This window comes from Eleutherodactylus coqui, chromosome 6 (genome assembly GCF_035609145.1).
Source record: "Eleutherodactylus coqui strain aEleCoq1 chromosome 6, aEleCoq1.hap1, whole genome shotgun sequence".
Taxonomy (NCBI): domain Eukaryota; kingdom Metazoa; phylum Chordata; class Amphibia; order Anura; family Eleutherodactylidae; genus Eleutherodactylus; species Eleutherodactylus coqui.
The window spans coordinates 60,372,815-60,444,903 of NC_089842.1; the positions used below are offsets into that span (position 1 = coordinate 60,372,815).

Genomic DNA, 72,089 nt, shown 5'->3' on the forward strand with positions numbered 1-72,089 from the left:
CCAATTGCTGGCAGTTGTAGCATTTAAATTACGCTTGACCTCTCCTCCTGCTAGGAGGATCGTCACATCTTGGGAATGACCCACAACACAATTGCACTGAAGAGGCTTCTTAATTGTGTCAGGCATTCATTTCAAGCAATCATTGTTGGTTACTTGCATCTAATGTTATGTGCAGTGCATTTAAATAACCTTATCGGCACATATTCAATATAAACTTCTTTAACACTGATCTTTGAGCTCTATTACATATTTCAAGTACTGCATGGAACCATGACTGAGAGGTGAAGCCGACACTGCCTCATCTAAGACATCCTGACTGTTCTTAGTTATATTTATGTCACTAAACAGATAACATCTGTTTACTTCAACTTCCTTATCCTTATCTGTCATACAATTTCTGAGACACTGTGATCCACTCACCAACTTCCTTTTGCAGTGTACTTATAAGACCTGTCAAGTATGCAATTGTGTTCTTACGGTTTTAGCATTATAATTCAATAGTGCTCACTCTTGGATCACTGACCTCTCTGTTGGGAATAAGCATCTCACAAGTATAAACACTCTACAGACAGGAACTTCTTTAAATCTGGAGCCTGCCAGTTTTATTCCCCATCACAGCAATCATTAAAGGGGTTGTCCCGCAAAAGCAAGTGCAGTTATGCACTTCTGTATGGCCATATTAATGCACTTTGTAATATACATCGTGCATTAAATATTGGCCATACATAAGTTATACACTTACCCCCTCCGGTGCTGGCGTCCTCATCTCCATGGCGATGACTAAACTTCTCCTCTGGTCGCCGCAACAGTCGCGCTTGCGCAGAGAAGAATCCTCTTCTGGAGGGTCCGGGCTCACGAGCTGCGTCCTGGCTCCTCCCCCTTCTCAGCGTCATCGCGTAGCTCCACCCCCATCACGTGGTTCCGATCAGCCAATGAGGTGGCTGTAATCGGCAGTGGAGCTCAGACTGGAGAAGAACATCCACGGTGCAGCATGGGAGAAGACGCGCAGTGCACCATGGGAGAAGACCAGCAGTGCACCTTGGGAAATGACGGCGGCCATCTTGGAAGAAGATTTTTATAACTTCATGAAACAGCTTCATGGTGAGTAGAAACGCTCTAAAAAACCGATTTACATGGGTAGTTTGTGATGCTTGCTTAACATGGGGGACTGGGGTGTGAAAAATTTTTCATCTTGGCCGTGGGACAACCCCTTTAAAGATGCATCAGCAAACTTGTACAGCACATAATGTCCAGGGTTCACAACCCACAGGGTCTTCGCCATGAACCCAACCAGTGGAGCGTCTATAGAGCGTCCTCCTCTATTAGACAGGTAATGGGCCCAAACTGGTCTGTGCCGGCTCCTCAGGCTCCCAGTCCTGATGGCTGCTAGTAGCCAGCTTTCTTCCCCCTGAGTGTGGCAGGAAATTATCTTTTTATCTAAGCTCCTGCCACATCCACACGTGTTGTCTCTCTCTGCAGGTAATGATTAAACAACAAGATCAAGTCCTACAAAAATTACAGAGCAATATTACAGACACACATTTATCAACATACATTTTTTGGGGGGATACAATCCATGCACTCCTCCCTCTGGAATACACCCTCTCTTTTAAAGATAAAGAATTAACCATTTCTAAGCAAGTGATAGAATTGTATAACAGATTTTATTATTTTATTTTTAATATCTACATGCTCTAACAATAATCTCACATCTTTCCAAGCAGGGTCTTCTATGCAAAGTGAATTTATGACCATATATCCAACCTCCACCTTCACTCTTGAACTTCCTCCGTTTCTTTACATAAAAACAACCAGTTTTGGGCATATCCACTTTTTTGAATATCCTCTAACATTTCTAGAGACCTCCCTTATTGAAGTAGTCTCCCATGACCTAGATAGCAGTCACTTATCTGTCCCGAGGACAGTTACTGTGAGACCTGTGACCTTCACTGTGGTCATATCTCTGTCCCCAGGACAGATATTGCCTCGATTCCCTATCCCAGATGGTTGTATCCTCAATTCACTTTCCCAGAATGACCTAACACACTAACAGAGACTTTCTGGATAAATCATTAACCTGTTATTCCAGAATTCTAGACTCCAGTTCAATAAAACAGGCAGTGGAATCCCGGATTCCGAGTAAATCATTCTGACAGTTGGGTAGCTTTTCCTCTGGTTTCTCACTGATTTAACATACAACCGCAAAACAAATCAAAATGAGGTTGAAACCAACACAATGTATATCTACCCAGCAAATTTTTGTCTCACACACTGTTGCATTCTTGAGTCTTCAGTTCACTTACAATAACCCCCATCCACACTCTAGTCATTCACTCTATTCCTTGGGCAAAATATATTCTATTTTTTCAGCAGAGTGCATACTATCTATGTCTAATGATATATTTTATATCACAATTTAATGCAACCGGCAGAGGTACAACATGTAAATAAGCACAAAAAGGTCTCTTTTTTTCCCATGTGTTCCCTTTCCCATCCCTACATTTATGATACCTAATTAAATCTGAGACACTGACACATTGTAGGGTTTATTTGTTTTTTTTTCTATGATACAGAACATTGCATTTTGTAAGTCTCCATCATTTTTAGTCTGGCCATACTTACAGTAATGTATGTAGATTTGCTTTTACATGAGTATACATTAAGACACAACAAAGACTATAAATAATAGAACAGTTTAAGGCAGTTTAAGAACAGCAAATCAAAAACTTATAAAAGTAGAAAAAGTGCTTTTAACATTATCTACCCATATGTACCTTTCTATTTCTTAGAGCTACAGATATGGGGCGTCTTTCTGGACTTCTTGTAAGCCATCCCATTGAAGCAACTGTCAAAGAACAATCCATAGCACTGATATGTACATGAAGTAGATATATAAAATGCTAGTATGTGCGTCCCTTTAAACTATTAAAGCAGTTGTTCAGGCAAACAATGGCACATGATAACCCATTTCAATAGACTGTTAAAGGGGTTATCCAGTAAAACAAAATTTTTGTAAAGTTACTCAGCCTACTGCATGAACATAAAATAAATCATCATGCAAATCTAACCGATCCCTACTGTTTCCATCCCAACACTGTCCGGTCTACTGCTGCTACATGATACGGCCGACAACCATGATCATACGTGTACAGCAGCTAATCACCCGCCAAAGTGAGTCCATATTGTCGGTGTTATCACTACAGCAGGAAATAGGGAGCAGCAGGAGATAGTGTAGAGGGAGATCGACTGAGGTGAATAGGAATTATATTATGGTTGTACAGCAGACTGAGCAGCTTTTCACTATAATAGTGTGGCTGCCTCAATTGAACTTGGCGATTATAAAAAAAAAATCTTGTTATTTGTATAGCGCCAACTTATTCCGCAGCACTTTCAGGTAATTTACTTACCACCACCCCCCACCAAGCTGGGTACTCATTTTACCAACCTCGGAAGGATGAGTCGACCTTGAGCCCGCTACCTGAACCATGCTAGGATTAAAGTTACAATTATGGCCGCCTGCAGACGAGCGGGTCGGATCCGGCGGCGAGAATTCTCACTGCGGGACCCGACCCGAGCGCCTGCAGGGATGAACGGGTACTCACCCGTGCCCGGCGGCCCCGGCTCTTTCATGTGCCGGCTGCCGGGCAGCCGGCGCTTGCGCAGACCGGAGCCGCGGGCTGCGTGAGTGACGTTTCTGTGCAAGGCTCTGCGAGCCCCGCACAAAAATAGGACATGCCGCGATTTGTTTGCCGCGCGAGATTTCGCGCGGCCAAACCGCGGCCGTCTGCATAGGATTGCGTTTGTTAACGCAATCCTATGCAGGCTTTGAGCGGCGGAAATCCCGCCGCGGGATTTCCGCTCGTCTGCAGGCGGCCTTAGTGATCATTGTGTGCCCTCTGCATGGCAGAGTGCTCGTGGTTTTGCAGTCTCTGATCAACTCTGGTAATGTTTCAACAGAAGGTTGTTTTTACTTTGACTGGGGCTTTTAGGGATGCACTGCATTGTAAAATTAATAAATACAAAGACTGATGTTCCCAGGAGCCTCTTTATGACCTTTTGAGAAACATATTATGTAAAAATATATATATTTACACGCACAAAAAAATTGCTAAAAAAAAACGCAAACCGCATCAGCTAGAAAATGAAAAAAATAGAATTTATATTACAGAAAAAAATGCATAAGTTAGTTTATTTGTGGCTTATTGGCCTTAATTAAATATCACATGTGTAAAACTAATAAAAAGTGAATGATCATTAAAGTCTACCTCCAACGATCCAGTTTAAAATGTCTAAGCATACGTAGCTCAATGTGAAAACTTTAGTTTAATCTAGAATTAAAACATTTTGTGTTCAATGCTACTGTATGTGTTGGGGCTCATTCACATGTCCGTATGAGTACAACACTGTGGGTCTCGCAGCGTTCTACTCATCATAGCCCCTATGATCTGCTGTAGGGCTGCGATTGGCACTGCACATGCCTGGGATCATGATGTCACGGACATGTGCAGCGTGGCTTTTTTTTTCAAATTTCACCCTTTGTGCAGAGCAGGGCCCGTATTAAACGCTGCCCTGTCGCAAGCATTGCGAAGGGGCAGCGTTTCAATATAGAGTCCTTCAAGGGCCCCATATAAAACGCAGAGAAATAGAGCATGCTGCGATTTATTTCTCCTGCGTTTTATACCGGTGTCCCCTCGCACTTCCTATGCAGGTGTGGATGGGCTGTGGGTCGGACGGCCTCCATTGACATCAATGGAGACTGTTCACGTGGAGTCCGCAGCAAAATAGTGCGTGCTGCGATTTTTCCTCCACTCACGGAATACGCAATTCATATCCGCGAGTGTGAGCAAAAAGCGAAATGACATGCATTTGAATGGCTGCGCTTTGCTGCAGATCGTCCATGCAGACGGCAATTGCAGATTCCGCAATTGGAATCTGGCCATGTGAGCTCGGCATTAAGGGACCAAATCTGATATGTCATGAGTAGAGATGAGCGAACGTGTCCGTTACGGACACATCCGCACCCGGACACCGGCTTTGGCGAACACTGCAGTGTTCGCGCGTAAGTGTCCGGGTGCCGCCGGGGGGCGGGGAGATGCGCGGCGGCGCGGGCGGCAGTAGCGGGGAACAGGGGGGAGCCCTCTCTCTCTCCCTCTCCCCCCCACTCCCCGCCGCACCCCCCCGCGCTGCCACGGCGGCCCCCGAACTTTTTCGCCCGAACACTGAAGTGTTCGCCAAGTTCGGTGTTCGGGCGAAAAAGGGGCGGGGCCGAACGTGTTCGCTCATCTCTAGTCATGAGACCTGAAAGATTTCTTGATGCCATGATCAAATCTTGTCATAAAATATATTTTCTAAGTGCTTTTTTTGCATGTGACTGGGTAACCCAGAGATTTGTGGCTACGGAAGTATTCTAGGGTCTCCTAAGTTTAGGTTTAGCTTTTAACTCTATGAATGTATGGTATTCAATACCTGAAAATCATTTTTGATTGCAGTCCTTGTGTAGTCCCAATGCAAGTAAATATATAGCAGATATATATTCAGCCTTTATACTATTATGGATAGGTCTGCCAATGCAGATACCAGTGATTTAATATATTGGAAAAATCTCAAATGGAAATGTAGTTTCCACATCACTTCCATTACTTGTATCAAACCTGATGGACACAAGTAGATCTTACAATATTGGACTGTAACTGTATGCTGTTGCAGAACGGTAAGGAATTTGGTATATGGAAGACAGCCTGGTGCCATTACTTTAGGTCCAACAATCAGTTCTACATTGCCAGGTCATTCCATTGTGATATCCGTCCTCTTAGTGATTCACTAGACACATTGCTTCTGTGTTAGGCTATTGCCAAGTTCCCCTCCATGTTCTTCTTCGGGATATTGACAGCTCCAGGAGTCTAAGTCTTCTTTAGGTTTCCTATTCAGGAGGGGTTGAGGTTGGGCTGGATCTACAAAAAATATTAAGATTTATTTCCAATTAATATTTTTACAAAATGTAAAAAAACGTTAAAATAAGAATATGATATATGGTTTTAGGGAAATGAAACTTTTGAAACTGATGGTTATTCCCTTAAAGGAACGCTTGAACGATTGTGGAGCACGTAAGATTATACAAACTATGATGTATGCAGCGCCAAAGGATTATATCACTGAAAGCAATCGCTGAGGCCTCTTTCACACGGGCAGCAGGAATATTGCCGCAAGAGAATCGCAGCGATATTGCATCTGCGTTCTTTGCAATATCGCTGGGTTTTCTCACTGCGATATTGTGATTTAGTGGTGCTCTTTTGATTGGATTTTCGGAAAGGGGGGGGGTTAAATATAAGCCCTACCCCCAAAATAAGCCCTGGCTGCCGGTAACAAAAACAATACATTACAATACATTACCCAACAGGCTCTGTCTGCTCTGCCGCACTCCTTGGCGGCTCTTGTCTGCGGTCTTTAGCCAGAGCTTCCTGGTCAGGGGGTTCAAAAATCCCGCCTCCAGGAAGCAATGACTGTGATTGGTTCATCGAGTGCTGGAGCCAGTGGTTCCTAGAGGCAGGATTTTTGAAGCCCCTGACCAGGAAGCACTGGCTGAAGACTAGAAACAAGTGCTGGACAACTGCAGAGAAGAAGTGTGGCGGAGCGGACAGCACCTGTTAAGGCCCATTTACACGAGCAAAGAATCGCTCAAAGATTGCTCAAACGACAGTTTGAGTGACAGCTTTGAGCAATCATTTTGCATAAAAATTAATTGGTATTTAAGTAGCTACTCAGCTACTTAAATGCCAATTATTTATGCAAATGAAGCCTTCGATGAGAGCAGCTAATAGCATGAGGCTATTATCTGCGCTCAGTTCCTTTGTTCTCCATGGGGGAAACCATGCTATCAGCACTCCCCTACTGATAAAAGTGATGGATGATTTTTAGATTGGACTGATTTTAACGATCAGCCAAAAAGCTGACGATGGGTGCACATTTACACGCACCAATTATCGCTAAAATAATCGCCGATTAGCGATTTTTCAGCGATAATCATCCAGTGTAAATGGGCCTTTACGTAATGTATTGTTTTGTTTTCTTTTTATTGCAGCTAGGGCTTATTTTTGGGACAAATAGTAAGACTTCCTTCTGTAAAAGTTGCTTAGCAAAGCATGAAAACCAAGTAAGGCTGTATTGGGAAACATGGACTGAAAACAGTGCAAATCGCATCTGTATAGAGCATGCTGTCATTTTTTCTTTTGCAATGTAGCAGCCTACAAAACATCGCTAATGTCAAGGAATCCATTGGAAAGAATGGGCTTCACATATACGGGATTTGTAGCACTGTCGCATCACAAGAAAATCAAGTGATTTTGTCGCCTGTTTGAAAGCGGCTTTAAGGTCATACATAATTAGGATCCAAGCTTTACTGACCCCATAGGCATTTTATATACTGCCATGAGGCCACTCTCTTTTCCCCTTCACAATGCTTTAAGGCTCAGTCACATGGGCGCCGATCCGCCTGTGTTTCTGGACGATAAAACGGCCGCACTGCAGGTGCGGATGAATCTCTGCACCGGCCGGAAAAAAAGAACATATGGCTGCCAATGGACACGGTCATGCGGAGATTCGTCCGCACGCGGTGTGGCCGTTGTATCGTCGAGAAACACAGGCGGATCGGCACCCGTGTGACTGAGCCCTTGAAGTAATAATACCTATGTAATATCTCATGCAATGCTGCATTCTACAAGTACGAAGGCTATTGGCACCATATTCAGACTGTATACAACATGGTCCTGTAATATGGCTGTGTGCATGAGGTTTAATATTAACTATGCATTCATTTACATGATTGTATTCTGCTTTATGGTGTCACTTATATTTATGATACAGACCTGCAAGTTTTATTACTTGTGTTTTTTTCATTTTCCATATGAGGAGGTGAACAGTGATCGTTATTAATACCACGATAAAAGCCGCTATAGCCAAATATAGTGCAGGAAGTGTAGACTTAAAGAAATTAGATACTGGGGGGAAATGAGAGAGAATGCATTAAGAGAGCTCAAAAAACATTATTGGGAAACTTAAATAATGTTAAAATACAGTACTTGTGTTAATATGTTATTGACCTGTCTTGTACAGCTGTCTTAAGAAAACTGTAGATTACCCCGTGTTGATTCCAGGTCTTAACATATAGAGATCTTTTTGTAAGCTTGTAAGGTCACAAGTATATAAAACTACAATGTTTTTAGCTACAGGATTTAAAGAAGTTGTCAGTTGAAGACACATTGTTTCTGAATTCTTAGTAAAACTTTTGTAGTTTTTGGTTTTTCTACTAAAAAGTTTTAGCTATGTGGAAGACCAAAGGTGCAGTAGATAAGAAGCATCTGAATTTCCTCTGTCTATGAAAACAGTTACACCCAGTGCGGCCAACAAACGTGAAATGGGACTTTCTTTTTTCTATACATCCTGTTGGTCATGTTATACTTTTTACCATTTCCCTGCAGTGCAATTGACACAAATTGCCTACAAGTGCAGATAATATACTTACCAATTGCTTCATTGATATCTGCTGTAGTCCTTCATTGTCCCACATGACTTGTGTAGTGACTAGCTGAATCCTACAACTTCTATTTTCTCTATTCATTCCTATGAGATTTGCAATGTGAATATCATAAGAATAAATAGACAAAGAGAAAGGTCATGCGGGACAGTGGCAGCCCTAAGTAGAGTGATGTCATCATTAATAAATTAATATCTGCCCCAATAGGCATATTGTGTCAATTGCATCATTGTGAAACGTAAAAACAAATTTTCTAGATTCACTTTTTAAAAGAATGTCATGCAATAACGAGCAATGGTGCCCCCGACTCCGGCCCTTGTAACCTACATGCTGGCATATGTTCAGTGTTATTATAGCATTGGATGCCGACATGAGTACTTCCCGGCTGGTGTTTGGGTAGATTGGTTGGCCTTGAGGTAGGTGTCCCAGCCAACCAATCAGCATTTGTCTGTACACATCTATTCCGACTCCTCCTCACAGAGAACACCAGTTATTTTTTACTTGCTTGATGATGTTTCTGGTCAAGTCTATGGCTCCTTTCCTGTTCCCGGTTTTAGATAAGTCTGTTTGGCTATATCTGGAGTATGTTTAACCCTTTCCAATCCAATTTGTATCCTGGTTTTCCTAGGGGGCTTATTCTTTTTCTGCTGTTATACGGCGCTATATGCTGGCTAAAGCCAGTACTGCATGAGGTGACACGTTGGATAGGCTCCGACAGTAGAGGGGATGGCAATATACAGTAAGAGAACTCTGACGGATGTCTTTCCAACATCGGAGCTGTACAGCCTTAAATCATAATGTCTTCAGACGTCAGACAGTGGTTTGGAACAGGTTAAATCTTCCCTTCTGACTTATTGCTATTTATGCATTAGGTGTTTATTTAGGTGCATTGCAAGTTTGTGCAACATCTTACTCTGCGTCTATTATTTTACATTTTTGCAACTATTATCCCTATTTCCAACCAGGGAGAGTCAGGGTTGCCCCAGGTTTGTTACACATGCATTGCAGAGCAGTTTCAATTCAGTGATCACAAATGACACATTTACCAGGACAAGCCATCAATGTAGAGTGAGAATGTTTTAATTCTCCACCACTCTGGTCCTTATTGTCTCTGATTGTTTCTGGGCAGTTTGTGAACACTGCGGGTAATCACTGGCCCCAGTACTGGTAATGCTGAGGCCAGTGATTAACCCCAATAATAAAGAGCTTAAATTGCACGTGATCAGATGCCTGGAAGCAAAGAAAGACTGGCAGGGACCACAGGGGCAAAGGACCTTAAAATGGTGAGCATAGGCTTGTAAATTATTTGAAGATAGGAAATATTGCCACATCCCCCAACCTGCTAAGGGGGAAAGGAACAAATACACATATTAATCTTATGGTAAAAAAATACATCCAAAGGCAAGGTACCATCATATTGTAAGGGTAATTGTGATTTATTGATTAGAAGTAGAGATGAGCGAGCGTACTCGGAAAAGCACTACTCGCTCGAGTAATTTGCTTTATCCGAGTATCGCTGTGCTCGTCCCTGAAGATTCGGGTGCCGCTGCGGCTGACAGGTGAGTCGCAGCGGGGAGCAGGGGAGAGCCGGCGGGAGAGAGGGAGAGAAAGATCTTACCTCCGTTCCTCCCCGCTCTGCCCTACAGCTCCCCGCTCCGTGCCGGCACCCGAATCTTCAGGGACGAGCACAGCGATACGCGGATAAAGCAAATTACTCGAGCGAGTAGTGCTTTTCCGAGTACGCTCGCTCATCTCTAATTAGAAGCAATTCATTTATTAAGTATGTCCAATTTTTAACTGATTTGGGGACTTACATAAGATAGCAATGCCCAGAATCAGGCCCTGAAGGTTTATAAACTTTGCTTGGCTGTTACCAGATAACCCAACCTCTGCACTCAAAATGTAGTTAGCTGGATCAAATAGTATGTCAACTTGGAACATTCAAAGTAAAAGTTCTACAATGTTTTTTCAATAGTGAGACAGTTGAGGACAACTCCAATGTATGTGGATTAGATCTGCATCAGTTGACTTCACATGTACAGTAAACAGGAAAATGAGAGGAAATCTGTTTTGCTTCTAATTACCGTGTACTTCCTGAGTTCCTAGAAAAATGCAAGGCACTTGATATCACTATACTGTGTTTCATATCTGTCTGGCTTGTCAGCATCATAGGTATCCTCTATTACATCATGCACCTCAGCAAAAAATAGATGTCCCCCATAGCCCTGTCATATAATGCATTTATAACATGTAAATGGATTATCTGGGCTTGAAAAATTCTTTCAATGCTGCCCAACCTGCTGTAAAAAGTTAGAGGAAGTCATACTCATCTCACTGAATTCCCCACCTCTCCTGCCCTTCTCGTTCCTATTCCTTTCCTGGTCTTCACTTCTCACTGCAGCGGGCCAGCGATGACATAACTGATATTGCAGACATGTGACTGCTGCGCTTACTGCCAGTTCATTTCGGTTAGTGGTCACATGTTCTTCTATCAGGATGTTGTCATTATACCTTGAAGTTCTATGGGAAATATGGCACCAGAGGAACGGAGCAGGGAGAGATTGGTTGAGATGAGTATACCTTCTTTTCTTCTTAGAATGCTGAGTGGCTTTAACAAAAGTTTTCGTTTTTGGCTAGTCCCCTTAAACACAATAATCTGTTAAGTATGGGACACCCCCACTGTACTTACAAGGTTTGTCATGTTACATATTAACATGCCTAATAATATGTGGATAAAAGTAAAGTTAGAGGTACCTGGTAACTACCTATCCACATATTCCTATGACAATAACCACTACCTGGGTTGTCCCACTACTAGCAGTTTTGCTGCAGGAATCAGACAGCACAGTGGCCCAGGTTGGTACTGTGAGCTGAGTCCATTCACTTCAATAGGACTCAGCAGTACCAATCCAGGCCACTGCGTAATGTACGGAGCTGTCTGCTTCCTGCAGCTAAACCACACAAAGTAGGACGGCCTCTTTAAAGGAGTTGTATAGGATTGCAAAAACATGGAAGCTTTCCTCTAAAAACAGTGCCATGCCTATCAACAGAATATGTGTGGTTTTGCAGTTTAGCCAAACTCGCTTCAATAGAGCGTAGTTGAAAAAACAGGCACAACCCATGGTGGTGTTTTTAGAAGAAAACAACCATGTTTTTCTAATCCTGTACAACTGTTTTAACCACCAGACATTTTTCTAGTTATCATTGTCTTGCTTCTGTGGGTGTTTGGGAAAGGTTTGCGGGAACTGGGTGGTGGAGAGTCCTATAGGTGGTGCAGGGCTGGAGGCCATTTGGCAGTTGCCCTTTTGCAAGCCATGAGATCCAGCAATGGCTTTTGTATGGTTGGTCTTGAATTGGTAAGAGCAGGGAAGTGGCACATCTTTATTAAATGTATCCACTTCCTAGGTTTCCTAACTTTGGAGCACTGTGGGGTCTACAGTAAAGTCCAACTATAATCTTCCAGTAAACAAATCTAAAGACACTTTGACATTTCTACCCAATGTTAGGTTTTAATGTTAGCACTGTAGACATTTCTCTCCAATGCCAATGCTAAAAGTAAGAACAGTCAGGCAGAGAATGCACATAGTTCTTGCCTCCAGTCCCAATCCATTCCTTCACCTAAAGTGGTATGGCAAAATAATGACTAATCAGTACTGCAACAATAGCAAACCAACAAGTCCAGTGTTTAATATTACATCTATACTTTATTGTCATTGTGTCATGTCCTTTATGTCTGTATAGAGATATGACTGGTAAACAATGTAGAGGCCATAAAGCTTGCCCAGGAGTTGTGCTCCGTTCAATCATCTGATCGTGGGGGCTCCAGGAGATGAACCCCACCAATTTCATATTGATGGTGTATCCAAAGGATAGGCTTTCCATATCCTGGACAAAATCCCCTGTGGCATCGTTTTTTATTTTTTTCCCTTTACTGTGATGTGATACGGTAGCCTTTATTGTGTCTATTATTCTTGTACTGCGATATGTTTGTTATTCTAGTACTGTGACATCACATAATGTATTATCCCTGTGTGGTGACGTGTGTGGTCATTATCACGGTTTTGTGACATCAGTGTGTGTTCTGTCACATCTCTTTGTGTATTACCCATGTACGTTGACATCACTTTGTTTATTGTCCCCCTCTTGTAGTATCACTTTGTACATGATTTCTGTACTATATTACAGACTGCTCTATCCTTCTGTCAAATCACTATCTGTATTATCCCAGTATGGTGACATCACTATGTTTATTAGCCCTGTGCTATGACATCACAGTGTGTATTATCCATGTGCATTAGGGATACCAAACAATCCAAGCTTTGTATGTCCCCAGTCTGCCATTTAAGGGCTCTTACCTGCTCACGATAGGTTTTGTAGTCTGTGATAGGTTTTCTAGTGATGCAAGAAATGATGAATTCAATGAATGGCTGAGCACTGTGACCAATCACAGACAGCACTCAGCTGTCATTCAAGGCCGGCTGAGCGCTGCCTCTGATTGGTCACAGTGCTCAGCCAATCAGAGGTAGCACCTTTTGGAGGCGGGGATTTTTCAATCCCTGGCCACCAGAAGACAGATGAAGACTGCAGGAGATTGAGAGAAGAGCTGGACTGCTCTTCTAGGTAAATTTTTTCTTTTTTACTTTTTTTACACCTAGGGATGATTTTTGGGATTGGGCTTATATTTCAAGCCACCCCCCACCCCCCTCCCATGAAAATCATCGCTGCAGGGGATGCCTTCATCCCATTGCTTTCAATGGGGCGGCAGCAGCGCCAGCCCCATTGAAAGCAATGAGATAGCATCACGGACCTTTGCCACAGCTGTGACAGCTGTGTCGGGAGCATGATGCACTCCCTATGTTTTCAATGGGGCCGACACTGCTGCTGCCGTCCCATTGAAAACAATGGGTGATAGCGCAGATTTTTCTTAGCGCTTCAAGCCTTGAATTAGGACATCGCAAATGAGAATGAAACCATTGAAAAATCATTGGTTTCATAATCATACGTTTTCACTTGCTAGAAAACCTATCACCAGTGGGTAAGAGCACTAAGATGGTTATGGTGGATAGAGGCCACATTACAAGTTTTGCTGTACGACCTAATGATTACTTGTTACATTCCCTGGGAAGGTTTGGGAAGGGTACCCTTCCCGACCTATGTCATAGGCTTCTCACCTAGCCAAGTCAGCAATCTACTGCACACTAATGAGAGGCAAAAACCCAAACTGGTTGCTGTTGTGCAAGATTTATTTTTTCCTTCTGGAGAAGACTCTGGTTTGGTCTTATATGCCCAGCCATTGCTACATGGCTTATTAAAAGGTCTGACATTGACTTGCAGGAATGCTGCCTTCTTCTATGTGGTGATGTATAGGAATTGTTTCACTTTCCCGTTTGCATAAATTCCCTTGGATAAAACTCAATAAATTCCAAGTTATACAGAATATTTTTCTATAGAACAATATGCACTATCACTCTCCACACAGGACACCACAATCCACACGACAGGTTTCATTTAACTTCTCTAATGCCTATTAGTGCCAATGGTTCTCTTCTTAGCCTGGGACAATATTGGTGGACACAATGTTACCATTAAAAAGGTCACCTTTTGGTAATTTTTGTCCTGCTTACCTATGGAAATATCTGTGGTGGTGACTTTACGTTTATCTTCCCGGGTTATAGGCACCGAAGAGTAAGTTCCAACCGTTGTAGGTTGCCTGGAAATTAAAAAAAAAACACAGACTTGCTTCATGTGCAAGAACTCTTTTCTTAAAAATACAGACATCTATTAAATAAGAAATGCAGATGCAACTGGTTGAACGTCCTGCTCACGGCTTTAGAGACAGAATAGTTCAGCATGCTATTACAATGTGGCCATAGTACTGCAAAAATTTTGTAAAAAGTTTAGACATATCCCATTCTGTTGGTTTTCTACGTCTTACTAAGCTACTGAATGAAAATCAATAGGAAGTAGGGGCAGAGAAAGGTGGTATGACTGCAGCAGAGGCGTAACTTGAAGTTCCTGGGCCCCAATGCAAAACTTGTAACCGGGACGCCCAACTATAATGCTTGATTCATGCTAGTAGGCTACCTGTATGGAAAAGAGAGACCTTAAGGGACCCCTAAGGCTCCTGGGCCCTGGTGCAACCGCATCCCCTATAGTTATGCCCCTGGACTGCAGGATCAGACTACATATACTTGCTTAATAGTTTTCAATCTTGCTACCTCTCCACTGTCTGTAGGTTAGCAAAAAATGTTTAACTTAACTGAACTTTTATTAACCCTTTCCAATCCACTGTCTGACGTCTGAAGACATTCTGATTGAAGGCTGTACAGCTCTGATGCCAAAAGACGTCCAGCAGGGTATTCTTACTGTAGATTAGTGGCCGCTCTGTTGTCAGGGCCCTCTCCAGCATGTCACATACCGCAGCACTGGCTCTAGCCAGCGGATGGCGCCATTGTATAATGGCAGAAAGAGAAAGCCCCCTAGAAAACCCTGAATCCAAAATTGGATTGCAAAGGGTTAATATCAGTAAACTTATCAAACTAAATAAATGTTGCAAATGGACAAAAACCATAGTTCACAAAACTAAGAAACAAAGGGGTCGACACAACAGAAGTCCAATGCCAATCGCTAATAATAGAACATAATGGGGAAGCAACGGGGGGCATAATAACACTGTCCCTAACATTACCCTATATGGCCTAAGGTCATACTGACCACCTGTCCCAACAAGGGTGATGGTAGTCCATAATCACGAACCATATGGAACTATATGAAGAATTGTTCACATAGCTCATAATTAGCCTTGCACATTCGATATTTAATGGTGAATTGCTCTTATATGTACTCACTCTTTACTAGGCTGGCAGCTTCCATTTTTTACTTCAAAATCAGTCCCCTTTGGGCAATCTTGGCAATAATAGCTATAAAGTGTGGCCTCGTTTTCTAGAAATTAATGAATAAGTAGAGACGTTATTATGATCCAAAGCTTTATGTTAATACAGTAGATCATTATCATTGGTTTAAGTAATCATATTCTGACTAGGACATAAAAATTGATTTTATAGACATATAAATATTTCAGCCTGCATCAGAAACCGCAGGTACGGCATAGGATTTCACACTTCTGGGAAGTACCGACAATATTTCTTATTTTCTAAAAAATTAGATTAATTTACTGGAAACAGTCTTCATGGTCAACCACTGAACAATACTAGACTGCTTGGGTGCTAAAATAAACTTTTTCAGATATATGACAACCAAAACTTTATCTTTAAAGCGGTTGTCCAGGGTTAGAAAAACATGGCTGCTCTCTTTCAAAAACAGTGCTACCCTTGTCCATGGTTTGTATTTTGTATTGCAACGTAGCCCTACTCACTTGAATCAAATGTAGCTGCAATACCACATTTAATCCTTGGACAGGGGTGGCACTGTTTTTGGAAGAGAGCCGCCATGTTTCTCTACTCCTGGACAACCCTTCTAAATGCACTTTTCTCAATAGCCCACCTAAATTTTAACTTTAAAGGGGTTGTCCTGCGCCGAAACGGGTTTTTTTTTTTTTCAATAGTCCCCCCGTTCGGCGCGAGACAAACCCGATGCAGGGGTTTAAAAAAAAAAAAAACGGATAGTACTTACCCGAATCCCCGCGCTCCGGTGACTTCTTACTTACCTTGCGAAGATGGCCGCCGGGATCTTCACCCTCGGTGGACCGCAGGTCTTCTGTGCGGTCCATTGCCGATTCCAGCCTCCTGATTGGCTGGAATCGGCACACGTGACGGGGCGGAGCTACGAGGAGCAGCTCTCTGGCACGAGCGGCCCCATTCAGAAGGGAGAAGACCGGACTGCGCAAGCGCGTCTAATCGGGCGATTAGACGTTGAAAATTAGACGGCACCATGGAGACGAGGACGCTAGCAACGGAACAGGTAAGTGAATAACTTCTGTATGGCTCATAATTAATGCACAATGTACATTACAAAGTGCATTAATATGGCCATACAGAAGTGTATACCCCAACTTTGTTTCGCGGGACAACCCCTTTAAGATTAACTCTAACACCAAGGGTGGGACTCTCCTTATTTTCTACTCTTCTTACAGAAGTTTAGAGGCCCATTTACCTTGTTAAGGATTTCTGAATTAACGGAAGAGCCCCTTGCTTTTTACCCAAGCAAATTGGCTATAAAAAACGTGACTCACCCTGGAGGACTTGGCACCATGTAAAGCTTCATTTGCACTGCAGTGGCCTTGCAGGGGTGTTAAACACTTGTCCATTTGGAGGCTTAGGTCCAAAGAGAAGTGTCTCTTCGTTTTAGGAAGGCATGTGAAACAATGATTGCCTGGATGTGGCAGATGGGCCCACATGTTTTTAACAAAATATGTGCTAATAAGCTAACATTTCTATGCAGTTAGTATATAAAACAGTTATGTTATTGTATTCAGATATTACATATGTATGACTGCTGGAGCATGTGTTTCTGTTACTGTATCTGTTGCAGACATGGCGTGCACCTGTGCATTTAATTTATATGTTGAAGTGCTGATTTTGTTTTCTGTTGCATTGTAATTGCACCCTTATCACTAGTGGGGAGTGAGGGTGTTTTTACAAAAAAGGTTGGTCCAAAGCTGGTTTGACCATAACTTCTTCAGGGATGTGGTACACACAAAAAAATCAAGGTAAGTAAGCTAGACTAACAGGAAAAAAAAAACAAAAAACGGAGTCACCATCTGCAGTGGGCATCCCTGAGCACTTCCCTAATTTTCCGGCTTGATACCCCACAGATTATAATGAGGACTATTCAACATTGTCTATACCCTTGCAAAATACTAGACCACAAGACCTCCAAATTGTCGAATACAAAGAACATTTTGCTCTCTTTAGGTTCAGTCAGAGGGTAATTTTTTGTTGTGTATTTAGTCGCGTGAAACAAACATAAATATTCGCATGTCCCAAGCAGGCGTCACGTTGTAAAATTCACACTTGTATGCTGGCAAAATTCCCACATAAAATGTGGTGCCATAGCTATCTCCTGCTGTGGCTGTGACAGCTGCAGCAGGGGATTCTTTGGATGTGAAACCACTGGATGCTGTCACATCCAGGGGTTTCACCTTGTGGTCAATGGGGCCAGCGGCAGCAGCATTAGCCCCATTGAGAACATACAGAAAAGATGGCGATCCTCTGCTACAGCTGTGACAGAGGATTTCTTCATCTCCACGGGGAGTCCCCTCGTCACTGAACACTGAGAATTCCCCTGCCAAAGCTGTGACAGCTGTGTCACAGGAGCGCAATGTTCTCCCATTGGCCGGTGCTTCTGCAGCCTCATTGAAAGCAATAGGATGATAGCAAGCCCTGTGTATATATATATATATATATATATATATATATATACTCACCTCTCCACTGCTGCCAGGGCTCAGGTGCATCTAGTCGCTTGATCCCTTTAAACTGTTCTGTGATAGTGTTCAGTGATGAGAGGACTCCCCACAGAGATGCAGAAATCCTCTGCCACAGCTGTCACTTGGACTGACTATGGTTTACCACAATAGAATTCCAAGAAGCAGCACAATAGGAAAAAAGTTTTCAATATATCATCTCCAGGCTAAAAAGTTTCATCTTTATTAATAATATATGCAGATAAAAAGCAGTATGCAACGTTTCAGCTGACACAGCGGCCTTTCTCAAGCTGACTAGGGTTTACCATCTGTATGCATGTGAGCTCTGGGTGGGGTTCTCGTTATGTGTTATATGTACAGCCTGGTATGTAGGTGTGAACAGTGACATGTGTGGTATGTCTGTGCAGGTGGCCAGACATGTACTTTATGTGCAGTCCTGTGTTTAGTGTGTGTGGACAGTGTCATGTCCTGTGTGTGTTTAGTGTTTAGTTCTCCAGGTTCCTGATCAGGGATAGCAAGGTCCCAGATGAAGACAGTGGGGCTGACCTTATCAGGATGATTACCCTGCTTTTAGCAGAGATTCCTCACTTTCCCTGATTAGTAAGGGATAGGGGTCCTTCCATTATTGCCTGGAGAGGTGCAGTTTGTCAGTGCAATACTATATGAGTATTTGCATTTTAAAATGGACACACGCTTGCGGTCGCCCAGAGGCATGACGCTTTAGCGAGCCGAGCAGACATAACAGCAGCCTTAGGAAAAGACTAAGGCCACAGAACTGAATACCCAGAAGTGGCTGTCCTAATCCAGTGTACATTTTCCCTTCAAAACCTATGAAACCGATAGTAGAGCAGCAATGAGTGGTTGTGTCACAGCCGGGTTGTATCTAGGTCTTGCACAAGTCAGTGGTATGTGTGAATGGGCTGTAGGGATTACTAGTGAAACAATAGCACTTCTGCTTATTGATGTACATGTGAAAAGGAGAACTTCTTAGTGTTTAGTTACCACAACCTGAAAAACTGTCTGACCACAAAGTTGTGCCGTGTGATGTTACGAGATCAAATTAGGTAAACGCTCTACACGGCGACATGTTTATGTGCTTTATTCAGGCATCCATATTCACATGGGCGAGTGTGTTTTTAGTCATGTGAGTCTATTCCATTCTATTCTATTTTTTTTGCACCCATGGACTTGAATGGGCGATTTTGGTTATTTGTACTCTGACCACTTGTTGGTCAAAAAATTGCACATATGAATACACGCACTTGGGCAGATTTACTATTCAAAGTACCAGCTTCATGGGGCAAATTGTACCAGAAAACTGTCTTAAATGCTTTGTGCTACATTTACTATGTGTTTCAGATACTTCTGGACAATATTTTTGACTTGTCCAAAACAGGAGGGTGGCCAAAATCGCACTAAAACTAATGCCATAATTGCAACTAATTGCAACAAAATTTTGATGCAATTTTAAGCCAACTGCAGTAAGAAGTGGTATAAACATAAAAGTCTTAAAATTTGACCAATTTACCATGCAGCTGTGATTTGCGTGCACTTTCCATTTTGAGCAAGTGAGACCTGCTCTATTTTTGTGCGCATTTGCACACCAAAGGTCCCCGTAAAAATCTATGGGAGGAGCGCAAATGTGCACTGAATGCGTGTGAAAATATGCAATACCCTGCTCAATTCCGTGAAAAAAAGAACACACCTGGACCTCCTTAGACTAAATAATCATTTAAATCAGAGTGTGTTTGTCTGCTGCACGCAAGTGAACATGCCCTGTGTGCGCAAAAAGAACATTAAATCGCACCGATATGTGCGCAAATCAACCTAGTTTACAGCATAAATACGCTGCACTTGTAGTGTCTGCATTTGCGCATATGCTCGTGTAAAGCCGCCCCTAAGGTACCAGCGGCTATTGCTCCTGTGCTTTACACAGGACTAGTAGTCGTTTAAGTAAATGGAGTTGGAGTGGACCGGGGATTGTCTGGTCGCCCGCCTCCATTCGCAGCACACAGGAGTCGCTCATAGATTGCGTGATTCCAGTTTACACTGAGCAAACAGCGACACAGCAGTCATTCCATTCCAGTGAGCTACTAGTAGCAACAATTGAGTGACGTCTGTGTGTACATGGGCCGACAGTCGCTCATTTGAGAGATTAGTCGGGCGACTGTTGGCCGATGTTAAGGGACTTTTAGTTTTTACTATTTAACTTTTAGACCATATTATTAAATGTGCTCCATTGACTTCAATGGGTCCAAGTTCTGTCTCAAACTTGGACAGAACTCAGACGTTAAAGTCTTCTGGGCGAATAATCTGTAAGAGCAACACTGACAATGTTCCTATGAGTGCCAGGACTTGGGGTCCTAAATACTGTATGGAATCAGAGGGGATCCGACTCCCAGCAACCCTGCTAATCAGCTATTTGAAGGAGTGGTGCTACTTAGACACTGGCCTGTGATGTCACACTCAATCGGTCCCACGGCCTATGTGCGTGCTGTCCCTTTGAAGTAAATGGGATTGAACTGCTATACCAGGCACTGCTGCTAAAATTGTATGGCACTGTGCCTGGTATACAATGGAGGGACTGCAGTGCTCACTGAATGCTGCAGCCTATGCAAGCAGCTGATCGGTGGGGGTGCTGGGTATCAGACCCACACCAATTTGTTATTGATGAGGTATCCTAAGGATACCGTAGGTCATGAATATTTTGGCCCTGGAAAAGTGCTTTGAATGGGCAATACCTCATGAGTGGCCACCTCTGCTATGACTAAAAGGGGGCAGGATGGAATACCAGAGCTCAGACCCCTCCACACTGATCATACTTTTATGACGCATGATAGTAATATGCTATAAATGTTTGTAGTGCGAAACTATATATGTCTTAGTTATATTTTTGCCCGTGTACACTATGGAAAAATATACTAATGCATTTGCATTGGTAAACGTACAGTCATACAGTGCATTAGCTTTCGGCTGGCACCAACACTGAAACTAGAAGACATTTTAAGATGGAAAATTCCATTAAGTATATGCCAAAAAGTGTCAAGTTTTGATGAGGCAAAAAGCAGCAAGGCCGCCTAACACATAGTTCCATCTCGTCAGCAGAAAACAAGGAGCTTCATACCTTAACGCCCCAAAATGCTTGATTTCAAAGAAGACCCCTTACTCTGCCATGCTATTTAAATAAGGACATAAGTGTGATGCCCTAATAGAGGTACCCCTACTAAACACCCTCTGTTTAACGCAAAGTGCCACACAAGGGCGTAGGAGACTGAAAAGAAAGTACTTTCTGATTCGGTGGAATCACATGATGGTTAACATACTTAACAGCATTTGCATCCCAAGTAGAGGGATCTGTTAAGCCCTGTCTTACATCTGCCTAGAAAGCACCGCAACACAATAATAAAATAAATCTTGTTTTTTGTATAGCGCCAACTTATTCCGCAGCGCTTTCAGGTCATTTATTTATTACCGCCCACCAAGCTGGGTACTCATTTTACCGACCTCTGAAGGATGGAAGGCTGGGTCAACCTTGAGCTGACTACCTGAACCATCGGAGATTGAACTCGCAACCTTCAGGTCATGAACAAGCCTAAAAAAACTGCCCACAAGGTGCCATCTACCCTAAAGCCAGCACTGCCAGTGAATCACCATGCTTTTATAGTATAAATTCGTATTATTAACTGAGGGAGAACCTTAGATGTTGATTGGCCATATGAGTTCATGTAACTCCAGAGAACCAGGAAGTACTTTCTTTTCAGACCTCCACAGTTTGGCCCTTTCAGCTTTAGAAGATTGTTTAGAGGTGCAAGTACACTCTCTATAAGGGTATCACGTCTATACCCAAATCAAAATTCGAATAGGCCTTTCATAGAGACTAGTTCTCTTTAGGAACAAGAAAAGTCGGTTTCCATCTTTTTTAGCCTACCCACATTCTATTTGTGATGTTTTCTTCAATAAAGTTATTAGTAGGTTTTCTACAGAAGAGTAAACGATTCGGCCATAATAGTTTTGTGTTTGAAGGGCACATATATCCAAGCACCCAGAACTTTTTGTATGAACAGATACATACCCTGTTTCCCTGAAAATAAGACCTACCCTAAAAATAAGCCCCAGCATGTTTTTTAAATGGTGTCCAGGCAGATATACATGTAAAAAAGAAATATTTTGGAGCAAAAATTAATATAAGACCCTGTCTTATTTGGGGGGAAACACGGTAAATACAGAGCTAAGCAGAAAAAAAATAATCTAAATATCTTGTCCATATTTACATAGAAGTATTTTAAGCCTTTGTAAATAAGGATATAGGCCGCATTTTTTGCTTCTAGTGTCACAGTAGAGGTAGGCGACACAGGAATCCGGGTACGATGTGGACACCAGGCTAACAAATAAACTTGGCGATTAGGTTGGCAGTAGAAGCTTCTGTTAATAGATAAATATATGCGCTTTTTCAGAAACATTAGACTAAGATTATGCCTAACTGTAACATGAGTGGGCTATGGTAACAATCACAAAGATCAGCAACACACTTTGTGGTAGAACATGTGGTAGTGCCACTGAATGTTTTAACCCAGCATCAGCGGTTGCCTACACATAGCCCAAAAGTAATGCAAATGTGGTCCAATAACTTGTCCTCAACTGGTGCATAAATATGTCTTCCTCTGCTGTCAGCTCGAGCTCGCATAAATTGATTGGCTGTAGTGATTTCAATTTACTACCTATGTGCACACATATGTCTTTTTTCTGAGAGCCCACCTCACTTACATACCTCCAGCATCTTCAGTACTATAATGCATGTAACGTAATATCATAGAGCTCTAGAAAGGCATCTAGTCCCCTCTTAAACTCCTCCATTGATTTTGCCATCACCACATCCTCAGGCAGAGAGTTCCATAATCTCACCGCTTTTACAGTAAAGAACCCCCTTCCGTGTTGGTGATGAAACCTTCCTTCCTCTAAACGTAGAGGATACCCTCTTTTTAACGTCACAGTCCTGGACAAAAAGAGATCATGGGAGAAATTCTTGTATTGTCTCCTAGTGTATGTATACACTTTAGCCATCTTTTTTTCTAGGGTGAATAATCCCAATTTTGATAGCCTCTCTGGGTATTCTAATCCTTCCATTCCAAGTATTAATTTAGTTGCCCTTCTTTGAACCCCTTCAAGCACTGCAGCATCTTTCCTGAGCCCTGATGTCCAGAACTGTACACAGTATTCCATGTGAGGCTTGACAAGTGCCTTATATAGTGGAAGGATAATGTTCTAATCCCTCGCCCCTATGCCTCTTTTAATGCACCCCAAAACTTTATTTGCCTTTGCAGCAGCTGACTGGCATTGGTTGCTCCAGTTAAGTCTACAGTCAACTTGTATCCCCAGGTCTTTTTCCATAGCAGTACTCCTTTTAGTGTATATTAGTGACATCCGTTTCTCCTGCCCATGTACATAACCTTACACTTATCAATATTGAACTTCAGTTGCCATTTTTCTACACAAGCCCTCAGCTTATCTAGGTCGATTTGTAGCCGCACATTGTCCTCCATTGTAATAATTATCTTGTATAATTTTGTATCGTCTATAAATATTGATATTTTACTGTGCAGTCCCTCTATCAGGTCATTGATAAATATATTGAACAGAATGTGGCCTAATACTGAACCCTGTGGCACCCCACTAGTGACTGTGGCCCAATCCGAGTACTAACCGTTCATGACCACCCTCTGCCTTCTGTCTCTGAGTCAGTTCTTTACCCAGATACACACGTTTTTGCCCAGACCTGACCTGTATTATTTTATATATTAACTAGAGATGAGCGAACGTACTCGTCCGAGCTTGATGCTCGGGCGAATATTAGGGTGTTCGGGATGTTCGTTATTCGTAACGAACACCACACGATGTTCGGATGTTCGGGTTACTTTAACTTTCTTCCCTGAGAAATCTTTTCTATATGCGCTCAATGGGGCCGGCGGCAGCAGCGCCAACCCCATTGAGAACATATAGAAGACAAATCCTTCTTCTCTGCCACAGCTGTAACAGCTGTGACAGAGAAGAACGATGTTTGCTCATTGAATTCAATGGAACCGGCAATACAGCCGACTCCACTGAATGCAATGGGCTGCCGGCGATCGCGGGATGAATTGTCGGAAAGGGGTTAAATATATAAGCCCTTCCCTGCAATTCATCCAGAAATGTGTAAAAATAAAAAATATATATATACTCACCTGGTGCCGGCAGACGGAGTTCAGCGCAGCAGGCTGCAGTTCTCCTGAACTGCTCTGAACAGCTGTGAGTAGTATTCAGCAGCCGGGGATTTAAAATCCCCGCCTGCTGAATAAGATGCCTCTGAATGGTCACAGCCTGACCAATCAGAGGCCAGCCCTCACTCACACCCATTCATGAATTCATGAATGGGTGAGTGAGGGCTGCCTCTGATTGGCTCAGGGGCAGGAGAGCTGCTACTCACAGCTGTTCAGAGCAGTTCAGGAGAACTGCAGCCTGCTGCGCTGAACTCCGTCTGCCGGCACCAGGTGAGTATATATATATTTTTTATTTTTACACATTTCTGGATGAATTGCAGGGAAGGGCTTATATATTTAACCCCTTTCCGACAATTCATCCCGCGATCGCCGGCAGCCCATTGCATTCAGTGGAGTCGGCTGTATTGACGGCTCCACTGAATTCAATGGGCTAACATGGTTCTTCTCTGCCACAGCTGTTACAGCTGTGGCAGAGGAGAACGATCGTTATGCTGACAGTGCGGGGGGGGGGGGGGGTCTCACTCTTGCCGCTATTGTGGCTTAATAGTGGGACCTGGGAACTTGAGATGCAGCCCAACATGTAGCCCCTCGCCTGCCCTATCCGTTGCTGTGTCGTTCCCATCATTTTCTTGAATTGCCAAGATTTTCACACATGAAAACCTTAGCGAGCATCGGCGAAATACAAAAATGTTCCGGTCGCCCATTGACTTCAATGGGGTTCGTTATTCGAAACGAACACCCGAACATCGCGGGAAGTTCGTTTCGAATAACGCGAACCCGAACATTTTGGTGTTCGCTCATCTTTAATATTAACCTATTATGTGGCACGGTGTCAAATGTTTTAGAAAAAACTAGATATACAAGATCAATAGACTCTCCCAGGTCCAGCCTAGAACTTCCTTCATTGTAGAAGCTGATCAAGTTGGTTTGACATCATCATCCCCTAATGAACCCTAGCTGATGAGGAGTTATACCGTTGTTTTCATTAAGGTGTTCTAGGATGGCATCTGTCAGAACCCCCTCAAATATTTCTCCAATTATTGAAGTGAGACTTACCGGCCTGTAGTTACTAGGCTCTCTTCTTGACCCCTTTTTGTATATTGGAACCACATTAATAACAGAGCTCATAACAGCACAAACTCGAACCTGTGCTTCCTTCTTACAATTCCATTAATTAATTCAGTCTTGGACGGCCTTAAGGTAAATAAGATTTAATGGAACCTTTCCATTTTTTCATCCTTGCATTTTTTCTCTCTATTGCAACATTCACCAAATTCTGCACCTTTCAGTGGCACCTTAGGTAGCTACGTATATCCTGCTATCACTAATAGAAACTAATGAGAGAAGAAATATTACCTATTCTCTTTAGCTGAGATCTGTTTTTACAGTCTGGCAACTCTTTACATGTAACACAACTTCTAGAAGTACAGCCATAGCCTTGATTGCAACGGCACTCGTTCTGTCTTTGCTCTGCATCAGGACATGGATGGGTAGGTTGACCTGAAAATCAAACAATATTTTATTTAGTTTTACTGGGCTTGCAGTTACCCTTTATTTCTTGCATATCTAGGAAGACTCAGGAATCTAAAGGTACACGTCAATTCCTGTATCCCCTACAAAGGTGGCCATAGTGGTTGCCACACAGTTAAAACAGATATAGGTAAGGAATCGCTGTATAGAATTTTCAACAGCATAAATTGTCTCATATTTTACATTTATGGCCAGATTTCTAGTCCTTAAAGTTAAGAGGTTGTCCAAACTTTAATAAAACAGGAGAGGAGGTTCTCTATACCAATTTATAAGATAAATATGAGACCTTTGATTATTTTTGCTCTTCTCCATTTTATTAATGATTGTCCAACCCCCTTTAACACTGATTGGCTGTTTCCTTATGGCCCATAGACTATAATTGAGAGTGCCATGCTCATGAGCAGATAGTTCTAGTTGTTGGGACAAGGAACCCATTCTTATGATTGATGAGGTTCCCGGCAAACAGACATTTGCGGTGATCATGTTTCCACACACTTTTAAATATTAAATAAAATGAACTTTTCCCTATAGTTTGTTTGAACTAAATTGCAAACTCCTTGAAAGTGTATTGATCAGCTCAAACTTACCAGTAGTGTTGAGCAAAATTTTGAAAAGTTCAGTTTGGCTAGTTTGCTAAACTCTTGCAAAAAGTTTGGTTCGATCTAAATTAGTTCTAACTGAAGTGGAAGTTCACCAACACCCCTAAAACTGGTATACCAATGTACAAGAGCCATAAAAGCCCTGTATGACACTCTGAGAGCTTTTATGGCTCTTGAACAGTGTTGTACACCAGTGTTCAGGACTAGTGTTGAGCAAACTGAAACAGTAGAATCCTGTTTCAGTTAGATATTTGCTAAAAGTTTGGTTCAGGTTTGTGAAAAAACTGAACTTTTAGCAAAGTTTGACCCAAAGCAGGGTTCTACTGGTTCAATTCACTCAACACTACTTTAGAAGCAGTTTAGAAGTCTGGTGAACTTAATAAAAATCAAAGCTGGCCAGGAATATCAGATTTTCATGATGGCAGTCCCCTATCGGAGGTCTCATGTCCCATGAAAAATAAATCAGACAGGTAGAGCTTTTCCAGTCCAACTCTGTTAGTTCATAGAAAGTTCTCTAACAGTTGCTTATCTCTTTTAGACTTAAAGGGGTTGTCCCGCGCCGAAACGGGGGTTTTTTTTTTTCAATAGCCCCCCTGTTCGGCGCGAGACAAACCCGATGCAGGGATAAAAAAAAAAAAAAGGATAGTACTTACCCGAATCCCCGCGCTCCGGTGACTTCTTACTTACCTTGTGAAGATGGCCGCCGGGATCTTCACCCTCGGTGGACCGCAGGTCTTCTGTGCGGTCCATTGCCGATTCCAGCCTCCTGATTGGCTGGAATCGGCACACGTGACGGGGTGGAGCTACGAGGAGCCGCTCTCTGGCACGAGTAGCCCCATTCAGAAGACAGAAGACAGGACTGCGCAAGCGCGTCTAATCAGGCGATTAGACGCTGAAGATTAGATGGCACCATGGAGACGGGGACGCTAGCAACGGAACAGGTAAGTGAATAACTTCTGTATGGCTCATAATTAATGCACAATGTACATTACAAAGTGCATTAATATGGCCATACAGAAGTGTATACCCCCACTTTGTTTCGCGGGACAACCCCTTTAATAGACTAAACAGAGATGAATGTTCACGCTATTGGATGAATCAGATATTGGAGTTTTTACTGAGAGTTTGTTTTTCTTTTTATGTCTATGGTCAGCCATACGTTTCTTGTTTTAATACACAGGCTGATAAGGAAAGCCCCCACCCACTAATTCATAACTACACACCAATAAATTTAGCTAGAATCATTGGATGGGATTGCAGTTCAGTAAATGAGCTGGTTATAATTCCCCGACCAAGTAGAAGTAAATGCTATGGCAGTTGCCTGAACACCTCCACTATTTAATTACATGAATACCATAAAATAGTAGCTTAGAAGTTTTTGAGTTATTCCATATTGTACTTTTACCAACAAGACTAAGTAACCACCTATTTCCTATTGGTTTACCACCAAAAATTAGGTTACTGGTTCATTTGTATATTGTACATTAGGATTTACCACAGACCCCCTAGACTCAATATACCTCATGCATTTAAAAATATATATATTTATCTGCTGCTCAAGTATATGTCAGTATAGCACAGAATAGACTGTTAGGCTTCATGTCCACTCAAAAAATACAATCCGCGCAGAATCTGCCGCGGATTCGCTTTAAATGGCATTTTTTTGCATGCAGATATCCGCACACATTGCTATCAATGTGATAGCATTGCTGCCGATCCGCGCGGATTCCGCGGCAAATGGAGCATGCCGCGTTTTTTCTCCCACACATGAAAAACGCAAATCATTTAAAATGCCATCCGCGGGTGCAAAAATCAATTTAATGGACCCGCGGATGGCAATGATTCCCTATGGGCAAAATCCGCTGCGGATTCCGCAATTCCATTTACCCAGTGGACATCTTTTTTATACAATTGGCTTCCTCACTGAATCTATATAATGTGGTCTACGTTTCTCTTAACATCAACACCTATAGATAACTTATACCACTGTATACATTGAGGATCTACATTTGGTGCATATGTTAGAAGATTTCCCCCTTGTACTATATGTATTGAACGTAGCCCTTATACACGGTGTAAACATAGCCTTACATGTATAGCTTAAAGAGGTTCTACTAGGGAGTAATGTGCCTTAGCCGAGTATCTCCCTGCTCATACCTGAAGATTCGGGGGCCGGCGCGGGGCAGGGAGCTGCGGGGGAGAGCAGGGAGGAACGGAGGGGAGATCTCTCTCTCCCTCTCTCCCGCCCGCTCTCCCCTGCTCCCCGCCGCAACTCACCTGTCAGCTGCGGCGGCCCCCGAATCTTTCGGGACGAGCAGGGAGATATTCGGCTAAGGCACATTACACGAGCGAGTGGGGCCTTAGCAAGTATACTCGCTCATGCCTAGATTCTACCAGAATAGCAAGTTATCCCATAACTTGCTAATTGGTGGTGGTCTCATTGTTAAGACCCTCACGGGATCAGAAGAAAGGGGTACCCATGTCCCGCTCTCTTATCACTGTGGAGGTTGCTTCTCCCCCCACATTGACGCTACTCTTAATAGATCACTGGCCAAGCATGCGCGGGCAGTGCTCCAATCATTTCAATGGAGCTGACAGAAGTACCCAAGCAACACCCACTTGGCTATCTTGGCAGTCCCATTGAAAGTGAATGTAGCAGAAGTGCGCTCGCGCAACCAGCACCCCATTCAGTCTCTTTCCCACTGCGGAGGATGCAGTAACCCTGCAGTGAGAAGGACATGTTTGCACTGCAGCGCGGCTCCCATTGAATCGACAAAGTTTTATTTGTATAAGAAACTATTTAAAAGGGTATTACGGGACTTATTATTGTTTCTATTGATGACTTCTTGGTCAACAATGCAAAAACCAATAAGTTCTGAAATACCCGTTTAAAGAGTTTCTTATACAACTAAAATTTGTATTAAAGGTTAAAAAAAAATTGTCAATACATTGTATTATTCGTATTGTGCTGATAATTCACAATTCTGCTGCTTGTCATCGAAAACAATTAGTAATTCTATCCCAAGACACTGCTTAGTGGCGCTCCGGAAAAGCGGCAGGTCATTAAAATGTTTAGTACATCAGAATACAGCACAGTACCTGGTGTAAAGCCTGCAGACGCAGTAGTGGAAAAGACTACTGAGGAATTACAGCTCTGAAGCCAAGAGAATTGTGAATGCAGCTCTGTACTCTAATACAGGCTGTAAATTAGGAACAGTACAAGCTAGGTGATACAATGTGCTTACACAGTTACATAACAGTCTATTCTGTTTCTGTAGAGTGGCATTCAATTGTTAAAATAAACATACCAAAAAAAGTCCAGATTTACATAATACTTACGTTGCTTACATGCTGAGCAGCATACTGAAAGTCCATTCATGTTCACCCTGTAATTGCCGGTAGTACATTCATTAGCAGCAAATATGGCAGTGCCTTCCATAAGTATCACACACCACACCGCTATCAATGGATTCATCTTCCAAGTGAGACTCATCTTCATTACAAGACGAATCTATACGAGTCGAGTTTGTATCACTACAAGACTCCTCTACCAGTCAGCATCACTCACTGAATGGTAAATGTCACTCTTTTTATTTTCCCTCATTGTGGGCAGAAGGTTTATGACACGTTTCCTCAGCATTTTTTTCCCCTGTGGTCTTGTCTTCTGTATTTACTGTATCTAAATGAGTCAGGTATATCCTACACTAACACATACTTGTATATTATATATATATATATATATATATATATATATATATATATATATACACAGACAGTAATGGAGCCATATGACATTACTTTGCAGTTGTAAAAAAGTAAAAGTCCCTTGATAGGGCTAAAACATTAAAAAAAAAAAAAATTAACAAGGAAATAAAGTAAGTACACAAAAGTGAAAGATACAATAAGCAGGAGTTTTAAAGAAATGTTTCATTTTTCGAAAAATATTAAAGGCGTTGTGCCAAGAGCACAACCACTGCTCACCTACCTGATTAAGGCATTAAAACACCATAGAGGCGTATCCTGCACTTGAGACCCCCCTCCCTACTATAACCCGGGTTGATCCATCCCAGTAGCCTAAACGTACCAAAAAATTAGCAGGAGGTCAGCATCTCCTTTGATATATTTTTATTGTTCCATAAGAACGTAGAGATAAAATGCAATATTTCAGCTCATAAAAGAATTTCTCAAGCCAAACCCTTTGCAATCCAATTTTGGATTCAGGGTTTCCTAAAAGGCTATCTCTTTTTGCTGTTATACAATGGTGCCATCTGCTGGCTAAGGGTGGCTTCACACGAGCATTTTTTTGCATGTATATAGGTGAGTACATAGGTGTGCAAACATATACGTGGAAAAAAGCGTGAATGCAGGTCCGTGCAGTGTTTTCAATAGAGCCACCGGTGCTGCCGCCGGCTCCATTGAAAACAATAGTTTGCCGGCACCCCTACATTCTTTTTCAGGGAAGGGCTTTACATATAAGACCTTCCCTGAAAAAGAAACATTTTAGTGTAAAAAAAAAATACTTACCCCTCTGCTGCTGCCGTCACCCCTGCAGGGATGAAGAACACATCTGCCGCATGCAGCAGATGTTACCTTCATCCCCGCTAGTTAAAAGAATTCCCTGCTGCTACATCTGCCACATCTGTGGCAGATGCAGCAGAGGAATTCTTCAATTCTCTACTGCAGCTGTCACTCATGTCAGCTGGGGTAGAGGATCTTGCTGCCAGCAATTGATTTCAGGGAAGGGCTTTAAATATAAGCCATCATTCATTCGGCGAGAGCTGCCTTTGATTGGCTAAGCACGTCAGCCAATCACAAACAGCTCTTTCAGCAGGCGGGGATTTATCAGCACTAGAGAGCCAGGGACAGCCAGGAGAAGACGCGGCTGAGCCTGGCAGCCGAAAAGAGGTAAGTATGCTTTTTTTCGTTTTTCAGCACTTTTACTTGATTTTCAGGGAAGGGCTTATAGTTAAAGCTTTTCCCTGAAATCAGTTGCCAGCAGAATCCTCTACTGCAGCTGACATGTGTGACAGCTGTGGAAAAGAATTGAAAAATTCCTCTGCTTCATCTGCCACAGATGTGGCAGATGTAGCAGCAGGGAATTCTTTTAACTAGCGGGGATGAAGGAAACATCTTTATTGTGCTTTTATTTTTGTTCATCCTTTCCCTTACTTTCATAGTACTTTTCCCCACTATATAAAAGATTACAGGGACATTGAATAGCATACCCCCACATAATCCAACAGATTTAGACAATTTAGACCAGGGAAATTCCCAGCATTAATAGGAGCCAATAGTCTTTCATTAGGGCTACTACTACTTCTAATATCTGAACTTACTAATTGATCTCCCAGGTTCTTCACTCTCTTATAAGCCATAATTGGAAGCAATGAAAACTCCGGTATCCCAGGAAGACCCTTTTGCAGAATACGCCATTCATTTTTAATAAATACGACCACTATAATCCTGATACATACAAATGGCATCCTTAGTGTTCTTTGTCTCCTCCTACCCGCTACTTTCAGAGTATCTTTTTTCTCCACATTATCCAAATACACTCTATGTTTATCTAAAAAATCCCTCGGATTTTCCCTATCCAAGAACTTCATACACATTTCTTCAATTCTTTGTCCCAACCTCTGATCATCTGAAACCATCCATCTTACCCACAGAAGCTGACTCCTCGGTAATGAATCTAACATATGTTTAGGGTGAATATTGTCATAATACAAAAGATTATTACAAATTCTTCAAGGGAACCTAACCAATTAGCAAAAATGTAATTTATGCAGTGCCATCAGCACCAAGCGCCTCATAAAAACGGAACTGTACACATATTAGTCCTCGAAGGTGGTCATACAGATCTTAGCGTATATTGGGCCACATTGGACCCCATCACAGTGCCTGTCCACTGTATAAAGAAGTTATCCCCAAAGAGAATTTTTTTTTCTTGAGCATAACCTCTGTCACGTCAAGGACCACATGTGCACGACCACGAGATAGAGCATCACATACAGCTTTCAACTCCCTTTGATGGGTAATGGAGGTATAGAGAGTTACTATATTGAAAGAGACTAAATAAAACGTCTCTGGAATTGACAACTCTTCCAACTTACATAAAAAGATCTGATGTATGACATATATAAAAGTGTATAATCATAGCAAATAGACTTAAAACTATATCCATAAGGCCTTAGTCACACGGGCGGATGCGCATCTGCAAATCGCGTGACCGGGGCCGAAAAATCGCCCGAAAATACTGCTCCTAGCCATGTTTCAATAGAAACGGGCCGGAGCTGTCCAGCGCATTGAATTCAATGGAGCCGGCAATACAGCCGGGTGAGCGCGGGATGAATTTTCGGGAAGGGCTTAAATATATAAGCCCTTCCCTGCAATTCATCAAGAAATGTGTAAAAAAAAAAAAAAATAAATAAATACTCACCTTGTCCCGCCAGACGGAGTTCAGCCGCGGCCGGCAACAGTTCTCCTGAACTGCTCTCTGTAGTATTCAGCAGCCGGGGATTTAAAATCCCCGCCTGCTGAATGAGCTGCCTCTGATTGGTCACAGCCTGACCAATCAGAGGCAGCTCTCACTCACACCCATTCATGAATTCATGAATGGGTGAGTGAGAGCCCCATTGAGCGCATATAGAGAAGAGAACAGGAATCGCAGATAGGTGCGATCTGCGATTTCTGTTCTATAATTTATCGGACGAGCGCATAAAAAGCGCTCATGTGTCCGATACCATTGCAAAGCAATGATTTTATAAAATCGCCGGACGCATGTGCATGCGCAAATCGCGCGAAAAAACGCCCATTTGACTAAGGCCTTAAAATGGCTATTGGACAAAAAACAGATTCCCGAAACTATTGATATACTTATAAGCTTCCTCAAATTCTTATGTATGTTTGGTACGGTATATAAAAATGGGGTAAATCGTGTGGTAATCTTCAAAAAGTTGCCCAATTTCATATCAGTAATATCCTCACATAAAGCATAATCAAAAATGACATTAATTTCCTGAATTATGTCAAATTTTGGATCGCTACTCAAGCGTTCATATACTTTTGTATCACTGAGCTGTCTCCAAATTTCTTCCCTATATCTCTGTGCCCATCACCACGATTGCACCCCATTTGTCTGCATGTTTTATTGTAATATTCCTATTATGCATCAAATCCCCCAAAGCAGGGGCGTAACTATAGGGGATGCAGGGGATGTGGTTACACCCGGGCCCAGGAGCCTTAGGGGATCCATAAGGCCTCTTTTCTCCATATAGGGAGCCCAGTACTATGAATAAAGCATTATAGTTGGGGGCCCCGTTACAGGTTTAGTACCGGGGCCCAGAAGCTTCAAGTCACACCTCTGCCCTAAAGCCTCCTTTATTCCAAGGGAAAAGCCAAAGGCAATATTTAATGGCCTTCCCTCTCTCAATGTTCTAATCTGTTTAGACACAATCTCTATATAAGAATCTACTACATGATTATTCAAAGGAATAAATACACACCTTGTATACAGATCTAAGTCTTTCAAGCAGAGTATATCATGTGAATCTTAACTTTTGTCATAGGTCTTTCTTCAAAAAAACTTTGTCTCTACTTTCTAAAAAAATCTCTCCAACTCTAATTTAAACCAATGCACAGAGGCCGTCGGACAAAATGACAACCTTATTTAGTAGTATAATTAATATCATTCTCAGAAAGTGTAATAGAAGAGATATATTGCCCACTAGTTTTGTCTCTGTACAGATTGCTGGGTGGGGTATCACCTCCCCTTGCTTGTATAGTGGTTTGACTTCTCTTTCCTGGGCATTGATGTTTGTGTCCCCCCCTCCCGAGTTTCCTCCATGCTGATTTTGACCTAAAAAAATCAGATCTAGTAGCATCATCTGTTGAATCAGAATCCTTTATCGTATATCCAAAATTAATCTGTCCTATTCTGTTATTGCTGCTCCTGCCGGAAATTCACTTGTCAATTAAATATTCTTCCTCTCTTACAATTGTCCTAATCACAATGCCACTTGTCACATTTCACTATTTCTATTTCTGGCCGGTGCCTCTGTAGATGCTTAGCTAATTTATCCGCAGGTGTCAACAAGCTTCTAATCTCTTCCTCCAAGCTTCTATTCTGAGTAACAAGGGTCTCCAATTCACGCTGTAAATATTCCACACTCAATAAAATCATAAGAAATGCATACTTATTATTCATCAATTTAAACTTTTGGCAAAAACTTTCATCATCTGCCAAAAAATTAGTTCATCGATGGAGGTCTGTTGCTCGTGATCTCTGTCAATCAGCCGCTTAAAGTGACAGCGACACAGGTGAGTGCCGCTGTCATATTAGTCCATACCAGGCACAGCCCAGTTTATTGTACAGTGGCTGTGCCTAGTATTGCAGCTCCATCCCATCCACTTGAATGGGACAGAGCTGCTCTCAGACCATGTGATGAATGAACGTGACGTCACTGGCCAGAGGAGAGGCCGCAGTGCTCGCTGGAGTGCCACGAGCTATTCAATCAACTGATTGGCAGAGATCACGATCGATGGACTCCCAACGATCAACTAATGGTGACCCATCCTCAGGATCAAAAGTTTTGTGCTGGAAAACCTCTTTAATTTAAAAACATGCCCCCCTAAAGCCTTTAAAGTAAAAGTTGTTGCAATCTTAAAAGGGTTAATTAACTGCCATTGCAAACTTCCTGATTGTAGCCTGTGCAGCTGATGACTCATAATGACAAACACTTTTCTAAGTGTTAGACATGTAGACATGCTGACAATCAGCTGATTAGCACAATCACCTCTGGTGATTAACTGATCTTGGGGTCTTGTAGATTTGTATGATCTAAGAAACTCCCTAAATATTCTGACTACTTTAGCTCGGTGTAGAAAGGAGGAAAGCAGAGGTTCTCTGCTGGTAACAGGGTTTGTAAAATTGTGGCTGGGGAAAGGTGAGCCAGGGTTTGCAAATTGGTCAGTGTAAGTGATTGAAACTTCCTCCACACCGATATAGTACCCGGGTCAGGAGGATGGTTGAGCACTTTATAGATGGAACACAGTGGAAGGATAGGAGAAGGACCAGGAGCCAAGTCCGGCCTAAGCTCATCCCAAACTCCACACGGACCTCTAAGTAAAGGGTTGATGTTCCTAGCTCTGTAATGACTCCTTGATGGTAACCAGAGGTCCTCAACCAGAGAATCTCCACCATAACCCTCGATTAAGGCTAGGAGTAGTTTGTCTTTAGACGGATGGACTGAGTCTGTCCAGTAGCGCAGTTGGGAAGCGCGATAAAAGTCATACAAGTTGGTTAAATCGATACCGCCCTCCGATCCTCTCCTGATCGATTAACTGATCTTGGGTGGCCATGCTATTTACCCTTCTAGCAGTCACTGTTGAGAAACTGAAGAGTTCCATGGCACTCATGAGCTCATGACTTGTCATTTTTGATCAGCTGCTTAACACTTTCCTTGACAAAGACCATACCAAACCTCAACACCCAACATCCAATAAAACCCAAACCAACTACCCAAACCTTATTTTTTCTATTTCTTTATTGTGCAGTGATATTTTATTTATTATTGTATTAACATTAAACATAGCTCCCCCCCCCATTTTATATGCAATCCCATGAAGCTCAAGTCTTAAAACAGTGAAAAAAACTGAGTAATTGCTGCTTTGCCTGACTTACCATATACTTACTGATATATTGATACAGGAGGGCAGGTAATAACACCACATCCCAAACATGCAGACAGCCTAACTTCTATATGGAGGAGTGACCGCACAGGTGCAAAGTACTGATGAGCAACCACTCACACACCTTCCTTATATTGAGGGGGAATTTTTCCACATCCTGACAGAGGCAGGATGCTAGCACACTGAACAGAAACCAATAACTGTCAGTGAATGGACCTCACTGCCAGCCTTATAAGCAGAAGCCACCACCCAGGGGTGGAGAGAGGGAGGCGACTACCTCCCAGCAGAATCCCATAACCATGGGCTCGTGCATAGAGCTGCACTCAGACGCCCGCACGCACGTTGCCGCCGAGACGCACAAGCGTGCGCACCACGACGACCAGCCACCCGCGCCCCCCGGCAGCCGCTGCATGGTAACAAATACCTTGCATTGATGGTGGGACCATTTTGAAGGTAGTCCACTAGCAGCACGCCCTCCTTATCCCAGAACACAGACGCCATCACCTTAGTGGCTGATTTTTGCACCCTGAACTTTTTTGGGCGAGGAGAACCACTGTGCCTCCACTCTTTTGACTGCTCCTTGGTTTCAGGCTCATACAAATAAATCCAGGTCTCATCCATAGTGACCAGTCGATCCAGGAAGTTCTTATCAGTCCGGAAACGCTGACAAATGGACCGGGAAGTTTTCACTCGCATGCTTTTCTGATCTGTTGTCAAACATTTGGGGACCCCCTTTGCAGATAGCTTCTTCATGTTCAAATGTTCATGGATAATGACATCCATATGATGTCTGCTATTCCTTTAGCTGAAATTAGCCGATTCTCCTGTATGAGGTTGTGCACAGCATCAACGATCTCCGGAACAACAACCTCTTTCGGTCGTCCAGGACGTTCCTCATCATTGGTGCTGAAGTGGCCCGTTTTAAATTAGGCAACCCAGTTCTTAACTATAGAATATAAATAGCATTGCCCCCCCCACCCCCAATGTCTGCGACATATCACCATGAATATCCTTCACAGACTTTCCTTGCAGAAACAAGACTTTTATTACTGCTCTGCTCTCATTTGCTGTGAATATCGCCGTAGACTCCGCCATTTTGTTTTCCCGCATGATCACTGTTGCCATAAGCTACAAACACAACATTTTGAAAACATATATTAGACACATAAGGCTTTCATGTCATGTAACAATTGTTACCATAGAAACAAAAAAAGACCACAAAGCCAAGGACTTATCGGAGCCCCTCGTATAAGGGCTTGTTTTTTGCGTAGATTTATTGGTGCCATTTTTGGGTACATTGACTATATTGTAAAACTTTTAATAATTTTTTTATGATAGCAGGGAGAGAAAACGCATCAATGCTGCCATAGAATTTTTCGGTTTTTTTTTTATACAATGTTAATCACGCAGCATAAATGACACAATACATTTTGTCTGCGGGTCGGTACGATTACAACGATACCAAAGTTCATATTTTTTTTAGGTTTTTCCACAATAAACCCCCTTTTTTAAAAAAAAAAAATTCTATATCGCTGCATTCAATGTTCTATAACTTATTTATTTTTCCACGGACAGAGCTCTGTGGGGGCTTATTTATTTTGAGACGAGCTGTAGTTTTTATTGTTACAGGAAGGGGTTAAAAGAGAACATGGACATAGAGAGGCAAAGATATAACACAATAAAATTGTCAGTATAGCACAGAGCTGCATATAGTGTCAATGCAAAAGACAGTAATACCTGCTAGTGTGCAAAGTAGCAAACATTAATTAATACTGCAAAACTCATTATAATAATAATAATAATAATAATCTTTATTTGTATAGCGCCAACTCATTCCGCAGCGCTTTCAGGCATGGATAAATGCAAAACAATACAACAATTGCAACAATTACAATGCGAGATACATTGGGTTAGACACAAATGGGTTGAGGGTGGTACAGGAGGTGCAGGGGGTGGGGAACACAGGCAATAGGAAATTTCATGTACAGATCATTTATCAGAAGGCAAAACAGGGTGGGGCACCATAGGGAGGGGCGAGGGACTAGGTCAGGGGATTTGGTATGCTTCCCTGAAGAGGTGCATTTTTAAGGCACATCTGAAATTTCGTGCATCGGGAATTGTCCGGATGCCTTGGGGTAGAGCATTCCAGAGGATGGGTGCTGCTCTAGTGAAGTCCTGTAGGCGAGCATGAGAGGTTCGTATTACAGGGGCATTTAGTCTGAGGGTGTTAGCCGATCGGAGTGAGCGGGCTGGGTGGTGTACTGACAGTAGGGAGGCGATGTATGGTGGCGCAGCGCCATGCAGAGCTTTGTGAGTGAGGTAGAGGAGTTTAAATTTAGTTCTGCAGTGGATGGGCAGCCAATGCAGCGACTGGCATAGTGCAGAGGCGTCTGAATAACGACTGGATAGCAAAATGAGTCTAGCTGCTGCCTTTAGTATGGATTGGAGTGGAGCGAATCTAGTGCTGGGGAGGCCAATGAGTAGCGAGTTGCAGTAGTCAAGCCGGGAGTGGATGAGCGCAACCACGAGCGTCTTTAGCGTGTCTGTGGTTAGGAACGGACGTATTTTAGCAATATTTCTGAGGTGCATGTGGCATGTTTGGGCCAGAGATTGGATATGGGGGGCAAAGGAGAGGTCAGAGTCCAGTGTGACCCCAAGGCATCGGGCATGCCGTCTGGGGGTTATGATGGTGCCAGACACTGGAATGGAGATGTTGAGGGGAGGTCGGTTAGAAGGTGGAAAGACAAGGAGGTCAGTTTTAGAGATGTTTAGTTTGAGAAAAAGGGAGGACATAGTGTTAGAGACAGCGGACAGACAGTCGGTGATATTTTGGAGGAATGGTCCAGAGATCTCACGAGAGGAGGTGTATAGTTGGGTGTCATCAGCGTAGAGATGGTATTGGAGGCCAAATCTGTGGATGGTTTGTCCAATTGGGGCAGTATAGATAGAGAAAAGAAGGGGACCAAGGACCGAGCCCTGGGGTACCCCGACAGCGAGAGGAAGTGGAGCAGAGATAGAACCAGCAAAGGAAACACTGAAAGAGCGGTCAGAGAGGTAGGAAGAGAACCAGGAGAGAGCAGTATCCTTTAGACCAATAGAGAGGAGCATAGTGAGAAGGAGATTATGGTCGACAGTGTCAAATGTGTCTAATAAAGTGTCTAATAAACTTTAAGTGAAAGGGGTTATCCAGAGATAGTAAAACGTGGCTGCTTTCTTCCAAACATAGGTCACCCTTGTCCATGGGGTTGTGTGTGGTATTGCAGCCTAGCTCCATTTAAGTGAATGGGAGCTGAGCTGCAATACCACACAACCTACAAGCAACCTAGCGCTCTGTTTGGAAGAAAGCAGCTATGTTTTCTAACCCTAGACAAGCCCTTTAAGTATATACAAACTCATCATCAAAGCAAAGTACCTGTCCGCAGGGGCCTAACTATAGAGGATGCAGGGGATGTGGTTGCACCCGGGCCCAGGAGCCTTAGGGGGCCCATAAGGCCTCTCTTTTCCATATAGGGAGCCCAGTACTATGAGTAAAGCATTATAGTTGGGGGCCCTGTTACAAGTTTTGCACCGGGGCCCAGGAGCTTCAAGTTACGCCTCTGCCTGTCCGTATAAAAAGAGGGCAACCCCAAAGTCCCCCAACAATACAAAAAGTCCATCCAACTAAAGATGGTTCAGAATTAATGATGAAGAAATACACGGAACAATGTCATCAGATAAAAAATACAGTTTTTTTGTCAATGTTAATCTTTTCCTTTTAGAGTCCGGTCCTTGGATGCTTAGTACCCACTGTGACTGAGCTGCTGCACTCATTTGTATAGACTGTCATCTATGATTAATGTCATCAAATTGTAAATTGCCGCAATTTATAATAAGAAAGGAGATGCCGCAGAGACACATCTACATGCACATTTGAACTCTGACCTGATGAGGCACTTTGCACTGTCTTTCAGCTTCTTACCACACTGCTGAACTTTCTATAAAAAACTGCAAATTTAAACAATGTGACTTAAATGTGACAGAGATGATGTATAAAGTGAAGTGAAATTGTAACTGACTGATACATCGTCTGGGTTTTCTGCATGTGTTCCAAAACACAACTGTGCAGAAAAAGTTCTAAAGTAATGTGCAAGAGTTTGGGTGAACTCCTGAGAAGTCCCAGATTGAGAAGAGGCAGCTGAACCTGCTCATAACTAAAGTACAGCTTCCTGCTGAAAGTTCATGCAGGTTTAATGGTGAAATATGTCCAAAACATACTTTAAAGGTCTCATGAACAGTCATATTATTGTAAGCTTTACGGAGCTGAAATGAAGCAGCCATAGAAGTGCATGGGGTCTTTTAATGCCCCTAAATATAATATGTATGAATTCATTAGAAAAAAACAATACTGCATGCCGTATCGCCACAGCAGCCATCTTGTATATTTGGTAATTACTTCTCTAAACATTATCAATGGCCAATTATTATTATCATCATCATGTTTTCTTTATTCTTCAGCTGATCTGTAAATCTGTTCATATAAAAAAATGCTAACCTGGTCTGGACAATCTGGAAGGTGCTGGATTATCGGACTTCTGTTCTGTAACTACATGGACAGCATGTGCAATAAGGAACCATAAAAATATGAATCTAATCTGAATATTATACTAATTGTTATTGCAAATTTCTTGCACGTTCGCATATCTCAGTGGGATTGTCTGATTTAGTAAAGCAATTTTCATATATACTGGAGTTTCATGTGAATAGAGCCAATTTAGGACCTACTTCTATTAGCCAGAGCAGAGAGCATCTACCAAGACTATCTCTCCCTCCGAAGGATCTTGCAGTGTTATGTATAACATGTCCATTGATTTAGTCAAGAGGTTTGTAGTTCTGCATGTTCCCAGTGTTGGCACTATATTTGCTATCGCAGCACTTGTTGCTGGACTCCCTTACAGTTTAAGGCTGGCTTCACACTGGCGATAGGTTTTCTTGCGATGCGAGAGTGAGTGAAAACGCATGATAATGAAACCAATGATTTTCAATGGTTTCATACTCAACCCTCGTAGCGCTATGAAAAATCTGCCCTATTGCCCATTGCTTTCAATAAGGCTGGCAGCAGCAGCACCAGTCCCATTGAAAACATAGGGAGTACATTGCACTCCCCTGATAGAGCTGTGACACCTGTGATAGCTATGGCAGGGGATTCCTTCATTCATGCGGGGACTGCGGGGATGAAAGAATCCATTGCCACAGCTGTCACAGCTGTGGCAGAGGTCCACGATGCTATTCCCTTGCTTTCAATGGGGCCGGGGCTACTGCTGCCACATTGAAAGCAGTGGGTTGCAGGCAACTCCCACAGTGATGATTTTTTGGGGAAGGGCTTGAAATATAAGCCTTTCCCTGAAAATCATCTCTAGCTGTAAAAAAAAAAGTAAAAACAAAAATAAAAATTTACTCAACGAGATGAGCTGTCTGGCTCTTCTCTCCATCCCCAGCAGTGAATTATTGAATGGCTGAGCACTGCCTGTGATTGGCTGAGCACTGTGACCATTCATCATTCAATGACGGCTGGGAGCTGCTTCTTATTAGCCAATCAGAGGCAGCGCTTTCTGGAGACAGGGATTTTTCAATCACCAGCCTCCAGAAGACAGAACATGACTGCCGGGGATGAAGAGAAGAGCTGGGCAGCTCATCTAGGTGAGTTAATTTTTTTACTTTTTTTTACAGCTAGGGATTATTTTCGGGGAAGGGCTTATACTTCAAGCCCTTCCCCAAAAATCATCGCTGTGGTGGTTGCCTGCAACCCACTGCTTTCAATGGGGTGACAGCCCCATTGAAAGCAATGGGATAGCATCGCGGAGCTCTGCGACAGCTGAAAACAATGGGCGATAGAGCAGAATTTTCTTAGCGCTGCAAGGGTTGAGTGAAGACATCGCAAATGAGAATGAAACCATTGAAAATCATCGGTTTCATTATCATTCATTTACACTCACTCTCGCATTGCAAGAAATCCGATCGCCAGTGTGAAGCCGGCCTAAAGCTGCTGTCTGGGGACCCTGTGATCAACTTATTCTCAGGTGTCTGTAACAAAATGGAGTGTCAAAATGAACAAATGTACTAGGATGAAGAAAAGGTGGATAATCATCCAAACTATAACCATAAGTTAAAAGGCAACAAACCATTGTGAGGGGCAGAGTGGGGTTAAACTTGACAGAGGTGATGGGGGAGCACTGCATAGCAGTACACATCACATCATCACTGTGTTAGTGTCAGGTTTAGGTGTCCTGTACATGGCATGGAATAAGTAATCTAAGGAAATGTTGTCAGGATCTCAGTTTCACATAATAACACTGTTGCAGTAAGGTGCAATTAAAATCAGCATCACTAAAATCAAAGTACCTGTCTGTATAAAAAAAGGGCAACTCCCAATGTCCCCAAACAATACAAAAAGTCTATTCACCTAGGGATGGTGCAGAATCAATCAAGAAGAAATCTAAAGGACGATGTCCTAGGTTAAAAGAAATTACACTTTTTTGTCAATGTTAATCACAAACAAAAAAAGACATCCAAAAACATTTCGCGCAAAAAGGGTGTGTTTTCGGTCCATATATCTCAGTATGATCTAAAAAAAGAACAATTAAAAATACTTTAAAAAGTGCGTAGTCGCCAAAGTGCACAATTGTAAGGAAAATATACATCACATGTAACACTAATAATCCACTTACCACAGTTAGGGACTTTTTAGTGCATCGATAAAAGAGAAGCAAGTTTCATATAAGCACGCTCAGTGACTAATCCTTATTCTGTCTCCTGGGTTTTAATGCATTGAGCTTTTTAACCAAAGTATTGAGTTTTATAACCAATTCAGTTCACACCGCTTCAATAATTTTCTTTTGTCATCATCCCTCTTTAGAGGGAGAACATAATCTATGATGGAGAATCTCACTTGATGAATCACATAGTCAGTTTTAAAAGATTGTCTAGGCACAGGTAAGCCAGTTTTGTGGGTATATATAGGAAAATTAGGGGTTTAGTAGGTCATCAATAGTTGATTGGCTAAAGTCCGCTGCTCAGGACCTCAATCAATCAGCCGTTTGGCGCCCACTGTCACTGGCAAAACACAAAGGGAACAGAGCAGAAGCAGATTGCTCCCATCCCTATGCATTGATAATTGCAGGCGCCAGAATAGCTGATTGGTTGGGATCCCAAGCAGCAGACCCTAGCCAATCAATTCTTGATGACCTATGCTGCACCTTGAAGAAGTTGTCGATTTTCTGCAAAAATTGGCATGCAGTTACATCTCAGGCACATATGCATATAATTAGAATTGTGGTGTGATTAGAGTAATGATCTTGCTACCTCAGGCCCTAAAAGTTGTTTCATCCTTGGCCTATAAAAAGGCTCTCAGAGGATATTACTGTGTAATAGACCTCTTTTTCTGCTTGTGTAGAGCTTTTTGACCACTAGATATGCCTCTAAGATGCAAGTGAAGAGATTTTGTCCAGTTAAGAGTTTGAGAGGGGGTGCATAACTGCAGGATGGTCAAATGGACAAATTGCCTGCCACCTGAGCCATTCTGACTAGACTCAGGAGGTGTTGGGACCAGTGGATACATGAACACATGGACACAATGCAACTGGGCCCAGGACACCCTTGACAAACCACCAGTACATAGGATTGTATCACCTGCTCCCATGATCCAGCGGCATACCCCTCTGAAGTCAGTGCGCCGAGCGGAAATCTGATTATTTTGAGTGCACAACTACTCCCATAGACTTGTATAGAAAAGAGTTAGAGGTATGAAAGAGGGTATTATTACTGTATGGGGGCACAAAAGGGGCTGTTTTACTGTGTGTAGAACACTAAAAGCAGCGCTTACTATGTGATGCCCAATTACTATCTGGGACACTATAAATGGGGAGCTTGTGTACAAGCATGGAAAATGAGGAGAGTGCTGGAAATACAAAGAGCCAAAGATGGATATATGTCAAATTCTATAGTGACAAGTTGTGACTAGAAGAAATTGCCATGGCAGTCTGAGCCAGATGGAGAAGATAATGGAATGTCGATGTTAATCATAATAAAAAACAGACATAATAAAAACATTCCACCCAAAGATAGTGAGTGTTCCACCCACATATCTCAGCATGATCTAAAAAAGAACACGCAAAATAAATTAGGAGCTGAATAGTCACCAATATGTACAATTATAAGGGAGAATAGTTTATATCAGCTATAACATTAATCTGCTTACTACACTGAGGAATAGAATCAGAACCAGTTCCCCACGTTTAGTAAATAACCCATATTCAGTCCCTTGGTGTGCAATTTATTGACTTTATTAATGCATTTGCCTTCATGTTATGGTAATGATTTCTCTCTGTCTTAATCCCTCTTTTGAGTAGGAATATGATCTATGATGGAGAATCTCAATTGACAAACCATATGACCAGTTTAAAAAATTGTATAGGAACAAGTAAGTCAGTTTTGTGGGTATGCATATTGGAAAAATGGTTATTTAACTGCACCCTGCATCTAGTGATGGTTTATTTTCCCACATATATCATAAATAGCGTAGTCACTAATGGAAATATATTGCAAAGTATTTCTTGCAGCTTAGGTAATGTAATAGTTCCTCGTAATAGCATGTACGGACTATTCATCTTTTCTCATTAATTACAACTGTCATAATGCATTCATAAGAAGTATTCACAGCCAGTGTCATAGCTATAGAGGGCACAGGTATCACATCTGTGACCAGGCCCCCTTGCCACACTAGGAAAATGTCAACAGTGCTTCCCCCCTCCAATCGCTTACAATATACACACAGCTGTAACAGCTTGATGACAGAGCTTGTAAATGCATTTTTCTCCCCGGTGTTCTGATGCTTTGAGAGGACACCAGCTTCAGGCTTGAGGTCTCTGGGACTCTCTGGGACGCTCTGGGATCAAAGGGAACCTATCACATCCCTACAGCACCATATATTGAGTTTATGCTGTAAAAGAACGTGGCAGGCAACAGGGCGATATATATTTTATACTCCCCCGCTCTAATGATCCAGCGGTTTTCCCCTCTAAAGTTAGTATGTGGCACGAAAATCTGACTCTTTTGAGTGCGGACATACTCTCATAGGCTTGTATAGATAAAAGTGAAGGCATGGAAGAGGGCATTATTATTGTATGGGGGCATAAAACAGGCACTTTTATTGTGTGGAGGGCGCTAAAAGCAGCACTTACTATGTGAGGCCTAATTACTATCTGGGGCTCTATAGATAAGGAGATTGTGTAGAAAAGTGGAAAATGTAGGGATAATGCTGGAAAAGCAAGGAGCCAAAGATGTACATATGTTAAATTCTATAGTGACAAGTTGTGACTAAAATAAATTGTCGTGGCAGTCTGGGCCAGATGGAGAAGAAAATGTAGTGTGAATAACTCCAGTCAGAGCAGACATCACTTGTCATCACTGGATATTATGGTACTGTAATTACATATAAAGTCTGCAGGGTGCCTGCATAGAACGGATATAAGGTCAATCTATGGGAGTACTATTGGACTTTGAACAGTGTGTTTTTTACTTTCTTTTTTTAACGTTTTCTTTCATTGTATGTTCCTGCAGGGACTTGAACTGTCAGGTCTCTGGTTGCCTGGCATCACATTACCTAATAACGATGAGGGCAAGGAGTGGTCCATATGTCTGCAGACTTGTGTCTTTAATTTTGTAACACTATGGAAAAACCAAAGCCAATGTCTACAGAACATTATACACATTTCAGAGGATTCAGAGCATCATAATACATATCTGAGTTGCAGCAAAACCTCATTAGCTATTATCCATATTTGTAACCATTCCAGGCATAAAAAAAAACTGCTTCTAGCAGAACGTCTAAGTATATTAAGTATATATAAACCTGTTATCATTCACATTCTACAAAACAGCTCTTACCTCACTGGGGTATATTGTCCTTACAGTGAAGGTGGAGCACCTCATAGCAGTCTGTACCTCGCCATCACTCTGTCAGTGCCAACTTCAACTTACATATATACAACATGGCACGAAAGCCTTAAACCAACATTATCAGGGTCTCAATTCCACATAGAGGGGGCATAATGGAGGCAATGAACTGTTGTAAGAAAGTGCAATTAAACACAATAAGGCTATTTTACTGATACTGTCTATTAGACAATGCAAACTTAGACTAGATGGTCTTCAAATGTGTCAGAGGTATTACAGTGGCTTATATGGATGATAAATCTGGCAAATTTTTTAGACCGTCTGGTCTAAGCTTATACCAATATTAGTTAACTTAGATATACTCTAGTATTTACACCAAAAGTTTGATCCATTTTTGATGCGCCCCTTTTTCAGGCATGCCAAAAAAAGAGTTTAAAGGTAAGTAAAACTTGTTAAAAATGTGTATAGAACGATTTTCTAGTGTAATTTTCACCAGGAATCTGGCACATTTTCAATAAATCTGCCCCTATATCACTAGATTCAAATCACCTGTCTGTATAAATAAAGGGTAACCCCACTGTCCCCCTATTGTGTCCCTAAAACAATGCAAAAAGTCCATTTAACCAGAAATGGTGCAGAATTAATCAAGAAGAAATACACAGAACAATGGCATCAGATGAAATAATACATTTCTTTATTGATATTAATTGCAACTAAATAGAATTCACACCCAAAAGCATCACACCCCAAAAAAGGTCATTGTTCCAGTATATATATTAAACATGTGCAAGGAAAAGTATTGGAGGGAGTAGCAGACAAAAATTAAGATGGTTAAACTGGGAGATGTTATCTGTAGCTTATTAAACTATATTGACACTGCAACAATCCTTCAAAAAGATACAAATTTTTAGGATATCCAATTTGAAGGCTAAAAAAATTGTTTTGTTTCAAGATTTAATGTTCTTACAAACAAAATGCACTTCAGACACAGTCATAAACCTAAGCTTCCAATTCTCAATTATAACAAATGATTTCACAGTATGCACACTTTTGCCTTTACATAACGTAAAGTTCCCTGATGCAAGCACTGAGTCATGACTGACTCATAGAGGGGTTTGCCATTGCCTTCCATAGTCATCTTTTACCCCCCAGCAAGCTGGATACTCATTTTACCGACCTCGGTAGCATGGGTCAACCTTGAGCTGGCTACCTGAACCAAGCGGGGATTGAACCTGCAACCTTCAGGTCGTGACCGAGAGCTTTAGACTGCATTTTGCTGCATTAACACTCTGCACCATTGTCATTGGGAAAATATCCCTTTTCTTCCCTCACTGCCCATATTAGATCCAGAAGGATGGTATTTATTTTTGTACGGAGCCCTCTTAAAGGGGTGGTCTCGCGAAACCAAGTGGGGTTATACACTTCCGTATGGCCATATTAATGCACTTTGTAATATACATCGTGCATTAAATATGAGCCATACAGAAGTTATTCACTTACCTGCTCCGTTGCTAGCGTCCTCGTCTCCATGGTTCCGTCTAAATTCGCCGGCAGCTTGCTTTTTTAGACGCGCTTGCGCAGTCCGGTCTTCTCCTTCCAGCTTGAGCCGCTTCAGTGTGCTCCCCGCTACAGCTCTTCTGCGCATGCGCAGACGAGCTGTCACTGCTCGGGAGCGCGCTGGAGCGGCCATTCTGTACCTTCCTCTGTTAGAGGAAGGTGCAGAGCTGTTGAGCTGTCCGGAGAAGCCGCCCAGCTGTCCCGCCGTCCAGCTGTCCTGGTAAGTGATGGGCCGGGGGGGCTGCCGGTGCGCCGGGCTGCGACGGGGGGGGGGCTGCCGCTGCGATGGGGGGGGGCTGTCGCTGCGCCGGGGGAACTAGCGCTGGGCCGGGGGAACTAGCGCTGGGCCGGGGGGGGCTGTCGCTGGGCCGGGGGAACTAGGGCTGGGCCGGGGGGGGCTGTCGCTGGGCCGGGGGGGGGCTGTCGCTGGGCCGGGGGAACTAGCGCTGGGCCGGGGGGGGGGCTGTCGCTGGGCCGTGGGGGCTGCCGCTGTGATGGGGGGGCTGCGCCGGTTACCTTCTGCCTGGCGGTGGGTGACTCGTCGGCCGTGTTCACTCCAGGGGTCCGGTCAGCGGCTGCGGGGGCGTATGGTTGCCATGGAGACACAGCTGGTAGCGTCTCGGGAGCGCGCACGTCGGGCTACAGCAAGCGATGCGAAAAGAGCTGGCGGCCATCTTGGGAAAAAGTTTTATAAGTTGCTGAAACGCTGGAACGGTAAGTAGAAACCAGCTAGGAAAGTCATTTACAGGGGTAATTAGTAATGTATGTTTAATTAGGGGGACTGGGCAAAAAAAAAAATTCACTGCTTCCTCGAGACATCTCCTTTAAGCACCAATTAAATCTCCTATGTAAAACTATATGCACCTAATCAGAAGCAACTTACCTGTCTAACCAAATCACTTAAAAAAATGGATGGATTTTGCAGAAGATTTGATAGTTGTGGTTGATTTCAATATAGTTGTAGACCCATCTTTACACACCACCTCAAACACCTCAGCTGTCACTTAAAAATACCCTAGGCATTATATTTAGAGATGAGCGAACGTACTCGTCCGAGCTTGATAATCATTCGAGTATTAGCGTGTTCGAGATGCTCGTTACTCGAGACGAGTACCACGTGATGTTCGAGTTACTTTCACTTTCATCTCTGAGACGTTAGCGCGCTTTTCTGGCCAATAGAAAGACAGGGAAGGCATTACAACTTCCCCCTGCGACGTTCAAGCCCTATACCACCCCCCTGCAGTGAGTGGCTGGCGAGATCAGGTGTCACCCGAGTATATAAATCGGCCCCTCCCGCGGCTCGCCACAGATGCATTCTGACAGAGATCAGGGAAAGTGCTGCTGCTGGTGCTGCTGCTATAGGGAGAGCATTAGGAGTTATTTTAGGCTTCAAGAACCCCAACGGTCCTTCTTAGGGCCACATCTGACCGTGTGCAGTAGTGTGGAGGCTGCTTTTTGCAGTGTTGCACTTTTTTTTTTTTTGTATATCGGCCGTGCAGAGCATTGCGTCCTACAGTAATTATACATAGTCCAGGGCCAGTAGTGGTGGTGAGGCAGGGACAGAAGACATATTTATTGAATATAGGCAGTGGGCCTTTCCAAAAACATTTGACAAAAACATTTAATCAGACGTTACCTCAGCTGTGATGGGCACTGCAATGGGATACATTTATGTACAGCCGGTGGGTTCCAGGAAGCCACCCATGCTGTGGGTGCACACGGAATTCCCATTGCGGAGTTGTACCTGCCTGTGACTATTTATAAAAAACCGCGGTCTGACTGGGGCATGCAGACACCTTGACAGAATGAATAGTTTGTGGCACATAGGTTCCCCATTGCTATGCCCACGTGTGCAGCTCCTGATGGCGGTGGCACAGGATTATATTTCTCATGGCTTCTGTACAGCATTGTGGGCTATCGCCCCGCCCCTTTTAAAGAGGGTCGCTGCCTAGCCGTGCCAACCCTCTGCAGTGTGTGCCTGCGGTTCCTCCTTATGGCAGACGCACTTATAAATAGACATGAGGGTGGTGTGGCATGAGTGCAGCTGAAGGCTGCACAGGGACACTTTAGTGTGCGCTGTGGACACTGGGTCGTGCGGGGGGGTTGGGCAGCATGTAACCCAGGAGAAGTGGCAGCGGAGTGTCATGCAGGCAGTGATTGTGCTTTGTTGGAGGTAGTGTGGTGCTTAGCTAAGGTATGCATTGCTAATGAGGGATTTTCAGAAGTAAAAGTTGTTGGGAGGGGGGGGGCCCACTCTTGCCGCTATTGTGGCTTAATAGTGGGACCTGGGAACTTGAGATGCAGCCCAACATGTAGCCCCTCGCCTGCCCTATCCGTTGCTGTGTCGTTCCCATCATTTTCTTGAATTTCCCAGATTTTCACAAATGAAAACCTTAGCGAGCATCGGCGATATACAAAAATGCTCGGGTCGCCCATTGACTTCAATGGGGTTCATTACTCGAAACGAACCCTCGAGCATCGCGATAATTTCGTCCCGAGTAACGAGCACCCGAGCATTTTGGTGTTCGCTCATCTCTAGTCCCTACCCGTACACGGACTGGCGACGCGACAAAACAACATCTTCCCTTACCCGACTCTGTGCGTAGCACCCTACTGGGGTATCATCATCTTACCCTGCCCGACCCCATGGGCAGCACGCAGTGAGAACTGCCAAAAGTTAACACTGTGTAACACCGTGTCCAGATCATATTCACCACCTTTCCAGGAGGAGCAGCAGAGCCACCATGAATACCATCTTAATTTTCCTCACTTTATAACCCCTCCTCGACCAACCTCCTTTTCTGCAACTAAACTCCTTATCCCTTTAATGTGGTGAAACACTGACTCACCTTTTCTCACTCAATGGAAGGACAACGTTTCACAGAAATTTAGTTTTGAGGAAATTGCAAGTTGGGGAAATGGATCAAGAACAAAATTCTTATCAATCTGGGAACCCTGGATTGACTATACCCAAACAGTTTAACCTGCAAGCAAAACATAATTACTTGTTCTCCCTCCCCTTTTTCTCTCCCCTGGCCTCTCCCCTCTCCCATCCTGACTCTTTTTTCCATCCCTCTCATCTAGATCTATCCCTCTTTTATTAAGGCCCCCCTCTTGAACACACATTCACAACTGACACTACTAATAGTTATATAAATTTTCATTATTAATCTCCACCACCCTGATTTAGATGACAATCCCCATTTTAACAGCCTTAGGCTGGGTTCACACGAGCGTGTTTTTGTGCATACTTAGGAGCGTACATACATGCGCACTTAAGTACGAGCAAAAACACGCGTGAACACAGCTGGTTGCTTGTTGTCAATAGAATCGCAACTGCTGCCGGCGGCTTTATTGAAGACAGTGGTCTGCCGGTCCCCTGCATTCTTTTTCAAGGAAGGGCTTTACATATAAGCTCTTCCCTAAAAAAGAAACATTTTAGTGTAAAGAAAAAAATGCAGGCATTCTCTTTAATGGAGCCGCTTCTGCTGATAGATCAGCACCACAGTGCAGGGGACAGCAGGAGAAGACACGGCTGTGCCCCGGCAGCTGAAGGGAGGTGAGTATCTATTTTTCTGGTTTTTTTAAACCACTTTTACTTGACTTTCAGGGAAGGGCTTATATTTAAAGCCCTTCCCAGAAATCAATTGCCAACAGCAGAATCCTCTACCGCAGCTGACATGTGTGACAGCTGCGGTAGAGAATTAAAGAATTCCTATGCTGCATCTGTAACAGATGTGGCAGATGTAGCAGCAGGGAATTCTTTTAACTAGTGTGTTCCTCATCTCCGCAGGGGACACAGCAACGGCGGACAGGTAAGTATATATATATATTTTTTTTACACTAAAATTTTTCTTTTTCAGGGAACAGCTAATATGTGAAGCCCTTCCCTGAAAAAGAATGCAGGGGGCCGGCAAAGCATTGTTTTCAATGGAGCCGCGGGCAGCAGCTGCGGCTCCATTGAAAGCAATGCGTGCATTCCCTATGGTGCACGCATGTCCTATCTTTGCAGGCGCACGCCTGTAAAGCACGGACATGTGCACACACCATAGGGAATGCATTGTTGCAAATAGAAGCGTGTTTTTGTGCGTTTGTATGTATGCACAAAAACACGCTCGTGTGAACCCACCCTAACATAATGAAGAGTTTATTTGTTCTAATGATTTTCTTTTTGAATTGACTGGTTCTTCAGAAATTAGCTGACTCACTGTTTTCAACTGTTAAGAAGAACTCTCAGGCTTTCTACTTTGTTTCAACAGTGTCTCTGAGACTTGCGAGTCCTAAATACTTCTTTGACTGTTTTTTTATTGCATGCAATTGCTAACTTTGCCTTGTGTCATTCATTACATACTTTCTTAATAAAAAGAGATCGAGTAAAAAACGTAAAACTCAAATATAGGAAATATATAAATAAATTTCCGTGCAAATGTCTGTCTTCACCAATTTCACCATATTCTATTTTACCATTAAAGCTGATTCTAGGGAATTTGACCAACAGCGTAAACATCACCAAAGTGCCCTCCGCCCAAAACATTAAATACTGCTGCAATTGTTAATCAGAATTCAGTGTAATTGAATCAAATAAACCTTTTTTTCTACCAATTCCTGTTGGTCATTAACCCCGTTAGTGTCTTAATGACCAACTTATTTTTTAAGTTTTTTTTTCATTGTTGCATTCCAGGAGCCATAACTTTAAAATTCTTCCATTGACATAGCTATATGAGGGCTTGTTTTTTTGTGTGCAAAATTGTATTTTTTAATTGCATCATTTTCGGGTACATATAATGTATTGTATAACTTATCAATTTTTTTTAAGGAGTTGGGGTTAAAAAAAGAAATTCTGCCATTTGTTTTTTGGATTTTATTTTTACGGCACTCAGTGTGCAAAATAAATAATGCGATAACATTATTTTCTGGGTCAGCACGATTCTGGCGATTCCAAGTTTGTAGAGTTTTTTTGGGCTTTATTATTGCTGTACAAAAAACACTTAAAAAAAACATTTGCTTTTGTGTTGCCGCATTCCAAGAGCCTTAGCGTTTGTATTTTTCCATAGCTGGAGCTATATGCAGGCTTGTTTTTTGTGTGATGAAATCTAGTCTTAATTTATCCAATTTTTGGGAACATATACCATTTTCATTGCTTTTCATTCCATTTTTTCTAGAGGCAAGATTAACAAAATCTGCAATTATGTGATTTTTTAAAAATTTCAATTGCATTCACCGTGCAGTATAAAAATGTTAAATTAATTCTGCAGGCCTGTACAATTATGTCAATACTAAATGTATCTAGGTTTTTTTGCAACTTTTTCACGTATGAAGGGTGGCTTCACACAAGTGTGTTTTTGTGCGTGAATGCAGGTCTGTACATTGCCTTCAATGGAGGCGTGGCTGCTGCCGATGGCTCCATTGAAGTCAATGGCCTGCCAGCACCCCTGAATTGTTTTTCAGGGAAGAGCTTTACATATAAGCCCTTCCCTAAAAAAACGGAATTTTAGTGTAAAAAAAATAAAATAAAATAATGCACGCATTGTCTTCAATGGAGCCGCGGCTGCTGCCGGTGGCTCCATTGAAGACAATGGTCTTCTGGGACCCCCGAATTGTTTTTTTTAGGGAAGAGCTTTACATATAAGCTCTTCCCTGAAAAACAAGAATTTTAGTGTAAAAAAAATAACTAAATAAAAAAAAATACTTACCTGTCCACCACTGCCGTGTCCCCGCGGGGATGAAGAACACATCTGCCGCATGTGGTAGATGTTTCCTTCATCCCCGCGAGGAAAAAGAATTCCCTGCTGCACCTGCCATATCTGTGACAGATGCAGCAGAGGAATTCTTCATCCCTGCGGGGAATAAAGAATTTCCTACTACAGCTGTCACAGATGACAGCTGCAGTAGGGAATCCAGCTGCCAGCATCCTGTAATTGTTTTTCAGGAAAGGGCCTTAAATATAAGCCCTTTTCTGAAAAACAAGAAAAAATGGTGATAGAAAAAAAAAAAATTATACTCACCTTTCTTCAGCTGCCGGGGCTCAGCCGCATCCAGCCAGCTCTTCTCCTGCACTGCTGTGAGGAGTTTTCAGCAGGCGGTGATTTAAAATCCCCACCTGCTAAATGGGTTGCTTCTGATTGGCTGAGCACTCTGACCAATCAGAGGCAGCTCTCAGCTATTGAATGACAGCTCTGGTCCCTGCACTCAGCCAATCAGAGGCAGCACTCATCCGTTCATGAATTTTCCGGCAGCTCCCAGGGGCTTCCATAGGAGTCTATGGGACCGGCCACTGTATGCCGGCCTAAGATAGATCCAGACAAATCTTTTCCATTCACGCATAAAAGCAGCCAGCCAGAATACGCACCGTGTGCACTAATTTTTTCTGTCTGGCTGATTTTATGCCCCCAAAAATTGCCGATCTGAACAAATGTATTGGCATCCAATGCTTCAGATGGTTACGATTTTTGGCCGGCGTTTTATAGCGGCAAAATAAATGCAATAAAACGCCCGTGTGAATAATGCCTTAGACTGAGCTAAATGAGATTACCAGGTCACAAGTTGTTTGTTCCCTGTTCAGCGGTTAGTAAACCTGTTATCTGTTCTGCAGTGATGACTCCCGTACAATATATATCTCTGAACTGGAAAGTCCCAAACTTGCTGTGTGTGGTCTCTTACTTAAGTTACATTATGTATAAATAAACTAATTATTAACCACATGCCCCAAACTCCAAATCCCACTGGGACATACTATCTCTACAGTGAAGGAGGAGCACTGCATTGCAGTGTGCACCCCACCGTCACTGTGCTGTGCCAGTTTCAAGGTACATGTATATGGCAGAGCACGAGTACTTGAGCCAACATTGAAATCTGAATTCCACATGCAGAGGACATGATAGCAACAACACACTTGTAATAAGATGCAATTAATGACAATGAGGCATAATTACTAAGACTGGCATTGCACTATAAATTGTGTGCCCATCTACCAGCGACAAATGTATCAATAGGTGTAAAGCTTCTAAATAAATTTGTTCATCTGGTGACACCTCCATTCACCACAAAAAAAATGGTTTTTGGTATAATCTATGCCATTTTCTGGTGTAGATTATATTAAAAGAGATTAGGCAAGTGAGGTCACACTCTCTAAATTTGTTCTCATCCAGTTTTTGAAAAATTGTCAGGACGTTGCTTGCTAGCCATAAAAGGTGCAGTTTTGGCATATGTGCAAACACTGCAAATTTTGGACACTAGAATTCAGACTCTCAGGATTTCTTAAATAGACCCCAATATCCCTAAAATCAAAGAGCCTGTCCTTATAAATAAATTGCAAACCCAATGTCCACCAAAGAGCAATTTTGTTCGGTAAAACAGAACATTTTGTTAATGACATTAATTGCAACTAAAAAATAGACATACAAAAACTTCCCCTCCAGAAGGGATTGGAGTGCCCCGCCCACATATCTTGGTGTGATCTAAAAAGACTGAGAAAAATGTTTGGGAAATTCAATGGTTTCCTTCATATGCTGTTGGGCTCCAAATTAAAGGGGTACTGACTGGTCAGGAGGATGCAGGCACACAAAAACGATGCAATGTGCAAAGCATTCTAAATTTATTACGCTATGTGCTGAATTTTATAGGGTTTTACAAAGCAAGTGGCTTTACGACAAACATAATTAATATTTATACATAGCAGTTTCTTAATACATAGCAGTTACTTATCAGTTGTCTTCCTCTCTACAGATGTTAATCCTTGAGATACTTCCTGACCATCTCATTAGTAAATTTTTGCAAGAAACATCTTAAGATAAGATAACAGAGAGGCTATACAAACTGGGATTATTTACTCTAGGAAAAAGATGGCTAAGGGGCGACCAAATAACTATGTGTAAATACATGAGGGGACAATACAAGGATCTCTCCCATGATCTATTTATACCCTGGACTGCGAAGGTAACGAGAGGGCATCCGCTATGTCTAGAGGAAAGCAGGTTTCACCACCAACACAGAAAGGGGTTCTTTACTGTAAGAGCAGTGAGACTGTGGAACTCTCTGCCTGAGGACGTGGTGATGGCAAAATCCATAGAGGAGTTTAAAAGGGAACTTGATATCTTTCTGGAGCCGAAGGATATTACAGGATATAAATCTTATGTTAATTGTTAATCCGGGTCTACAGACAGGTAGGAACTATTACGGGTTGATCCAGGGAACAGTCTGATTGCCATTAGGGAGTCGGGAAGAATTTTTCCCCCAAAAGGGCTAATTGGCTCCTGCTCTTGGGGTTTTTTGCCTTCCTCTGGATCAACAATACAGGTGGATAAACAGGCTGAACTAGATGTACATCGTCTTCATTCGGCCTTATATACTATGTTACTATGTTAGTATGTATGTAACACGACAGGAAACTTTGTGGTGGGCTGTTTTGGCCCAATTATTATTTCCAGCTGGATACTCAAGGTGACATCTACCATATATCTAGGTGAAAGTTGAAAATATTTAGACACATAAATGTACAAATATATATGTGTAGCTAAGTCTTATAATATGTAAGCAAAAAGGAGTCTCTAGGCTTACAGCCTTCACAAAAACAAATTAGAATGTTTAGTCTTGTAGCATTTTTACATAATAGCATGCACTGCCCAAACTGCCCACCCTCCCTCATTAACTTAGCAGAACAAAGGTGTAGGGATTTGGACAGTGCCTCTGGAAGGCCTATAGTGCTTTACGGTGAATGATGGTGAAACTATGAAAAGTAGTGTAGTAGGTGTAAATAGAGGAGACCCTGTCCTGCTAAGGGGACATCAAGTGAGAGCATGCATGGAATAAGGAAACTCTGTGGCTGAGGGCCCCAAAATAAAGCAGAAATGGAAAAAAAAATCCTGCGCTCAGGGTGACCTCTAATGGAAGCACTTACACTGGGGCCATGCAAATTTTCTAATGTGGTTTGATATCTCCTAAAATGAGGTGAACCAACCATCAATGGTAACGTGAAAAGGTGTTTAATATATAAAACAAGATGCAACGCATTTCGGAGCTCACATGGCTCTTTTCTCAAGCACAATAATCTAAATATAGAAACAAGAAAACAATGTGGTACACGTAGTTGTGAGAAAAGGAGATTGCAAAAGACACATAGAGAAGATAAATAAAAGAATAAAGAAAATATAAAAAATACATATAAAACATCAATATTGCAATGCAAAAGACGAAATATATTAAAAAAGGTTAAAAAACAGTGTTTTTTGTTTTATATATATATATATATATATATATATATATATATATATATATATATAATCATGTAGAGAATGCAGAAGAAACATATATATATATATATTTGTTAAAAGTCCAGAGTCCAAAGTATATACAAGCAAAGTAAATGCATAATTGCAAACATATCTATAATCCAAGATGTGTTAAATGGTTTCACAATGATTTAAAAGTTTTTTAGAAACAATTTTTCTTTCAGGTGAATTACCAAAGGGGGAGGGAAGAGGGAAGACAGAGGATTTTGTCATGAATAAATATATATATAGATAATGTCAGGTGCTTCGGAAAGGGCTGTAAGTGCCTGCCTGGTAAAGGTATCTATACAATAATGTACCTGTGGCATGTCAGCGGATTACATCAAATTCAAACCCGGAATCTATGGAGTAGCACTTACCCTGGTGGATGCTGCACCACCACACAAGAGCAGGATCCATTGGAACTTCTATTAATAACATACTCAGCTTATTAAATATAATTTTTACAGCCGCTGCAATAAAGAAACCATATACACTGTCATGGTCCTGCAGTTTCTGTGCGGCTCTCGGTACGTGTAGTGTGAATTGTGTCTCGCTGTGGGTCCTTTATCATCTAGAACAAGGGGGGTCCCTTCACTAATGAGACATCTAACCCCTAGGAATTCTGGCTGCAATGCGGGGTGATCGTCCTGATAGGGACGATCCTGCGCCCTAATCTAGGGACCTACCTTGTTCATAAAAAACTTGCGCTGGAACCTTGGGATCTACCTCATCTATAAAAAACTTGCTCACTTGATTTTATGTTTCATTCCGGGGGAATAGACTAATTTCTATACAGGAAAGCTCCCAGCATGAAAGGGCCCATAAAGTATACTGTATAATGTATTGGTTGTAGAAGAATGCAATATTCTGTTAGAACATTGAGTTGCCTTATCACTGTGTCTTCTGAAAGAGCTATCTGCAGCCTCGCAGTAGGTAGTCATTGCCTAGCAGTAGCCTAAAGCAAAGTTAATGTTTACATTGGAACTGGATTTGAGAATGTATTTACATATATATTTAACACATAAATTGCCCTGTGAGTTGTATTTATTTATAGCTGTATTTGTATATATAATTTAGGCTGACTTTACATGGGTGAGATTCTCGTGCAAGATTTCTGTGTTGCGAGACACAAATCTCACATGAATATGAGACACATTCTTTTTAATGGAGTCATACACATGAGCAATTTTTTCTGACATTGCATCACATTGCACCTGAATATCCTTCAGCAAAGTGACTCGAAATGGTTTTGACAGACACAGGGGTGTAACGATGGTGTCATCTGTCTCTGGATAGTGGACAATGAAACAGTTGGAGTTGCTCGTGCTTGTCGGTCGGTAAGATGATTCTCTCTACCGGTGTTCTGTCAAGGGCATCCTGAGCCTGGTTGCCTTGTGTGTATGCCCTCAGATATCAACTGGTTCCAACAACTCCTATCAGTCTGGACAACATAGCCCAGATGGCGGGCAATTCGTCAATGTGACCACCCAGCTTCTCGCATTCCAATAACGCACCGCCTCTCAAACTCTGTTAACTGGGTGAAAACACTTTGATTGCATCATAGAGGCATCTAGTGTTCTACAAATTCTACACAAGCAGAAAAAGATGTCCAATTCACACAAGTAACCTCTAAGTGCCTTTTTATAGGCCAATGGTGGAATCACTTTTAGGGCCTCAGGTGCCAAGACCGTTCATCTAATGGTACCACAACTATAACCATTTGTATATGTGCCTGAGATGTAACTGCATTCCGAATTTTGCAGCGAAATGACAACTTCTTCTAGGTGCTTGACTATTTTGACAATGACTGTATGTGATGTCAGCAAAAACCTGAACCGTATGACTAATATCACTCTCAAAATTAATTTTGTCAGCATATATTATTAACGGTAACTATAAAATTCCCCTACAATGAGCAAACTGCTTTTCACCTAACTATTATGTTGAAAATAAATCCCCTATGACCAAAATATACCATTTTTTATCAATAATAAAATGTGATTAAGCTTAAAGTCCATCTTATTAAACCTCTGCCAGCACCTTGACCCTATAGTATATTAAAAGCCTTAGGTAGTAGATAGACCTTCTATGACATCAAGGTGATTGCAGCAGCACAACCACTGTGCCCGATTACTGGCAGGAAGACAGCTGTAATACAAAGCTACAAGCCCTTTGTAACTACCAGGATCAAATAAGATTCTGACCCTGGGAGTTCAGCGCTGCAATTAAGTGATTGTGGCGCTGTACAAGAAGAACCTGCAAACAGCCTGAGACTAGACAAAGAACCTCAGGACAATTTCTTGTAAAGGATCACTGATTGATAAATATATCTATATGTTCCTGACAGGACCTTCAGAGAGAGGTAGTAGGACTTTGTTCATTCTTATTTTTGTTACTATGCACTGACAAGACCTGAGCTGCACGCTGATTGGCTGAAGGGCTGAGTATAAGAGAGAGGTCCTGTTCCCAGGGTCTGGGTTGACTCAGCAGTTTTAGAGAGTGCAGGAAAAGGAGAAACTCAGTCAGTGAGAGCTGCAGCAGAGTTGCTCTGCAGCTGGACTTGTGGGAGTGGGAGAGCTCCAGGTGAATTACGCAGCATCTCCAAACTGAGCAGGAGAGATGTGACCTGGTAAAAGCAGTTGGTGTTGCTGGTAGGTTCACTGTTAGCGAACTGAGACAGCTTCTGCAGGCAATGTGCACTATTATCTGAGACCCAGAGTTCAGTATCCAAGACCTATCCAAGGTTGACAGTGAATATGAATGACCAAATCAACCAAGGAAGCTTCCGGTGATGCACTTCATGAGTAATGTTGCCCCTCAACACCCCCAAGCGACCATTCAGATGATGACCCTTCAAAGACAGTCTTCAGCTAAAGATACTGTGTTTGCCCACCAGTTTGTGGATAGAGTCTATTCCTAAATGAAACAGCCTATAACTGTTAACGAGCCCAAAATTGCTGCACTTACAAAATTTGCCAGGCACCAGGCTTTCAGACTACCGCAGCTTGATATTCGCCTTAGAGGAGCTCTTTGATTTAATAGCAGATTCAGTACTCTATTACCGCTAGGGTGGACTATGTATTGCCCATGATTACTATAAGGTGTCCACTAGAGATGAGCGAATATACTCGTTTCGACTAATTACTCGATCGAGCACCGCGATTTTCGAGTACTTCCGTACTCGGGTGAAAAGATTCGGGGGGCGGGGGGAGGCGTGGCGGAGCGGGGGGAAACAGCGGGGAACAGGGGGGAGCCCTCTCTCTCTCCCTCTCCGCCCCACTCCCCGCTGCAACCCCCCACTCACCCACGGCGCCCCCCGAATCTTTTCACCTAAGTACGGAAGTACTCGAAAATCGCGGCGCTCGGGCGAAAAAGGGGCGTGTCTGAGTAGGTTCGCTCATGTCTAGTGCCCACCTATAACCTCCAGAAGACGTTTTTAATAGAGATGAGCGAACTTACTCATTTCGAGTAATTACTCAATCGAGTACCTCTATTTTCGAGTACTTCAGTACTCAGGTGAAAAGATTCGGGGGGCGCCGGAGGGCGGGGGGAGGCGTGGCGGCGTGAGGGGTAGCAGCGGGGAACAGGGGGGAGCCCTCTCTCTCTCCCTCTCCCCCCCACTCCCCGCTGCAACCCCCCAGTCACCCACGGCGCCCCCCGAATCTTTTCGCCCGAGTACGGAAGTACTCAAAAATCGCGGAACTCGGGCGAAAAAAGGGGCGTGGCCGAGTACGCTCGCTCATCTCTAGTTTTTAAGAAACTGTTTGCAATATTTATGTATATTGTTACTTCTGTAACAGAAAATTGTTTACTTGGTTAAAAGCTGTTTGAATACACATTATTCTTCAAATAATTTAATTATCCAATTTTCAGTAAAATATTGTTTACTTGACAAACCTGTGTAAAGCCTCCGTCCACGGGCGATTTTTCACTGCATTTCCCGCTGTGATAATCCGGCCTTGGAAAACGCTTTCCATAGACTTACATTGAAAGCGCAGCCCCGCTGTCCACAAGCGGAGAATCATAGCGATTCTCCGCTCGCGGGATTTAAATCACAGCATGCTGCAATTTGTTGCGATTCTCCGTGGTGAGCCTATCTGTCAGACAGGCTCAGCGCGGAGAGCTGTCAGCTCTCCCCTCCTCCCCAGCGGCGGCTCCCACGGTGGAGATCTACCGCGGGATATCGCTATGCCCGTGGACAGGAGGCCTAAAGCCTTTCTATTTGAACTTGTTCACCAACCTCTAATCCAGTAACTTAAAGATCTTATCTTCTGAACGTGATTTTTTTCAAATCTGTTACTATGAATATTGTTACTTCTCATTTTTTCATCTTTTGCGTGTACATTTCAACAGCTTCCATTAAACATAATGATAAATACATATGTAGTAAGCTCCTAAGAGTTATCTATGGCTGTGTGAATCAAAGCAGAGGATTTGGAGTCTGTATCTAAAAACCTGAGGGCGGAACTCTATAAGGATAAGCAAAGTTGCATTACGTCTTTCATTTCAGATGCACTGTAGTATTAAAATAATGAATGTAAAGGTGGACAAAGTCTTTAGAGGGCTTGTCTCATCATAGACATGGGTGGCCTATCACTAGGATAGGCCACCAGCGTGTAATAAGCAGGTGCCAAGCCACTTTGATTGCTACCAGATCCATTTACCTTTTTTCTGGGCATCTACATGTAAGTCTGTTTATTATAATGGCTATCCATATGGCAGACCTACCGGGATCTGATACACTTTGCATTCTAATAGGAACAGCAATTAGGTTGTATCTATGGCTGTGTGAATGGAAGCAGGGGATTTGGAGTTATGTACCAGGAAAACTGAGTGCTAACCACTATAACAATATATAATATAATGAATCCGCACAGAATGTTGGCTCTAATAAAGTGATGTGGCTTGAAAAGTGAAGAATCAATTTAAGAGGATTGTTTGAAAGCCCATTTTATATACCCTGTTAAGATAGTCTGAGTTGATAGTGAGAGGTCCTCTATTGAAGACTTGATCTCTTTGCCAGGGTGGCGTGTGGTTACAGAGATTATCTCTGAAGGATTTCTCCTGTCCTGCATGACACAGAAGCCCATTGATGTAAATGGGCACGGTGTAATGCTTCATTTCCTTAGTGGTGGCTTTGCAGGGAAATTGAACACTTACTGCCATGGTTCCCCACAGATTACTGGGGATTATAGCAGGGGGATGCTTTGTGATCTGCTTATCATCAAGAGACCCTTCTAGCAAGAAGGGATTGTCCAAAGCAGGCAACTCCTTTAAGAAACTGCAAGTACAGAATGATATTGCACTTTACATCCCACACAGTATAAAGGTTGATTAACGTAATTTTGCATTAGTTTTTTGATCATAAAACACCCTACTGCAACTTATGTCATGTGAAATATCCTCCAAAGGTCAAGACTGCCTTTTGAAATCATGAGGTTTTTCTGTAAGACTTATGTGTTCATCTTGTCTAACCACAGCATACTCAACCTCCCTCAGACCACACGAACATTTACGGGTACTAGAAGTAGTAAAACTCTTACCAAAACATTAGCGTGAAAAGCTATAAGTGAAAAGCTATGTCCCCATATGATTAAAAGTTAATAACTCAGAAAAGTACATAACGTATGTGGTGGCATACAGGCTTTATTTTCTGAAACAGCGGTAAAGAAATGGTCCTGTTGGCTTCAGAAAGCCCTGGAAATCAACAGTTTTTACTGTAAGAGGGTCCGACTTGCCACACAAATACAAATTTGGTCATATACAGTGCCGGCCTTAGGTTAGATGGCACTCTGCATTGAATCCCTTCCCCCTATATATTGCACTGATAGACAGTCTGCTTGTATTCTGCTTCTTCAGTGAGCAGCAAGATAAAAGCATCACCATGATTTATGTACCTCCACAAGACACTGCCACATGGAGGAAAATCATCTGGCCAGGTAAACCTAATGGGGCGATTGCCCCCAACGTACATCCACCTGTGCACCCCCCCAAAAGTTAAGGCCAGCAATGGCCATACAGTTTGCCTAAGTGGCACTCACAGACTGGCATATTGTATCATTGTGCGCGTAGAGACAGTTGGAGCACAATATAAGAGACACAGCAGCTGGCACCATGGAATACCACTTATAGACTAGCGAGATGGATTAACTGGAGAATAGAGAAAACTGAAACGTATCATGGCAGACAACAGTGGCTGGCTCTCTGGAGTGACACTCAGACACTTTCATGGCCTATCAGGTTAAGCAAGTGTAGTGGTCCAGTACATACTTAAATATCATACATGTCAGGTCTTATGTTGGTGCACTGTGCAAAAGTATCTAGTCATTCTGTTATGTATATTGCACAGCTGCAGCGTGTGATGGGTTAAGTGTCTGCAAAAGCCCGAAGCTTGCCTGTAAATGTATCAATTTATGTCCTGTCACGTGGGACGAGTGAGGTGATAAATGTGAGTGTGTGAGAGCAGGGAAAAAGAGAATCCATTCTTCGGAGTGAGGGAGTCCATTGCTTCTGGGTTCCATAGGCTTCAGAGAGCCAGCCGCATGGGGCCACCTTCAACCCTCATGTGGTGAAAAATTGAAGAGGAAGAGAGGGTCCCTAGAGTGCATGTATCTGTGATGAGAAAAGATTGAGCCCCAAGAAAGAGAGAGCGTGAGCCAGAAGTAAGTGCAATTTCCAAAGCCTAGTGCAGAGGTACTTTCTGACTTCTTTTCCTATGCAGCCGTCTGGAGTTATTGGATCAGCGCATAGGTACTCTACTTCATCATCACACCCAGCGGTCCTGAAGTCTGGGATCACCGGGTGGAGGTACTCCTACGTCTGTTGTTCACACACAGCTGTCCTGAAGTCTGGGATCACCGTGTGGAGGTACTATTACTCAAGTCTGTTTAAAACCTGCACTTCACGAACTGTCAATTGTGCCTTGTGTTATTCTGAAGTTATTTTGTTCACAGGGACCTGAGGTACACTAATTCCGCCTGCAGCTCCATTTATTTACCGCGGAGGGTCATACCGGTGTGTAACGGAATGGTGGCGTCACCCCTGACAGCCCCTATCCTCGTTCATATGTTTATTGGGCATCCCTCTCTGAGGGGTGTCCGGAAGTGGTCCAGCACTGCCCTGGCTGAGGCTACTTGCATGCCTCTGGGAGAAAGCGTGATAAGTGCCACCGTGACAATCCAGCATCTTGCCCTCCCAGCTCCTCAACGTATGCCCTGTGTCCGGGGTTACCCTATGGGACGCTGCACAAGGTCAGGATCAAGTCAGGTAAGCAATCAGCATTCCACCAGAGCAATCAAGATATGCGAGAAACAGGATACAGGCGGTACTGTAGATGCACAGTAATGACTTTGGTTAAGGCTGCCTACAGATGGCCGGGTGATATTCCGCAGCGAGAATTCTTGCAGCGGGACCCGACCCGCGTCCCTGCAGGGACCAGTGCGGGTCTCACCTTCTCCCGCGGCTCCGACTCTCTGATGTGTCGGCTGCCGACCAGCCGGCGCATGCGCAGAGCGAAGCCGGCGGCCCGGGAGTAACATTTCTAGAACATGCCGCAATTTGTTTTTCGCGTGTGATTTCACGCGGACAAATCGCGTCTGTCTGCCTAGGATTACGTTTTTTAATGCAATCCTATGGCAGCTTCCAGGGGCGAAAATTCTGCGGGAAATCCCGCCGCAGAATTTCCGCCCGTGTGCAGGGGGCCTTAAATGTGTTGCATCTTTCTGGTGACTTCTTCCTCTTATAAGACTTCATCTGGGCCTTAGTTTTCTGCATTGGATCAGAGATATCCAAGTACCATAACAGGTCCCTTATATTAAAGGGGACAAATAGTGCAATCTGGTATTTTGTGCTTAATACTTATAATGAATGTATAAAAACACTGGAAAGAGTCTTTGATAATATGATTTTTACAAAAGAATTTAAGGGCAGCAGTCCATGGCCTCAAGCTATAGAGACATTGGGTGATGCCACAAGACAGTGACGCTCAGTACTTAAATAAGTCAACTAAAGAATGGTTAAAAAATAAATACATTTGTGTTTTGGAATTGCCAAGTCAGAGTCCTGACCTTAAGCTTATTGAGATGTTGTGGCTTGACTTGAAAAGGGTTGTGAACAAAGGCATCCCAGAAATATTGATGAACTAAAACACATTTGCAAGGAGGAATGGTCCAAAATTCCTGCTTAACAGTGTGCAAATTTTGTTTACAGCTACAGGAAGAGAAATGACTGCTGCTAAATGGGGATCTATAGGTTATTAAATTCATAAGTTCATTTATTTTGTCTCCTTGCACTGTGGATCTTTACTCAATAAAAGACATAATTGGTACAACTATTTGTTATTAGTTTATCTATAACTATGACTTAAGCCCCATTTACACACAAAAATGATCGCTCAAAATTCGTTCAAAAGATGTGATGATTGACCGTTTGAGCTATCATTTTGCATTAGCTGCTAATGGGCACTAATGCCTATTAGTAGCTTATTAGCTTCATTTGCATGTAAATGAGCCTCCATGAGCTATATGCAGAGAACAGCAAGTAGTCTGTTCTCTGCATACAGCTCTTTTGTTTTGCCAGGGGACTGCAGCTGAATATAATGTAATCAGAGCTCCTGTGGAGAAACACAGAGTGCGGTCCTTGATATTAGCTTCTTGGCCGAAGTATGGATTTTAAGCTCAACCAAAAATCATCGTTCAAACGAATAGTAAATGATGGTAGCATTTACACTCAACAATTATCGCTCAAAAGATATAATTTGAGCACATTTTGAGTGATAATCGTTGTGTGTAAATGAGGCTTTAGATAACAATCAGACCACATTATGTTAGTAACCAATACAAGTACACGTAATTCCAAAGGATGCACTTACTTTTTCTTTGCATATATTTTGTATATGAGGGTTCTGAATGGGGGACTCCTCTCCACTATTTCAGGATGCTTTAACAGCACATTTGAAAATCAGAGAACTCCTTTAAATTAAAAAAGACAATTAGGATTTAAATGAGTTGACCCACAACTGACTTGTATCAGTTATCTTCGATAGATGATTAAAGTCTGATCTGTGGAGGTCCCGCCGCTGGGGTCCTATGTCCCACTCTTAACAACGTTCAACCCAAAACAGTTATATTTGTATGGTTAGCTCAATACTAGTTAAGACATTGAGTACCACCATGTCTGATATTCTCTAATTACATCCTGCTCTTTCATTTTGTACATAGAGCTCTTATGTAGATCTATGTGTCTCTGTGGTTAAAGAGGACCATTTCCATTTTTATGCAATTTGTATAGCCTATTGCAACACAATATGGGTATAATTTATGTGGATGACCTATTGCATTAGTCTTATATTGTTCTTTATGATCTTGTCAGCTGATGTCTCATGTTAAAAAGTTCTCCTTTTTATAGTTTTTACATCCTCTTTTATTTTCCCAATTTGAAAAACTTCAAAGAAAAGTTGACAGTTTAGGTTCCTTTCAAATCTGCATTGAAGGCTCCATTTGGAGCTTCAGGTTCAAACCTATGACAAAATAGCGCAGCATGCTAAGTAAGCTCCTATCCTCTCCATTTATTACTTTCATATGTATGAACCTGCATTATACATCTTAGCTATAAGCTTATTTTCTTCACTATATTCCCAGATGTATGTGAGCTTGTTGGACAATCCATTCCCAAACTATATGTGTTAATATAGAGCTTGGCCCCTTATTGTGAGTATAACAGCCTCCACTCTGGTGGGAATGTTGTCCACAAGACCTTGGAGGGAATCTGTGGAAATGTTTACCCATTACGTGGAAAAAAGCATTTCTGAGATCAGACATTGATGTTAGATGAGAAGGTCTTGCTTGCAACCAGAGCTCCACTTCAATGCAATGGTGCTCAGTGGGGTTAAAGGGGTTGTCCCGCGAAAGCAAGCGGTGTTAAGCACTTCTGTATGGCCATATTAATGCACTTTGTAATATACATCGTGCATTAAATATTGGCCATACAGAAGTTATACACTTACCCCCTCCGGTGTTGGCGTCCCCGTCTCCATGGCGCCGACCGAAGCCTTCTTCTCCCTCGATTAGACGCGCTTGCGCAGTCTCCTCTTCTGTTCAGTTGAATGGGGCCGCTCCGGCGTGCTCGCGCCGCATAGGTCTTCTGCGCATACGCAGAAGACCTCTGCGGTCGAGCACGCCGGAGCCGAACAGAAGAGGGCAGACTGCACAAGCGCGTCTAATCCAGGGAGAAGAAGGCTTCGGTCAGCGCCATGGAGACGGGGACGCCAGCACCGGAGGGGGTAAGTGTATAACTTCTGTATGGCCAATATTTAATGCACGATGTATATTACAAAGTGCATTAATATGGCCATACAGAAGTGCTTAACACCGCTTGCTTTTGCGGGACAACCCCTTTAAGGTCATGGTTCTGTGCAAGTTCCTCCACAATGAACTCATCAAAGGTTCATCCTTATGGACCTTGCTTTATGCACAGGGGCACTCAGGCTAAAACAGGAAACATCTTTCCGCAAACTGTTGCCTCAATGTTAGAAGTAGGCAGTTGTCTACTGCATTAACATTACTCCTATACCGAAAATAAGAGGGGTAGCCCAATCCTGAAGAACAGGCCCATACCTTGATCCCACTTCTATTCAAATTTAATAGCTGACATTATGTATATCGGTCAATAGTGTTTTACAGATATTAGTTAAACCTCATTTGTCAGACCATCAGGTAGTATAATGTAATTCGTAAGTCCAGAGAACCTATTTCTACTACTCCAGTAGTAGAGTCCAGTAGTGGAGCGCTTTACACTATGGTGATCTTAATCTTCGTTGCTGCAGCACAAGAATGGAAACTTATTTCATGAAGCTCGTGATCCAAAGTTCTTGTGTTGATGTCACTTCTAGAGACAGTTTGGAACTCTGTAGTGATGATGCACTAAATGGTAGGTGTTTTTTTATGCACCGCGTACTACAGCACTCAGCAGCCTTGCTCTGTGAGTTTGCGTGGTCCACTACTTTGTGGCTGATCTGTTATTACTCCTAGATGATTCCACTTTAGGGCTTAGTCACACGGGCGTTTATTGCCGCGATTTGCGCATGCGCATGCGTCCGGCGATTTTTTAAAACCATTGCTTTGCAATGGTATCGGACACATGAGCGCTTTTTATGCGCTCGTCCGATAAATTAGAGAACAGAAATCGCAGATCGCACCTATCTGCGATCTGCGATTCCTGTTCTCTTCTCTATATGCGCTCAATGGGGCCGGCGGCAGCAGCGCCGACCCCAATGAGAACATATAGAAGATAAATCATTCTTCTCTGCCACAGCTGGAACAGCTGTGGCAGAGAAGAACGATGTTTGCCCATTGAATTCAATGGAGCGGCAATACAGCCGCTCCATTGAAAGCAATGGGCTGCCGGCGTGCGCGGGGTTAATTGTCGGGAAGGGGTTAAATATATAACCCCTTTCCTGCAATGCATCCTGAAAAGTGAAAAAATAAAAAAAATGTATGTACTTACCTGCTCCCAGCAGCTGGAGATCCCGGCGGCAGGCCTGCAGTGGGTGTGAAGGGGGTGTGACTCAGGCTTGCCCCTGATTGGCTCAGCCTGAGCCAATCAGAGGCTGATCTCAGTCACACCCATTCATGAATTCATGAATGGGTGTGACTGAGACTTGCTTCTGATTGGCTCAGCGCTGAGCCAATCAGGGGCAAGCCTGAGTCACACCCCCTTCACACCCACTGCAGGCCGGCCGCCGGGATCTCCAGCTGCAGGGAGCAGGTAAGTACATACATTTTTTTTATTTTTTCACTTTTCAGGATGCATTGCAGGAAAGGGGTTATATATTTAACCCCTTCCCGACAATTCATCCCACACTCGCCCGCAGCGCTTGCATTCAATGGAGCCGCTGTATTGCCGTCTCCATTGAATGCAATGCGCTGGACAGCTCCGGCCCGTTTCTAATGAAACGCGGCTAGGAGCAGATTTTCGGGCCGATTTTTCGGCGCCGGTCACGCGATTTGCGCATGCGCATCCGTCATGCGATGCGCAAATCGCGTGAAAAAACGCCCGTGTGACTAAGCCTTACAGTTTACCAAGGCAAATTGAACAGGTCTTACATTTCAGAAAGTGACTTCTGCTAAACTTGGTATAGTTGCAAGAAAAAGTAAGAAAAACATTTTTTTTTTACAAAAGAATGTAAGGGCAGCAGTCCATGGCCTCAAACAGAAGAGACGTTGGGTGATGCCACAAGACAGCGACACACAGTACTTAAATAAGTCACCTAAAGAATGGTTGAAAAAGAAACAGTTTTGTATTTTGGAATTGCCAAGGCATAGTCCTGACCATAACCTTCCTGAGATGTTGTGGCATGACTTGAAGAGGGTTGTACGTATTGTCCGCGTGGAAGAAAACTCGCAAGCAGTGAAAGACATCAGAAACCAGCATTACACTGGCAAGGCGACATATATATGTTCTCTCTCTTACTCCTTCTCTCCCATACAGAATTACAGCTTTTTGAGCTAGTCTCCTAGCAAGTTGCGAGTGATTGCTGCTGAGGGTTGAATGCATCCTTAGACATCAGTGGAGCCCATCCACACGTAATCCGCGTTAAAATAGAGCATGCTGTGATTTTTCTTCTGCTCACGGAATACACAATTTCTACCCGCAGGTGTGAAGAAAACGTCTAGACTACATGCATTACCACATATTATCTATGCAAATGGCGATCATGGAATCCGCAATTCAAATCGAGACCAGCCTAACGGGGCCACACAAATGCTCAGCTCCTTAGTATGACCTGTACTATGTGTATTTAAAGGAGATGTCTCGAGGAAGCAGTTAATTTTTTTTTTTGCCCAGTCCCCCCCATTAAGTACACATTACTAAGCCCCCCTGTAAATTACATTTCTAGCTGGTTCGTACTTACCGTTCCAGCGTTTCAGCAAGTTATAAAAGTTTCCTCAAGATGGCCGCCGGCTCTTTCCCAGTCGCTCGCTGCAGCCCGACGTGCGCGCTCCCGAGACGCCGCCAGCTGTGTCTCCATGGCAACCGGACGCATCGCAGCCGCCGACCAGACGCCCCGCAGCCGCCGACCAGACAGCAGGTAACCGGCGCTAGCCCCCGGCTCCCCAGCGCTAGTTCCCCCGGCGCAGCGACAGCCCCCCCGGCCTAGCGACAGCCCCCCCCATCGCAGCGACAGCCCCCCCGGCCTAGCGCTAGCTCCCCCGGCGCAGCGACAGCCCCCCCGGCCTAGCGCTAGCTCCCCCGGCCTAGCGACAGCCCCCCCCGGCCTAGCGACAGCTCCCCCGGCCTAGCGACAGCCCCCCCCGGCCTAGCGACAGCCCCCCCCCGGCCTAGCGACAGCCCCCCCCGGCCTAGCGACAGCTCCCCCGGCCTAGCGACAGCCCCCCCCGGCCTAGCGACAGCTCCCCCGGCCTAGCGACAGCCCCCCCGGCCTAGCGACAGCCCCCCCCATCGCAGCGACAGCCCCCCCGGCCTAGCGCTAGCCCCCCCGGCCTAGCGACAGCCCCCCCGGCGCAGCCCGGCGCAGCGGCAGCCCCCCCCGGCGCAGCGGCAGCCCCCCCCCCGGCGCAGCCCGGCGCAGCGGCAGCCCCCCCCGGCGCAGCCCGGCGCAGCGGCAGCCCCCCCCGACCCATCACTTACCTGGGAGGCTTCTCGGGGCTGCTGGGCTGGGCTGGGCTGGTCTTCTCCGCTGGGCAGCTCCAGTTTCTGCACCTTCCTCTAACGGAGGATGGTGCAGAATGGCCGCTTCAGCGCGCTCCCGAGCAGTGACAGCTCGTCTGCGCATGCGCAGAAGAGCTGTAGCGGGGAGCACACTGAAGCGGCTCGTGCTGAATGGAGAAGACCGGACTGCGCAAGCGCGTCTAAAAAAGCAAGCTGCCAGCGAATTTAGACGGAACCATGGAGACGAGGACGCTAGCAACGGAGCAGGTAAGTGGAATAACTTCTGTATGGCTCATATTTAATGCACAATGTACATTACAAAGTGCATTAATATGGCCATACGGAAGTGTATAACCCCACTTGGTTTCGCGAGACCACCCCTTTAATGGCTTTCTGTAAAACCCCTTTGTGACAAGTTGTGGTATTGATCATCTATCACACTGACAGACATTTTCTTAGGCCATTCTCACAAGGGCATTTTTTTACAGTGTTTATCTAAAAATGCTGTAAAATGCCTCCATTGATTTCAATGGGGCTTCTCAGATGAGCTATTTGAACGCAGTCTGCTCTATTTTAGTGCATTTTGGTGATTTTTAACGCACCCACTGCAATGATGGAGTGCGGTAAAAATGCTGTATAACGCCACATTTAACCCCTTAAGGACACGGCCTATTTTGGCGTTGAGGACCAAACGATTTTTGGTATTTTTTCATCTCCATTTTTCAACAGCCATAACTTTTTTATTTTTCTGGGCTTGTTTTTTGTGTGGCGAACTGTAGTTTTTATTGGTACCATTTTTGCATACATAGACTATATTGTAAAACTTTTATTTATTTTTTTTTATGATCGTAGGGAGAGAAAACGCACCAATTCTGCCATAGATTTTTTTTCCCCTAAAGCGTTAATTATGCAGCATAAATGATGCAATACATTTTTTCTGCGGGATGGTACGGTTACAATGATAGCAAAATTCTTATATTTTTTTTAGGTTTTTCCACTTTTCCACAATAAAAACCCTTTTTTTTTAGAAATTATTTTTTTTTTCTAAAATCACTGCATTCAAAGTCCTATAACTTTTTTATTTTTCCATGCACGGAGCTCTAGGAGGACTTATTTTTTGCGAGATGGGCTGTAGTTTTTATTGGTACCATTTTGGGGTACATAAGTTTTTTTTATCACTTTTATTGCGTTTTTTTGGAGGCAAAATGCTAAAAATTAGCATTTTGCCTCAGTTTTTTAGCATTTTTTTAACGCTTTTTGCCGTGCAGGATAAAAAGCGTATTCAATTTATTGTACGCATCGTTATGGACGCGTCGATACCAAATATGTGGAATTTTTTAATGCTAATATGAGAGAAAGCTTAAAAAAGGTTTTTTTTAACTTTTTTTTTTACATTTCTATTTTTTGACCTACACTGCAGGACTGAAGATCGCTACGATAAGGCATGGCAGGACTTATCTCCTGCCATGCCTTATCGCTTACTATAGTGATCTTAGGCAATGGCAATACAGGACAGTATCTGGCGTCCCGTTGCCATAGCAACCAGCCGGGTACTTGCGATGGTATCGCGAGAGCCGCCTTAAGTCACAGAGGGAGCATGCTACCTCGGTGAACCCTTTCCCTGCCAAAATCTACTTCAATTGCGTCAGGGAAGGGGTTAACAGTGGGTGGGTGCAT

The 72,089-nt window shown here is 43.1% G+C and overlaps 1 protein-coding gene across 1 annotated transcript; it reads right to left on the reverse strand.

The window, feature by feature from the left end:
* Positions 1 to 5,294: 5,294 nt before the first annotated feature.
* Positions 5,295 to 29,843, reverse strand: TNFRSF18 (TNF receptor superfamily member 18). Its single transcript, XM_066605585.1, has 6 exons — positions 29,638 to 29,843; positions 25,526 to 25,669; positions 15,379 to 15,472; positions 14,155 to 14,240; positions 7,863 to 7,994; positions 5,295 to 5,951 (listed from the first exon to the last, which is right to left on the reverse strand). Exons 1-6 carry the CDS (start codon positions 29,795 to 29,797, stop codon positions 5,821 to 5,823), a joined length of 747 nt encoding a protein of 248 aa, XP_066461682.1. The 5' UTR covers positions 29,798 to 29,843; the 3' UTR covers positions 5,295 to 5,820.
* Positions 29,844 to 72,089: the final 42,246 nt, after the last annotated feature.

What these genes read in the sequence shown, in the direction of transcription:
- TNFRSF18 (XM_066605585.1), bottom strand. Translation starts at nt 29,797, where the DNA reads ATGAAGATGAGTCTCACTTGGAAGATGAATCCATTGATAGCGGTGTGG. An exon ending in CTGCTCAGCATGTAAGCAAC is followed by an intron (nt 25,670 to 29,637) that starts GTAAGTATTATG and finishes TTTGATTTTCAG; the next exon opens with GTCAACCTACCCATCCATGT. An exon ending in ATCTCAGCTAAAGAGAATAG is followed by an intron (nt 15,473 to 25,525) that starts GTAATATTTCTT and finishes ATTAATTTCTAG; the next exon opens with AAAACGAGGCCACACTTTAT.